At 38.3% G+C, this 72,089-nt stretch overlaps 1 long non-coding RNA gene across 1 annotated transcript; it reads right to left on the bottom strand.

Moving 5' to 3' along the window:
• Positions 1-18,840: 18,840 nt before the first annotated feature.
• Positions 18,841-51,493, bottom strand: LOC125637218 (uncharacterized). The gene is made up of 5 exons (XR_007356865.2): positions 51,093-51,493; positions 25,990-26,073; positions 23,207-23,314; positions 21,352-21,397; positions 18,841-20,508 (listed from the first exon to the last, which is right to left on the bottom strand). It is a non-coding gene; the product is annotated as an uncharacterized LOC125637218 (long non-coding RNA).
• Between the last annotated feature and the right edge of the window lie 20,596 nt (positions 51,494-72,089).

The raw sequence follows: 72,089 nt of genomic DNA, 5'->3' as shown, positions 1-72,089 counted from the left end.
TGTTCAAGTTGCTGCTTTGTAATTTTAAACAGCCTCTTGAGTCTTATTTATTGCCTTTTTTACAATAATGTTGCTGTTATGCACTGATATACTGACATTTATCTTTCTTGCTATTGACACACAGAAAGTTTAGAGATGTCTGGAGAGTTTGTAATAGACTACCACTTCTTGAAAGCTTATTTTGTCTAAAACACAGTAACAAATGAAAAGGATATATTTAAAGGGATTGTATTTTGCTTTTAGTATGCTATGCATTGTAGGATTCATATAAGGTTCATGCGCTTGGCAACATTCAGGGCACACCCGGAGTGTTGTATAGGAGCTGTGCACACACAGCTCCTCTCAAGGGCATGAACCTTGGAATCTCGCCCAGATGACATGAACCGTGGGAAGCCTCCCAGGACTGGGCTCAAGGCCCGAGAGCAAGGAATGCGGTAGATAGAAATTGGTAAATAAGAATGTTAAACAAAGCCAGTGTATTCCTTTTATCTGTTGGAGAATGTAATGTGCGGGGGGAGAGAGAAAGAATAAAGGAGAGGGTGGAAAGCTGACAGGCAGAAGTCCGTTGGCAAACCAGCTTGCTTGCTTGCTTAAAGCTTTGTGCTGTCTTGTCATTGAACCGCAACATATGCATATTTCCCAAAATTCTGTGCAAGGGGATCTCTTTTCATTGTAAAAATTAAGATTACCTGCAAGTGATTCTTGTTTGGAATCAACATCAAATACCTCTCTGACTGTACAAATGGAACAGATGCAAGCTCTTACCTTTCTAATGCGAGAAGTAAAGTTTAGGATAGAAAAAAAACTCATTGCTACCATTCACAGAATCCAACAGCTGCCTAACACTCAGATAATTCAGTTCCTTGGTGCACAAAATAACTTGCTAATATACATGAGAAATAAGTGTTTAATAATAGTCTGGGCATGAGAAACCCCAGTGTTTTGTGTAGGAAAGGGTGCCATTCCATATATATATATATATATATATATATATATAAGTTAATATGAAATTACCAATTCATATTGAGAACTATGTTACAGTAGGTGATTTTTCTGAACACTGTTTCATTATGTACCCTGCTGTCTTGCTGATGAAAATCCACACTTTATTTCCACAAGTTGCCATCCTACATTTCATTTCCATTTGAAAAAAAACATTTAATTCCCGCTGAGGAAAAGTTCCATAGCAAAGGTTTTCATTAATTACAATCATGTCTTAAAATTCCGATACCAACTGTTTGAGAACAACATGTTGGCTCTTTAGAAGTGGATATTATGATATATAGACTAACATCTAGTGAAGACAAGTATGACCTAGAGACTCCCTTCTGAGCAGGGTCACTCAAAATCTGAAGCTATCCCCCACCCTTCAAAAGATTAACACTGAGGGGAGGCAGGCTTGGAGAGTGAGCCCCCCCACTCTCACCTGGCAGAGTTGGTTTCTTTCCTGCAAGGCTGGGCCTGCGTCCCCTCTCCAGGTATTGAGACCTGGCACACAGAGTCGCAGAGCCACTTAGGTTTGGCTTGGGTGTCGCTTCATGAAAGGCAACTGGACCAAAATGAAGTGATACTGTGACCCCATGCACCTGGTCAAATGCTACTCTGTTTGGGGGCCCTCAAGCTACCCTTTTTGTCCCTTTCCCCCCCCCCCCCCCCGGCAGCTCAGATTCTGACTACTTGGTAGTGCAGCTGCTTATGGATCACAAAGCTGGTTTGAGCTTTGGCTCTCACAATGGGCACAATGCACACTTAATGGGTCTAGTAATGAATGCAGTGTTGATATAAATGGTTGTGTTAGTCACAAGTCAGTGTAGATGTATTATGCACACCTCAAGGGGGTGGTAGAAGGGTAGGGTTTTAGCAGGAAAAGCAAAAAGAGTATTTAAGATGTTGTTGTATGTGTTTCTTAACCCCCCCGAAGGTTACCTTCCGCCCTTTCAGTGCCTTTATACCTCCTGTGGCTCCAGCCACAAGGTGGGAGACTCCACTTGTGGGCTCAGTCCACTCTGTTGTCTGTCCGCAAATTGGCAGACACATTCATAGAACCTTCTGACAAATGTCCCAGTTCCATATAGAGTTGTATGCTGAACAAATGCTTTCTGTCCTTGGAGATGGGTAAAATAATCTGAGTTTGAAAGGATTTTGTTTCTCTGATTGGTTTTGTAATTTGCTACGCAGAATAATACATAAACAGTGCCCATTAGGGGAAGGCTTGGTAAAATTTTATCTTTTAATTTTATAATCTTGATGAATAATATTGATGTTTATTTTTAATCTATTTAAATTTTCAGTTGCATGAAATTATGGAGTGGGTCAGAGAATAATTACTTAATGACAGTACACACTGATATTCAAAAACATTAAAGCTTTATAGCTGTTAAAACACAAATTGTCCACATTGCATGTCAAAATATACAAAGTAAATATCCTTAAACCAAACTCTAAGTTCTCAAGCAGCATTTTTCTTACTTTGCCTCATCTGTACATTTTGATTATCTCTAGCAATATTTTTTGTTGGCCTGTGAGTGTATGGTGCAATTGACATTTACCGACCTTTACCCATAAGTAAAATCCTTCCAAGCCTAATTATGGAGAATCATTTTCAAAAGGTGTGGTTGGGCAACACTTCATAAATGCTCACACTGCAGTTTTAAGGAAAAACGAGGAGTGAAAGGTTAAGCAGACCATGCACATCTAACATCTCAGATATTTCTTTTTGCTCTCATCTGCTCCATTACTTGTTATTTTATACTTCCTAAAAAAAAGTCACAAAAATGCTTTTAGGTTTCAACGTACAACATTCATCAGTGCTGGGGAGTGGACTAGATGACCTATCATGGTCCCTCCCAGTCCTACAGTTCTAGGATATGCTTCCTTTATTACTGCAATATAAACTCCTTTGACAACCACTGCGTTGAATCATTTAAACAGACCTTGGTCCGCAACCAACCAGCCGTCCACAAAGATATTGCTTGTGGGGTCTTAACCTGACAAAACAAAAGAAAAAAAGAAAATGTGGTGAGGATGGAGGGTGATTGGGAAAGTAAGTGGCCCCCCAAGTGTAATCACTTGCACTATGGTTCATAGATTTTTAAGGCCAGAAGGGACTGTAATCTAGTCTGACCTGCACAACACCATTTCACCCAGTGATTCCTGCATCTGGTCCAACAACTTGTGGTTGAACTAGGGCATGTCTAGTATGCAGAGATTGAAAACAACTGATCTAGCTGGAAAGTATTATATATTTTATATTATAAAATATAACTCAGTCTGGAGAAGAAGAAAAATTCTAGCTACTCATGAAACTATTTGCTGTGGTAAAAGCTCATGAGCATGTAAGATGACTGTACCAGATAAAGTCTGGCTGGGGAGGCTGATCCATAAAGGAAAATGGGGACTCAAAGCCCTGGAACTGCAACTGTTGTGAGGTACCACAACATCATATCTAGTTGTTGGCTGAAATATTCCAAATTCCAATTTTCAGGTGAAATATTTTGGTTTTCTACCAAAATCTGATAAATTTTCAGTTGTTTAGTTTTTCAAGAAAAAAATAAAAAATTCCCTAGAAAATTTCCTTTTGTGAAAAATTGTTTCATTAAAACCCTATTCCCCCACCCCACTGAATAATAGTTTTGATGGAAAAGTTTTGACTAGCCATATTTAACGATTGTCAGTTTAGGTTTTAAAACAGAGAGTGAGTTACAAGTGGTTCAGAGGGCCACAATGGAAGTCTGGTAATTTGGCAAAAGGCTGTAGTTTAAAACTTGCATTTTCTTCCTTTTTATACAGTGTGCCTCATTATCTTTTCCCTTCCTTCACCTTAATAAATGTCACCTCCCCATACAATGTGTACAGAAATTTCTGTGTGTTTCAGTCGTGTGGTTACAGTTGTGCACTGCTGCTGTAGCATGATCAAAAAATGCTGACTAATTAGACTGGCACTGAACAATCAGTGTCCATAACGGGATCTAAAGTTCATAGGTAGTGTTTATCAAATGCAAACACAATTTGTTGGGATCTTAGGCTCCTATTTACTAATATACTACTTTTGCAAAGTACACAGCTGCCATTGGAGGGAGCTGGGCAGAGACTCTTTCGATGAATATACTTGTTTGCTACAGTAGAGTACATCTTTTAAAATGCCTTTTAACCTGGGAGCTGAACCTGGAATCTTTTCATCAGTAAACTTCCCCCTGAAATGAAGTAATGGGCCTGAGTTTTGGAGATGCTGCATATTCGGAACTCAAATGAAAATGAATGGGAGCTGCAAGTCAGGCCCATGGAATTCCAAGTGAGGCTTAGTGCCAAGTTCAGTGTAATACTATCCTGACTGTGCAAACACAGTACTAATCCTACATGCTCTTGTGCAGGTGTCAGTGCTCCCCCTCCTCCCCGCCCCCAACCAGTGTGATACTTCTGAGCCTGCTTAAATATGAGTTACCTCTGAGCCAGAGCCTGCTTAAGCCTGATGAGTCACCCCGAGCCAGAGTATGAAGAGTCATGAGATGCAATTGCCTGCCGATCTTGTGATAGGCTCCATGGCATTCAACCAGGGTTCAGCCAATCCACAGGTAAGGACTGACCTCGGTGATCCCAAAGTAAATATATCAGCTCCTATGGGATGCAGTCTCTCCATTCAGCTCAATGTCATAATCTGATTGGAAGCATTCCTATTGCCAGTAGTTTCAACAGACTCCCCTTGCTCCTGCTCCAGCCATGTCTCTTTCCCTGCTAGCCAGCCCCTACCTCAGGCTGCATCTGCTCTTGTCTCAGGCAGCCACTCAGCAACTCTGACAGCCACTATAATTTTGCTGTGGAGAGAATCCCCTGTTTATCCTGTAGTCCAGCTCCATGGGGATACCTAGCATGGTGCTGCACAACAGGGATTTTGTGGTGAAGCATAGGTGAGCTGGGGGAGGGGGGTCAATGGAACGTCCATTGGCTATATACACTAGCCATTCTCCCCATAGAGGAGTGCAGAAGCTACTCCAGCTTGTAAACTGAGATAGTAACTGTGGAGAGGCTCCACTGGTACTCCACAGCTCAGGAAAAGGATTCTCTCCAGCACATAGCTCAGTTGTATGGGATGTGCACTGGGCTGGAGGCAGGATTTGGAACTAAGTCCATTCAGCACTCAGGTTTTGCTCTAACCCAGTGGTTCCCAAACTTGTTCCGCCGCTTGTGCAGGGAAAGCCCCTGGCGGGCCAGGCCGGTTTGTTTACCTGCTGCGTCCATAGGTTCGGCCGATCGCGGCTCCCAGTGGCCATGGTTCGCTGCTCCTGCAGCTCCCATTGGCCTGGAGCAGTGAACCACGGCCACTGGGAGCCGCAATCGGCCAAACCTGCGGACACAGCAGGTAAACAAACCGGCCTGGCCCGCCGGGGCTTTCCCTGCAGAAGCGGCAGAAAAAGTTTGGGAACCACTGCTAACCCATTATGAAATGTCAAACTAACAAAAAGCTAAACAAATCCTTTTCTTTATTAATTTTTAAGAGTTTAGGGGAGATCTCTGTGTGTGTGAGACAACACAAAGGTTTTTAATGTCCTTGTGTGCAAGTTTGGCTATGAGTTGCTTACTCACTCATTCTGTTGCCATTTGGATGAATTGTGTAATGTGTGAGAATAACTCACAAAAGGCCTGAAGACAATTGCTGAGAATATGTAGTTCAAGGACTGTGAAAAGCAGAAAAATAATATTCCAGGAAATCAAGCATAACTCCAGTAAATTCCATACACCTCAATAATATCTAAATAGAGCTGAAAATATTTATAAGCATGACTTGCATATTTGCTTGTGAGAAATGACATAAGGACCACTCTGATTTTTAAAAACATCCCTCAAGCTTGTTGCTAATTAGTTATATAGCAACAAAAGATGATTTAGTTGTTCAAAGCTTCCTAACACACACATTGGAAAGTACTGTATATAATACTTGGTTATTTTTGCAAAATATGGCGGAATATATTCCTCAGCATAATCAAACATGCATAGTCTACTAAGGATTATTCCATGAGCCAGAGTGATCATGGCCGATGACATTGCACCATGCATTGGATACCAAAGTTCCAGATTTGACTCAATTTGACTTTTTGGGGCTGCCCTGCAGGCAGAGCCAGTTAAGGTCTGGGAGTACACCCCTTTGAGGGTTGATGGAGAGTTTGAAACCACTGTGTGCTGGAGTATTTATGTCCATGGCTGAAGATCATGCAATGTTGCTTTTGAAAAAAATTAGCAACAAAGTAGGCCAGATGTTTGCAAGACTGTGATATTTTGCACACAATCAGTGCTCGGGATTTGGCACTGACAGTGCATATGGAATACATCTAGCCATGATCCTGTCTGTAAGAGGGTCCAGGTTTCTGATTTGTATAGCAATACTGATAGTACAGGTAGCATTGGATAGATCTTGAACTTTGTCTCAGTACAAGATGTTTTTGCATCCAGAAGTGAGGCATGGACTTCATGCAGGAAGCAGGAAGCCCTAATAATCAAAGAAGGTCTAATTTCTTGCAACCATTTGAAGTCTACTCTCAGCCTAGGTAGATTAAATTATCAGTGCTGCCCAAGGTACTTGACCCCCTACTGTACTAGGGTTCTGGTGGTCCAACTCCAAGGTTCTGGTCTTGGTCTTCTCCCATGAGATGTTAAATTCCATAGTGTGGGTGATATCTTGGAGACCAGCATGGAACTAAAATTCTTTGCTATCTATACAAGCAAGTCGTTAGCATAGTCTTTGTCAGTAAACACTTCTTGACCTACTTTGATTCCAAAAGCTGGAAGCAACTGTCAGGACACCAGGTCACAGACAGTAAGGTCTAGTGGTCACAGCAGGAGTTGGGCCTAGTGCTTGGAGTCTGAGTGCCAGAGCCAAGGATTGAGAGCCAGAACTAGGATCAGAATCGGATTACCTGGATTTAGGGAAGGCAGGAGGAGGGCTGATTCTAAGGCAGGAGCAAGGCTGGGACAAGACTGGAACAAGGTCAGATGCTGTGTAAGGTCTAGGCTGCAGGGGGGCTGGCTGTAGAACAGTGTCTAGACTGGAGCCATGAAGGAGCAAGAAAAGAGAGGGCTTGGAGTGAGGTGAGACAGAGAACCTGTGGGTCATGTGTACTAAGCAGGTGCTGATCTTCTGCAATTCCTGGGTTTAAGAACAAGCAATCTGACTGCTTTAGCCATCAGGTGGGTCTACTGTGGCCCGGCTGCCTGATGACTGGGCAGGCGCAGCTGTAAGCCCTCATTCCTGACAGCAGCAAGCCGTAATGTCTGGCTGATAGCTCAACATAATAGTGTTGGGGAATAAATATCTCCCTGCCACCCCTGAGACTGTGGAGAAATGCAGCTAAAGATGTGAAGAGAAAACCCTTAGTTTGTGTAAGTATATAAAATATATTCTCCTTAGCAGGTAAAGGAGATACATTTGCCCCTCAAAGTACCTGGGAAAAGGTTTGTATATCTGTTATTTTGTACTAAGGGAACATAAACTGTTTCCTTGTATAAATCATTAACAGGGCCGGGAGCGGTCTTGTTTTTATACTTCCAAAAGACAAAAATTACTGTGTTCATGTTCCCAGATTTCCACTGTGCATAATAGAGAAGTACTGAGCTGAAAGGTGACTAAAGGCTGATGCAAATTGATTCTCCCTGCCTTTAAGTGAATGCATTTCAAAGGGAAAAAGAAGTGTTTTCTAAAAGAGAGCTACACAGTTTTCCTCTCATGCTGGCAGTAATTGTAGGGTCCCTTCAAGTGAACTTTCAAACAAACATTGGTAAACAATTCTTACATTTTAATATCAAAAATGTCAAAACCCCAGCAACTGATACACGAGGGAACTGCAGTAATGCTCCTTTGATAATCTGTGTCCTAGATAATTAGATTATACCTACAGAGCAAGAGTTAGGTCCGCCCTTTTGGCTGCATGTAGTATAATAGAGATTGATCCTCAGGGTTAGGGAGGTAGGTAGAGTCTCACCCCAATCTGCACACACACTGCTGACTCCTCTGGCCAGCCCCCACTTTCTGTATATACTACTATTCACATCTTCAGTGTCCTTTTCCCATTGTTATTACTGATTTTTATTTGTCATCATTAATTGAATTTATAAGATTTTCATCAACACAGTAACCAGGGGCACCTTATATGGTATATATAAAAAGAAATAAACACTCTTCCCCAAACATAGGAGACACAAATGCAGTGTGACTCTTCCTGGAGCGTGGTGGCTCTCCGCACTTGATTCAGCCTCTTTTCAGTCAGAATGACTGCAGTGGGTGCTGGATTAGACCTTAAATGAGGGAGATGGAAGAAATCAGCCAGGGATTCCCAGCTCCTCTCCCTAGCTTTCCCACTTGCTGAGGAGCATCAGAACTCCACTCACCTTTTGTCCAAGCTACATTCTCAGCTCCCTCTCTGCTGGTTATATCCCTTTTACTTCTCAGGCCTTTTTAGGTTCTGCATGGCTTGACAAGTCTATCCAGTAGCAATGGGGAGGGGGTAGGAATAAGGGCTGAAACAAAGTGAAAGGGTTCTGCTAGTCACCAAATTGGGAACTAACAAACATAATGGCTTAACTAAGTTATTTCTTTGTTACAAAGAACAGGATTGTTGACAGAGCTCTATGATCAGCTGGTGATAAAATGGTTTATTGGCTGGTGTGGGAATTGCTCATCTTGTTTATATTCAATTATCTTTATGGAGTGTTTTGAATTCACAACCTCAGGTAGTTCCCCAAAACAAAATAAATCTTCTCAAATCTTTTTTTCTAATTACATAAGAGTTAGGAAAGCACTTTTCTCATATATCCTCTGTTGTCCTCCTGATGTATGTGACTCTAAACTCCACTAGTAGAGCAATGTTATAATGGGGTCCTCATGTAGAAGGAAGTTAGATTTCTAAATCTTACTTTTTTTTTTTTTTTTTTTTGCAACACAAATCACTTCATATGGTAAAGTAGCTTCTATATTCTAATCACATATCCTAAATGGAAAGGAGAGAGAGAGAGAGAATGGAATAAAAATAGCCTATGGCAAAGCTTCAACAGATTTATATATTAATATTCAAACCATGACTAGTAAAATATTCCCAGCTGGGGATGAACCTAATAAAGTGTAAGAAATGTTTGTCCTTTTGTTATGAGACAAGACAAATAATCAAATGAACTCCACAGATGTGGGATCAGTTAAGGAAGAATAATAATCTATGGCAAATCTAACATACCGGAGCCAACCACAAAGATATGGAAAATAGATCCAAAATACTTGCACACAGAATAAGAAGGAAACCATTTATTTAAATAAACGCCACACGAACACCAGCTCTGAATATTAAACAGAAGTTAGCACTTGCTTTAAAACATATGGTGGGTATGGAGGTTAACTCTCCTTTGCAAAAAGTCTCAAATTATGCATTTTTCTCCTGAACAGACACCTGGGATTAGCAGACAGGATCTTGTTTTAATGTCTAATCTAGTCTATGGTACATTTATAAATACAGATCCTCCCCTTAACTTTAAACTTCTTCTTCACCAAGTATGTCAGCACTGAATATTCTGGTGTTCTTGAAATCCTAGTGCTGTACACTGAGTTAGGAGAGTATTTGCTATTTCACTGAGTCTTCAGAAACTAAAGCACACCAGTGTCACAAAAGGCTTATTATGCTACATCAGGGCACTAGTGCTTTTTATGCCAATATCCAGGTCCTATATATTTAACTTAACTAAATCCCAGTTCCAATGAAGTAATTGGGAATTTTGTCATAAACTTTTATGCAATCAAGAGTTGGCCCTTAAAGAGAACTTTTAAGATAAAGTAATATATATACCTACAGTATCCATCATACTAAACATCATATTTACACCTAAAGGTTCTGACCATAACTTGAATCAAGAGAATCAACAAGTAAAATAACGATAAAGAACAAGTTGTAATACCACAGGAATTTACTCTTGACGTAGTAAAACTGGGAATGAAGCCGGAATGATGTGTGATGTCACCATAATTGCCAAGAATCATAAAACAACCAATGCATTACATAAAGTTGCTTTTTTTTTTTTTTTGTAATATGGATGTTTTGACCTTTCATATCAATTATAAAAAGAACTGGAGGCTTCTCTGAAAACTTTGCCTTGACATCTCATTTTGATCTGCTGTGCTGAGGCTTTCTTGACATACTTCATATGTTTCCACACGTCCTTTTAACATTCAGTTAATAGTAACAAAAAAGGAAAATGTTGGTTATAAGTGGTGATTGGCTTAAGCCATAAAATTAATATTTAGGTTTTCATCCATAAAGTTCTGTGGTGTTTGAATCCACAAGTTTTTGTTCCAAGCATTTTAGACTATTTAATGGCCATCTGTGAAATCTGGGTCAGATTTTTTTTAATCCTTCAAAGGTTCAGGGATATGCAAATTTTGGATTTTGGTTCAGGCCCAAACTTTGGTTCACTCTTTAGATAAGGTATTCTATAGAAAATATTTTTACAGAAAACAATAACAACCCTGCCCCAAAAGTTGAGTTCTATTGACAGCTATGATTGTTGAATATTGCAGCTTTAAAGCAACTTTTTAGAGAGGTCTACATAGTTAAAATATCTGTTTAAAATCCTTCCTATGCTATGCATGGATCTGACATGATTGTCTAATATAACAAGATTTTAGATCAAGAAGAAATAAATGCAGAACTTAGTTTTGACATCTCATCTTTGCACAAAGTATATGGGTTTATTATGGGAGAATTTGTCATCCATTGTTCACTATTTTAACCTAACCAGCAGATACAAAAATAGCATCAGGTATAACTCTATACTATCTTTGACTGTATCGTTACAATAGTATGTTGAACATATACCAGAATTAAGCAACATGATCTTTCAAAACTCAGAATTGCTTTATAGTATTTAATGGTTTTCAGTGGTGCTAGGCAGAGAAAGCTAAGCTGACCATAATTTTTAATTTCATTTTAAAGGCAAATGAAGGACATAATTCAAAATGGATAGTTAATCAAAACAAGTTATACAAGGAATGAAACTCTGATCCAACAAGGCAACATAAAAATCAAATTCTCACACACATGCAGAAATCTAATTACAGCCATAAAATGTCCTATGCTATTAAAAATTCATTCTGCCTTATCTAATGTAACAATATTTATCAATGAGACATACATGCTGCTGACATTTCAGGATTCTAAATCTATCAGCACAAAAATGCAAATGGACTTCAAATGAACTCCAGGAAAACATTCAATAACAAAAGTGGCCCATGCAGTTATTCAACTTCAATCAAATGCAGCCCTATATATAAAGAAAACAGTCTGTTCCTGACATTGAGTTGAAAGCAGACCACGACTCACCAATAATTGAATGGAAAATGCAAAATCAGATAAAGCAATAGTCATAACATATATAAAGGAAAGAACACAAACATGCTCAGTCAAGTGAATTATTTATGAATATTCAGAGTTTATGCATGTTTATAGTTCTGAATAGTGTGAGTGGAATACAGTGAAATGTTCTCTTTGAAAAATTATGAACATCTGTGATTTAAAAACAGGATAATTAAATGGCTCCATTATCTAACCGTTACGGCATATATGAAATTGATGCTAATGATAACAGATTACGTCTTGTTTTAAAAGGTTCCATTGTTTCACTTTCAATATATATAATATACAACGAAAATGGTGAGACTGAAAATCTATGTTTTGTGTGTTGATAGACATAGACCTCACAATTAACAATTGGCTGCTACATGGGATTGGACCAGTACCGCTAGAGTAAAAGCATAAACTGCTACAGCTCCAATTCAAGAGCTGAGGCTTGGAAGCTGGGGCTGAAGCATATCCTTTGAAGCTCAGTATAGAGGGGAATCTGTCATACCAGGACGTTACAGTGGTTGGGGTGACTTAAAATCACCAGCCCTAGTGCTGTGGTTTTCATCCATCTCTCATTGTCTCCCTTTGGAAATTTCATCCTAAAATAAGTCGTTGCAACATATTAATATATTTAAAAAGATTAACCAATACTGTAGCTTGTTTGGCTTAAAAGTTATTGCTATTTACATACACTTTATCTGCCAAAGAGTTTACTCTGGTGATGAACAACATATTTACAAAAAAAAAAAAAAAAAAGAGGTGAAGATACACAAAATCCAACCATTTGGGGGTTGGGACTGGATTGGATTTGGTTGGGTTGTATTTCAGAACAAACTCAAAAATAGGCCTAATGTTTCCAAAATGTCATGTTTCACAACTATTTTCTTTAAAACAGTCCCATTTCCCTGTGAAAAGAACCAATGTCTGAAGTAAAAATTAGATCATTCTGAGCAAATGGTAGCTTTGAAATTTTAAAAAAATAAATCACTTTTTTTGGTGAATTTTGTTAGATTTTTGTGGAAGGCCAATATTTGAAGGGATGTGAAATCACTCTAAAGTAAACAATGAACATTTTTGTGCAAAATTCCACATTTAATTTTTCACTGCTTTCATTAGTTCTATCAAAGAGAACAACAGAATAAAATATCCGGGCTATAATACCAATTCCAAGGCACACTTATTCAGCTTTTATATGTTTGGACATGCCTAGGTTTTTTTTAGCTTTGGAGATGGCTAGGAAGAGACCATTAAAAAGGCAACGAATGCTAGGTGGCTTTGAGAAGTGGTAGGACAATGCTGGCAAATCTTCCGCATCATGAGCTAAAACAAGGGCTCTCTTTATCTTTTTCCGGTACTAGCTGGGAATTTCAGTCTATGCGAGTGTCTAATACTTAAAGCACAGTCTCAAAAAAATAAATCAATACAAAGAATCAGAATTATTTGATATGCTTTCATACATCCATCTTTCTCAGTCTGTCTTTTATACTGAGGTTATAAAATAGATTGATCCTATAAAACTGTTTTTAAGGCACTGTATGAATTCTATTTTAAAAAAAATTCCAAGCATAGAAAACTGCCCTGGATAGCTCCAGTTTTTTCTTTACTGCTAATGTAAATGTTCCTAACTAATGTTTGAATGTGTGAGTGTTTGTTGTACTGGGTGATAAGGGAGAACAAGTACTGTTAGTAGCTATTTTTGTTGAATGAATTACCATACATGCTGCATACCCAATGTCTGAATTAAGAAGCCCTCTTTGTTAAAGATCTGAGTTGAAGATATGTGGATATTGAAACACTTTACTTGTAAATGTAGCAGCAGATAGTATACAAATAATACCTTACATTAGCACGGTTCATCCCTAAGTACTTCAGAAACTTAAAGTGATATACAAAGAGCTGACTTCATCCACCTCTTGAATAAAGGATGACATCTGTGCACACTGCATAGTAATACTACATGAAATTTAGCACAGGAAGTTAGGATGGTTACTGTTTAGGTACTGGAAGTTAGGAAGAATAAAATTGAAACTGCTGAGGAGATTGATGCAGAAACATAAGGTCCCTCTCAAGCAGCCCCTACCTTAATAAGGACTACTACATAAGTTATAATAGCTGTGGGAGGCATACCTTTGATGTCAGCTGGATCAGTATCACCAGTACCATTCTGCACTTAGAATGACAGAATTCTGCATCTTATTATATTTATTATTATTATATTATTGTATTATGGCAAAAGCATAGATCCAGATCTTCAGAATCTCAGAAAGTGACAAATTCCATCCCTACCTCCACATGTGCTGAGCACTGCTCTGGTGAGATCAACCTTGTAAAATTATATTTAATTTTTATATGTATTTGGCAAAGAAAATAAACAATTTATCTCCTCCACCTGAGGGTGTTTACATATACACGTATTGCAGCTGCCGTGTTATATCCTAATAATGAAGGTGCATTCAACTGGAAATGGGAAAATTCAGGGTTTGATTAATTTATGTCCTGAATGCCCCTCCTCCCTTTCTTATTTGAGGATTCTACAATTACATCTAAAACCATTTTATTTTTAATTTGTGTTTTAACTGTCTCAAGAGTCTGAACATTTAGAAACTAAGATGATAGGGCCTGGTTCTGCAAAATGCTGGACAGCTCTCACAATGTATATAATATCCATAGGTTTCAGAGGAACAGCCGTGTTAGTCTGTATTCGCAAAAAGAAAAGGAGTACTTGTGGCACCTTAGAGACTAACCAATTTATTTAATAAATTGGTTAGTCTCTAAGGTGCCATAATATCCATAGCTACCTTTGGGGCCTTGTGCTCGACCTTCCTCACTTTAAAGGAAGTGAAGTTAGAATTTTGCCAGTTGACCTTAGTAGGAGCAGAAATTAGCCCCATTGGAAGCACAGTACTTCACAAGAGGCAGTCAACCACTTGCAGGACTGGACCCTTAGAAAGTCTGTAGGGTTAGTGTCACAGTATAACTGTATCAATCATATGTTTTGGCTATGACATATTAGCAGTTCTGCATGAAAACATGAATTGGACAGCCAATGAAAATGGAGAGGTGTTAATATGACTGCCTTTTACAGCTGAGAATGAAGACCAGATGGAGAGATAAATAAGGCTGTTTGAGTCTAGAACAAAGAAACCTATTTAACAGTCTAACACTTTCTTTCAAAACGTCTCTCCAGAATAATGAAGCTCTCTCTAGGGACAGGTACAAAGGCAAAAAAATCCCTCTTCCTAGGTAGCAAATTATTCCAAGCTGTGATAGATCTAATATTGTGGCTTAGGGGTATTGTTGCTGATTAGCAACTTTCAAGGTCTGTGGCCCAATTAATTTTAAGGCTGTCAAATAAATAGTTTGAGATGTGAAGAATTATACAGATATTGCAATTCAGGGCAGGGACTCGCATATCAAGGATATATTCAGTTTAATTTTAAAGGGTGCCAAATAGTAAATAGTAGAAAATAGGAAAAATGACAGCAAACTAAACAACCATCTTCAGCTAGACAATTTTATTGTAGCCTGGAATATAGACTTCCTTGATTTTTGGTCATAAAAAATTGTTCAGGTGCATTTTCTGTGCTCTCCATATTCAGGGATGGACTAAACCAATCTGTGGGTCAATGCATATCTGTATGGGAGTATGGGTGAGAATGATATTTAGTTTGGTATTTTACATTAGCTTGCTTGGCCTCCATGTGACGGGCATCATTCTGTTTGGGATACCTGCATTCTTAATAGAACTGCTGCTAAAAGTGAGGCTGAAGGGAATTACATCATTATGGAGAAGCACTGATTGGCTGTTAACTCTGAAGTACATGCTATCCTCCACTTAAGTAATGAAAGGGGTAGCAAAATGTGGCAAATTATGAATAAAGAAAGGGGAGGGGTGGAGCAGCAGCTCCACTGTTTTATTCCCTTTCCTTCCAAACATTGTAGATAGTGAGCCATGTGATTGGGGGGTTGTGATTCTGAGGAGGCAAAGTTCAGTTGAGGAAGAACTAGGGAAAAGATACTATTTATGGCCTCCTCTTCTAAGGTCAAACCTGAAGCAGTTACACCTACATGGGTGCAAATCGGCCCAAGCAGGGGTTTTGGCACACCCTGCAGAAGCCATCCTGACATAGCAGAGGAGAAGACCATGGAGACACATGTAGCCCTGAACCTGAGTTTAAATGCTCCTACCCCAATGTAGGCTTTTCAAGATCCATGTAGATCTTGGGACATCTGCACGTTGAGGAGGCAAAAAACCCTGCCAGTTCTGTGAGGGGCAACTTGGAGTGGAAGTTTCCTATGTTTTACATGGCAAAAGGTGCAGTGAGGAAGCCCACTGTCATTTCATTCCTAACAGTACAGTTTTCTGCATCGCAGTACTTCAGACAGCGGCATCCTAATACAGCAGTGCTCTCTAATCTGACAAGTCTCATGGGATACCTTATGATGAGGTTACCTGATTTTAATGTCCAAACCAATCTCTGTACTTAACAAGTTTAATGGGAAAGACCACTATAGAAAGCTACCATCAAACACTTGTCTGAGTAAGTTAAAATGGCTGTCTATTCCATTATGAAGCATTTGTGGATGGTAAGGATTGTGTGCTCCTTAAAATATTCATGTATCTCAGTGATGTGGATTTTGTAGCCCTCGCTAAAGCTACAGTAAAGTAGAAAATAGCTTACAAATCTAGTACAGTAAATGTTTGTTTTAATGGTAAGAATTTTTAAGTGTCATGTCCTTTTTAACTCATTGATATTCAGTGTAATTGCACTAAGCATAATTAATTCATTTGGAATTAATGTGGATGTCATGCTGACTTCTATAAGAATCCCACTATAATTCAGCAGTAATTTAATGACCATTAAAATCAAATGGTACTGTTTAAGTCATTTAATACTGTAATACAGTAAAGATTAAAATAGTATAGATATTCTCTAGAGAGGCCTGATGATCTCAAAAGTGACAGTAGGTGGGTTGAAACAGTCATGTTACCGCTGTGCTGAACTTTCCCTCAGGATAACTTTAGGGATGGGCAAACTGAATATTAAATTTGCTGAACAGGATATATACTGTAGCAACACCATTCTTAGCAAGGCAAATATTGTTTGAACATCAGGATAAGGGATTTTCCTTAGGCCCAGTGCATTCTGTGGCATTTCACAGAGCTACAGTTAAGGGCCGTTGGAGCAGGACTGTTTCTAATCCTACTGTTGCCCAGAAGACATCTAACAGGAGGATTCGGAGTGGTTTCGGTGACCAGATCTATCTTGTTAATTCCCTCAAAAGACTCAGGATGAAAGGGGCAAGTGTGCCAACCATCCCGTGAAAGTCTTAGTAGTTGTTTCACTTCTCCATCCACCTCCCCAACCTAAGAAGGGAAAAGGATTTAAAGGCACAGTTCCCCCTCTCCAAAAACAAATCTTGGATAGACGGGAGAGGATAGGAGTTCTGTTTCAGAAAGGATTTTGAAATTTGGCTTTGTTCCAAATTGAAACTGAGACTAAAAATTTCAAAATTATCTAAAGGAAATTTCTGGAAAAAAATGTTGCAGTTGATTGAAATGTTATGTTTAGACAAAATTAAAATGTGTTTTCTTTAATTTTGATTTTAACTTTTAATTTTGACTTTAAAATTTTGTACAAATGACTATTTGTAAAATTATATCATATAACTCAAAATTTAAAAAAATATGAAGTGAAGCTGTTTCAAAAAGAAAAACTGAAATGTTTGGTTCCCAAAAGGTTACATTGAGACATTTTGATATTGTTGGAACTTTCTTTCCTCCAGTTTTCTTCTGAAACAAAATTATGATGAAATCAGCTTCATTTTGTGAATCATTTTGATGGAACTGCATATTCCAAAGGAATATGGTTCTGTCAACCAGCTCTTGTCCTGGGACTTATTGGAAGGATAGAGTCCTGGGGATCAGTATATGATGATCTTATTTATAAATCCAAATGTATCTTGAATACTAGGACTTCCCCAAATATTGGGCAGAGGATTTCTGAACATGAATTTCTTCCAGATTCAGACAATGGCTATTTGCTGTCACTAGAGAGCTTTGTGGATAATTTGATGCATAGTAATAATTTGGCAAAGATGCTGCCAAGGGAGCCAAATTTATTAACTTTGTTGGAAATTGGCCAGTTTACACCAGCAGATAATTTGGTCCATTTTCCTCATAGGAAGATCTGTTTTTTTATGCTCTATTGACACTTTATATTGTGTTTATATGTGCTTAGAGCATAAGATAGATGCAATAGGAAAAAACTGAAATTAATGTAACTACATTATCTAATTTGCATACTAACTTCTATTCCAGTAATTTGTAACTACAGCTATCCTTATATATAATCACTGTCTATATATACTGTTGATTTTAATGAAATTACATCAGTTTATTCTAACAGAGTAATTGTCCAATATCTTCAAGCTCCTAGACAGACTCTCTCCTATCAATTCCTTAAATTCCCAATCAACCCTATTTTTAGTATGTAATGACTCTGCTAATGCTTGTGTTAAGTCTTTCAGCATTACCAGAGTAAAGGGGTTGTTTCCAGAAGCTAGAGCAGACAGCAGAGTCAGATTTAGATGGTTTCTTGTGCTGTTAATATCTGTATTGCACCTTCTCTCCAAAATCAGCCATAATCCTGAACGGTGACTAAACATTACACTGTATATGCTCAGAAAATGTCACCTTGCTTATATAGTTAATCTAGAAGCTTCAGGGTTACACAGCTTTAAGTGAAACCTTGCATATTAAAATATGTAGAACTCATTTTTCAACAGCAAAACTTTCCCCAGAAATCAGTTCCTTCTTGTTTGGCATAAATTTAATGACTGGCATGTCCCTCTCATAACAAAACCCTTCTACTTCTATTGAAGTCACCAGGAGTCAAGCACCTCACAGGAAGCAATCGGAACTCACAGTACCAGGCCCTTAAACAGCTGAAGCTGTTTCAGCCCACTGAAATTTAGACCTGTTGTACGTAGATGCAACTCTACTGCTCCTCACTGTGTCCAACTTCAAAATAGGTGCTCTCAGTTGCCCCAGAACTGATTTTAGCCCATCACCTTGAACCTTTCTATTTCCAAAGTTTATATTACCAACCCATTCTTATCATCTTGGAGTTTCAGCCTGAGTCTGTAAGGAACAGGGAGCTTTTGCTATAAAAGCAGAGAGCTGCTTGATGCAAGAGATTGAACTGGAAGATTATAAAAGCGATGTACTGCATGCCTGCTGAAGAACTGTAATGTTAACTTGAGAGCTGTAAATCCCTGCTGAGGATAGCTCTAGAATCCCAACCTGTTTGTTCTGTCTTTATTTCCTTTATTCCTCACTCCTGGTTTTTGTTCTGTATTTCTTGTCTGCTTACCCCATCCTCATTAAATTTAAGCCTGTCCATAACATAGACACTTACATGAACTTTTTCATGTTCACACATATATTTCATCTGTAATAAAAACTGGGTTGCTTTTGTTACAAGGTTTACTATAACCATGTTAGTGACTTTATTCTCTCTTGGCAAAAAGCCAGTGTTTCATTAGTGAAATATATACAGAGAATATATACAGATTGCTGACAATTTGAGAGGAATAACATTTAATCTGTTTCACAATTTAGAGATTACCACATAATCTTTATTATTTTAAAATAAATACATAAATAATGAGGAGAAAACCCCCACAGAGTGCTATGAAAGGAAAACATTAGGGAAAGTATATAACCCTTAACAAACAAAGAGGTGCTGGTTTGTTGTTTTACAACATTTCCTGTTCTTTTTTTTTTCCACCAATTTTTGTGAATTTTCTGATTATTCACATGCTAATTGAGTCTTCTCTTTGGTTGTTACTGTAGCAATCTGCTGCAGCAAACAGGGGATTCAAGGTACTTGTTCTGCGCTTTGAGTGGAAAAGCTTGTTTAATCATTTATTTTTTTTAAACGGGGTAAAAGAGCTATAATCATTGTCTTAGGAAACATTCTGAAAAAATGAACAAATGGAAAAAAAAGTCTTATGTAGTTATTCCTTAAAGGTTTTGAACAAAAAATTCACACGGACAATTTGTCTGGCCAGCCTCTTTATTCTGGCTGTGGTAAGAACACAGTGATAAATACTATAGCCATCTTGTATTTCTCCCTGGGGAGAAAGCAGCCCTGGATCTGACTCCTGGAAGGAATGGTGGAGGAAAGGAGATAGTATAGGAGTTGTAAAGTGGCTCTATATCACCTGAGGAATACTCCACACTGAGATCACAGCACAAGGGCTTGTCAGGGCTATAGAGCCACTTTAGTGACTCCTATGCCACCCCTCTCCTGCCTGACATCTTAGGGGGTGTAGCTAGAACGAAAAGGGGGATGGCACTTCTCCCCACTGATTGTAAGTGTCAAGCAGCCTATTGGGGCTGTTATAGCAAACTGCATCACAAGATTAGCCTGGTTTAAAGAGCCTTTGCACCCTTTTCCTCAGTTAGGCTAAGAGCTCCTGCATTTCAGGAAAGGATCTGGGCATAATATTGCAAAATCATGACTTCAGACAGAGACTGACTAATGCTAAGGGTAAAAAGGGACAGTGCATTTTGACAGATGTCAGGATCACTTCTAATCCCTTAATACAATGCCCTGGGAGGATGCATTGAAGCCCATATTATGATAAACTAGTCTGTTTTCATTCACTGACAAAAGCCCACCTTTTAGCATTTTTTCAACCTTGAGCTCCCACTGGATGGATTACTGGCACTTATGGTGGGGGGGGAGTCCTCCTACCCATAACAGCAGCATGTGTCAGTAACGAGGGAGACTCTGTTCAAGAAGCCCTCAATGAGAGCGTCTGACAAGCCAATTTCTCACCATCTCCACTTTCCAAACAGCTTGCTTTGCCCTTGAACGCATCTGAAATAGAATTTCTACTCAAATTCATCTCTGAAGGGGACACACACTTACTGAGCCATTAATGTGTACTACACTTGTACTGGAAAGCCAAAGGCCAACAACACTGCTCCAGCATTTCTGCTCAACACAAATCATTACTAAGTACAAGACACACTTAGAAGGATCTTGCCATTTATTTAAAACTAATAGTGTCATTTTAAAATGATTCACTTGCACAGTAATTGGGAAATGACCAGTGAAAATTCATTCTGGAAAGACAAAAGCAAGACAAACATGTTAGAATATAATATTTAGTACTTTTACTTTTAAAGGAATAAGCCTACACAATTTTTTCTGCCTTTGAATACGGTAACTAGGTTAACAAAGTCAACATATTCAGGGTTACAGTTTAGCGTATATTAGGTTTGATCCATTGGTTGAAAGACATCTGATGGGCTGGCTTATCGACAGCAGAATTAATTAGGAAGGATGTTTGAAATCAATATGAGACCACTGTGCTCAATTATGGTTTCCACAGAGCCAGTAGATTGTTCATTTTAATACCAATAGCTTGCACCATAGGAGTGCAGTCCTAGTATCCATCCATTTTAACAGGGAGGAATTTTAAAATGCATACTTTATAGTTAGGTTTCAGAGGAACAGCCGTGTTAGTCTGTATTCGCAAAAACTTTATAGTTGACCCTGGAAGTTGCTAACAAAATATCAAACAGTATCGCTTGTCTGTGGCCTAACTCCCAACACAGCTTTCAGAAACCTATCTGTGTAAAAATCTGACAGGTGGCAATTCTAGCTGGAGTTTGGCTGCCCCCTTATTAACTTCTTCAACACACGCCAATCAACACATTTGCCCTTGGTGACCCATAGGGAACATGTGTAATAGCAATGGTTGGAACAGAATGAAATGTTACATCTCCAGTATCATAGCAGCATCACAAATGGGCCAGGGAGAAGCGTGTAAGCCTTACAAATGCTTTCCATAGAACATTAATGCTATGGCCCACAGACTAGCTCTTTAACAGCACTGCAGGAAACATTTATTGTTTTACACACAGTTTGTTATGATATAGTTATCTATTAAATAACAACAGGACCTTTGCGTTGTATCATTAATCCTGCTGCCTGTCATAGTACTCAGCCCTAGCAAAGGAAAAAGAAAAAAGTCATATTAGAGTTGTGAAAGCATGGGGAGGAGAAAAACCACTGCCTGGTGACAAATCACTTTAAAATAAAATCAGAATCACATTTCCATGTTTGCATTATCTTTAATTAGCTTGATTAAAACTACTCTCTGAAAGATAGGTGTTTTAGCTTTTTTTTTTTTTTTTTTTTCCAGTGCACTATTTTTATTTATTTTTTGTCTCCAGAAAATTAGGTTTCACTCCTTTTTGGATCAAAAGGAAAACATGCTAGGATAATAGCGACAAAACTTCTAGTTTCAGAGTAACAGCCATGATAGTCTGTATTCGCAAAAAGAAAAGGAGTACTTGTGGCACCTTAGAGACTAACCAATTTATTTGAGCATAAGCTTTCGTGAGCTACAGCTCATCAGTATGCATCCGATGAAGTGAGCTGTAGTTCACGAAAGCTTATGTTCAAATAAATTGGTTAGTCTCTAAGGTGCCACAAGTACTCCTTTTCTTTTTGCGAAAACTTCTAGTATGTTCAGCACAAAAGATAGCCCTTATAGGGTCTGATCCCATTCCAGTTCAAAGCCGTGGGAGTCTTTCCATTAAGTTGGATGGGAATTGGATTGGGCCCGTAGTCAGCATGGTCTAATGTATAAGTTCTCAACTTGGGGGGTTGTGATTACCCTCCCTTTCTTTTATGGCTGGATTGTGGAAGAAAGAAAGAAAATACAATAAGCAGTCAAGTGGGAAAGTTTGAAAATCAAATGGCCTGACCATGGGAATAGAAGCCTAGAAATACCGAGCTTTGAGCCTCGGTTTGTCACTAGCTAAGCAGAGTAGGTAAGTGACTTAACAAAGGGCAAAGTGTCCTTTCACCTCTGCTGGTGTTGAGGATGAAAACTTGTCATTCTGGTTGAAAAGGGTGCAAAGCCAGGGTTTGAGATATTGGTGGCACTTTCCCTTTACTCAGTAGAAGTGCTATACAGAGATTAGGATTCACAGGGTAAGGGAAAGAGGAAAATGAGGGAGGTTGGGAAGAGTTAGGGGTGACGTCCTTATCTTCCAGAAAATATGCTGAAATCCATAAGATTCTTGGGAATTTATGGGTGCTTTTTTACTATGAATCTCCTGTCCTTTCAAAGAGTAAGCAACTCCTCTGAACCCACCCCTCCTACCCCCACACACAGATGCATATTTAGGAGTTTCCAGTCTCTTATTACACTTTTTTCAGTGCTTACTGCCCTCAACAAATTTCATGGCCAGTAGATGATACATGAAAATGTGACTGGTAGTGCTGTGATCATTGGTCTCTTCACTGAATTCATCCAGAAGTGCATTTGTGCCTACATTATAACCTAGTGGCTTTAGATCTATTTAGTCAGACAAGCCTTTTGTCTTTCTAGTTGGAGAATACTTAACTGAGGTATGCAGGGAGAGCTGACACAAAGGAGGTGAAATCTGCCCACTGCAGTCATACTGGACATTAAGATATTTGTACATTAATTTATTTCAATTTAAAATAACTCTGAAGGTACTCATCCTAAGGTCTGGGTCCCCATTACACATTTAACATATACAATAACACCATCAGAATGCATTATAATATAAATGGCTCCCTAGCTCACTATAAAACACATGGAAATATATGCTATCTAGCAAGTAAAATAATAAACACAATAGACTTAAATAAAATAGACTTCTCCAAACCTCTCTTTTCTCAGCAAACCTCTCATGGAAAGATAGGCTTTTTATAGTGCCTTGAAGGTGAACAAATATGGCAGACCATGTGGACAATGAGTCCCTAGGTAATGTGAAATACCTTTATATATGGCATAGCAGAGCTCCCACTGACTACAATGGGAGCAGGTCTGGGTCTCATGATGAATATCCACCCTTTGTTAGACCTCTTCTTGAGGGGTGACATATCCTGTGACATAGTGGAATAAAGAAACAAATACATTATTGTAATTCTTCTTACATTTATGGTCTTTTAAAATTCTACTGAGGAGGTCCAAAAATGCTATGCCCACATGACATTTTACTACAGGAAGTAAGATATCTTCCCCAGTTCACTGGCTTTGGAGCCATATCCAAGCCAAAATTACTGTCCTGGTTTTCAAAACTCTGCATATACCACCTCCTTCCCCCACCTCACTGACCTATTATTATTCACCTGTTCCACCTTCCTATTTACCCATTCCTCCCTGCCTATTTTGAGGTTTCATAGTGAGAGATTTGTTTCCCTTGCTCTGCCTCATTATAAGAAATTTCTTCATTCCTTTGAAGCCACCTTGCCACTTGATTTCCTCTTATTTCACCTGATAGCCGTAGGTTAAGTCTGACACTAAATACTTTTCACTTTTCATTCCCTTCATTATTGCTTCCTTCAACCTGCACCCCCGGTCATTGTAACTAGGTTAAAATAATATTTGTTTATATTTGTATTACTTTTAAATGTTAGATTTAGTTGTTTTTTTTCCAAATACAGATTGTAACATTTTCAGGATATTGATTGTGTGTACTGTAAATTTTAAAGCATAATGCAAATTTATGGAAATAGGTTAACAACAACACCTCACTTTATTTCTGTATATCATTTTCTCTTCTCTTTCTTTCTTTATCCAACTTGGTAAAATATAATCTATCTTCCATCTCTTTCATTAAATCATTTTGTGATTGAATAAAAAAATCCAGTAAAAAATAAATTGAATTATGTTCCAAACACAAACCACCTTGTGGCCCCCATACCTTAACCTATTCTTATTGAAACATTTGCAAGTAGTTTCAGCAATGCAGGATGACTCATTTCAGACTGTAAGCCAGTCTCTCATCTGCTGTGAGGTCAGTGTTGCTGAGATCCAAACACTAAAGCCTCATCAAAAATTAAAATCATGTCTCAAATGGGAACTGAAATACAGGGCAGAGAGGGTCAGTGAAGCAGAGAGTATGGTTCACTGAACTGCTGTTTGCAAATGTGGCAAGAAAATCATTAATTTCCATTTAAAATATTTAGTAGTCCCTACGGAGATGTGAGATTGACTGGGGAGATGTATTTCAGAGTAACAGCCGTGTTAGTCTGTATTCGCAAAAAGAAAAGGAGTACTTGTGGCACCTTAGAGACTAACCAATTTATCTGAGCATAAGCTTTCGTGAGCTACAGCTCACTTCGTCGGATGCATACTGTGGAAAGCGTAGAAGATCTTTTATACACACAAAGCATGAAAAAATACCTCCCCCCCACCCCACTCTCCTGCTGGCAATAGCTTATCTAAAGTGACCACTCTCCTTACAATGTGTATGATAATCAAGGTGGGCCATTTCCAGCACAAATCCAGGGTTTAACAAGAACGGCCGGGGGTGGGGTGGGGGGGGGAAGGGAGTTAGGAGAAATAGGTTACCTTGCATAATGACTTAGCCACTCCCAAAGTCATTATGCAAGGTAACCTATTTCTCCTTGTTTTTTCCTAACTCTTCCCCTCCCCCCCCAGACATTCTTGTTATACCCTGGATTTGTGCTGGAAATGGCCCACCTTGATTATCATACACATTGTAAGGAGAGTGGTCACTTTAGATAAGCTATTACCAGCAGGAGAGTGGGTTTGTGTGTGTGTGTTGGGGGGAGGGCGGGTGAGAGAACCTGGATTTGGACTGGAAATGGCCCATCTTGATTATCATTCTCATCGTAAGGAGAGTGATCACTTTAGATAAGCTATTGCCAGCAGGAGAGTGGGGTGGGGGGAGGTATTTTTTCATGCTTTGTGTGTATAAAAGATCTTCTACACTTTCCACAGTATGCATCCGATGAAGTGAGCTGTAGCTCACGAAAGCTTATGCTCAAATAAATTGGTTAGTCTCTAAGGTGCCACAAGTACTCCTTTTCTTTTTGGGGAGATGTAGTAGCCCTGAAGTTCCCTCTGTGTAGAGTCAGATTTATTTTAAACCTTGACTGCTAAAAATCCACATTGATGGGAAAATACGGTGAGAGGAAACATGTTGGTGTTCCAGAGAAACATTATACATCACATACCCCTTGGGTATTAAGCACTATATTTTCTTCAGAGGTTAAACCATAAACACTTTCCATCCAAAATAGGATTTTTCTTTCTTTCTTTATTTTTCTGTTCAGTAGCACTATTTCATTACCAATTTTACATAACTCTGTTAATTACGCTTGTGTGCTGAAATTAAATCAATATGTAACTAATTGCTAAAACTTTCCATTCACCTCTAGGTTAATGCTTTTTTTAAAAAAAAAAAAACAACCCTGAAAAATGGTGTTTTTTTTTTTTTTAAACTGAAACAAAAATAGTTACTGTCACACTGTCTGGAGTGGCTCAGACATGTGAATACCCACCTCAAGGCAGACTGTCACAAAACGGGACAGACACCCCAAATTGGTGGTGTGTTCCATAATTAGATTTCACCAAACCAGAAACAAATGTGAACTCCTGGAAATCTCTACCAGTCTTATCATGGAGTCAGACAGTCCCCTTAAACTCTCCAGTCTATCTTTCCACCCAGACAAACTGAATTTTGTGATAAAAGATCACTTCAGCCAAAAATAACACCAAATCAGGTTGTTATCTGACACCAGTCACTTACCCCAGATCAATTGGTACTCCAGATTTTACACCAAAGACAATACTGGTAGCCAATTCTATAGTAAACTCACTAAAGGTTTATTAGCTAAAAAGAGAAAATGAGAGTTATTGAGAGGTTAAAGCAGGTAAACTATATGTACTGGTGTGTCAGAGTTTGAAGTTCCAAATGGTGGCAGTGACGTAATAAACTGCCAGTTTCCCCATGTCTTTTCAGGGGAAAAGATTCTCTGTTTGTATCTGATACACTTCCCTGTAAGAGTCCAAACTCTCTGGAGATGAAGGATCTTTCTTTGAAACCATATTTATAGCTGCTTCTGACAAAAAACAAGCTGACTGTGTCTCTACCCACATGGGCTTTTCCTTTGATGACAGTGAGTGAGGAATGCACTTTAAGTCTTTAACCTCTGGTCATCCCAAACAATAGCCACTTGCTTTGAAATTAGCAGGGTTTTTTTGGTTAAAGTCCTTCATTAACATTCCACAAGGCTTCTTTGATGGGTTATTTAGTCAGAGGGGTATAAACAATATAAATGTTTGCTGTTGCATTATAACAGGATACAGATAAGTGAAAACAATGCAAGTTAACGTCCCATTCCTTTTATGAAGTCTAAACACCAAATGCACTCTTCTACCTTCAACAATCACTTTGATCTATAATACACAAGTGAATTGGCCTGATTACACTCTGGCATGACCTGGTCTGCCAGCATCACAGTTAGTTAACTAATAAATGTACAAAGCACATGGGTAAAATAACCTTGTTTCTTGAACATTATATAATGGGCGGAGGGGAGACTGGAATAATTTGTCACTCCAGTATGATTTTTATATTATATTTGTTTTCCTTTTTCTGTACAGCAAATAATCTGTATACTTTATTTTGTGCACCTAGATTTTCTGCCCCATGTTACTCAATAAAAGAACTGAATAAACACTGAAAATAACGTAGAATTCTCTATTACTTATCAAGGCATAGTATTAGATACACTACAGTCAGTGGTTATATTAAATTTTCTGTTTCAGAGTAGCAGCCGTGTTAGTCTGTATTCGCAAAAAGAAAAGGAGTACTAGTGGCACCTTAGAGACTAACCAATTTATTTGAGCATAAGCTTTCGTGAGCTACAGCTATGCATCCGATGAAGTGAGCTGTAGCTCCTGAAAGCTTATACTCAAATAAATTGGTTAGTCTCTAAGGTGCCACTAGTACTCCATTAAATGTTCTGTATTTTTCTTGCTCACTAAATGGAGAGCTGATGGAAAAAAGGGGGCAAATTTTCATGAAAATTTGTACCCACACAATTTCCATTTTTCAGTCAGCTCTCCCAATTATCATGCAAGAAAAAGCTTCCTTTTCTCATTCATGTTTAAAAAATGTCAAGCAATTCTATAGCTGGTCAAAAGCCTGAGGTTACATTTTTCAAAAACAACAACAACCATCTGCAAAAATGTCAGACTACTTTTTGGTCAAAGTTTGAAAATTTGCCACAAAATTCATCAAAAAAAGTCAAAATTGTTAAACAAAAAATCAACTCTAACAAACATAGAACTGTGCCTAGAGATTTTTAAAAGGTTATGAAGGATGGAATTCACTCCTAGACACACAGTTGCTGAGGAAGGGAAATTCCTCAAATTACATCAGCTTTTCCTTTATATTGTTTGCTTTCTTATTTATCATGTGGCATCATAGTACTCATATTACCTCAATTTCAACTTCTTTATAAATACAACTGAAAAGGACCCTGAACATGGTGACAGAGAAAGTATCATTATACTCTAGGGCAGTTTCTTAATACTGTTTACCATATATATTAAACACACTGGAAATTTTCAGGATTCTGGTTTCTTTGTGTTTTCTGTGTTAACAGTAAAAAGAGATGTAAGAGCAGATGTCTGTGTGCTACCCACTACCTTCAAAGCAGATTGAATCTTTCATTATCACCATTTACAGGCTATTGTGTTCAGGCAGTTCCTATGTAATTTCCTCAATCACACTGCAAACTATGCTTTATCACAGATTTGTGTGGGTGGAAATGTAATTAAATAAATCTTGATATTTGCACCCTTCTGTTTTATCAGTATAAAATTTTATTAAAAGTATGGTAAAATGGGAGTTGGTAATTCTTCTGATGATCACAAAACTAACCCAACAACTTGTCAGTTTTCAGAGTAACAGCCGTGTTAGTCTGTATTCGCAAAAAGAAAAGGAGTACTTGTGGCACCTTAGAGACTAACCAATTTATTTGAGCATAAGCTTTCGTGAGTTACAGCTCACTTCATCGGATGCATAAAGTGGAAAATACAGTGAGGATGTTTTTATACACACAGACCATGAAAAAATGGGTGTTTACCACTACAAAAGGCTTTCTCTCCCCCCACCCCACTCTCCTGCTAGTAATAGCTTATCTAAAGTGATCACTCTCCTTACAATGTGTATGATAATCAAGTTGGGCCTTTGCAGCACAAATCCAGGGTTTAACAAGAACGTCTGAGGAACAGTGTGTGTGTGTGGGGGGGAGGAATAAACAAGGGGAAATAGGTTACTTTTTATAAAGACTCAACCTGTCCCAGTCTCTATTCAAGCCTAAGTTAATTGTATCCAATTTGCAAATTCATTCCAATTCAGCAGTCTCTCATTGGAATCTGTTTCTGAAGTTTTTCTGTTGTAATATTGAAACTTTCATGTCTGTAATCGTGTGACCAGAGAGATTGAAGTGTTCTCCGACTGGTTTATGAATGTTATAATTCTTGACATCTGATTTGTGTCCATTTATTCTTTTACGTAGAGACTGTCCAGTTTGACCAATGTACATGGCAGAGGGGCATTGCTGGCACATGATGGCAGAGATCACACTGGTAGATGTGCAGGTGAAAGAGCCTCTGATAGTGCAGCTGATGTGATTAGGCCCTATGATGGAGTCCCCTGAATAGATATGTGGACACAGTTGGCAACGGGCTTTGTTGCAAGGATAGGTTCCTGGGTTAGTGGTTCTGTTGTGTGGTGTGTGGCTGCTGGTGAGTATTTGCTTCAAGTTGGGGGGCTGTCTGTAAGCAAGGACTGACCTGTCTCCCAAGATCTGTGAGAGTGATGGGTCGTCCTTCAGGATAGGTTGTAGATCCTTGATAATGCCTTGGAGAGGTTTTAGTTGGGGGCTGAAGGTGATGGCTCGTGGCGTTCTGTTATTTTCTTCGTTGGGCCTGTCCTGTAGTAGGTGAGAATAGTTGCAGTGGCAGAGTTCAGCTCAGCAGCCCAGGCACTCTGAGCCCAACTGTCATAGTGTTCAGGAAGAAAAGATTTTAGCAAATAAAAGTCAGTGTCTTCAGCCCAAAGCTGTGATAGATGATTCCTGACTTTTTTTTAGAAGGTTGACTGTGCCGTATGTATAGCTGCATTATCAAGGATAAACAGATACATAAAGTATTCAGTGGCTTGTGCCTTAGTAGGGGTTTTCTAATAATATGTGGCTCATCAAACCTCTCATATAGACAGTGTACAATATATTTACGTCTAGAATAGATATTATGCCACTGAGAGACCTGCAACACTTTCAATGGCATAATACCTAGTTTAGTGATGAATATATTTTATACTGTGTATTGTACATTGAGAGTGACTTGAAATTTACATAGCACAGTGTCAAGGTTCCTTCCCCACTCTGAACTCTAGGGTACAGATGTGGGGACCTGCATGAAAGACCCCCTAAGCTTATTCTTACCAGCTTAGGTTAAAAACTTCCTCAAGGTACAAACTTTGCCTTGTCCTTGAACCCTATGCTGGCACCACCAAGCGTGTTAAACAAAGAACAGGGAAAGAGCCCACTTGGAGACGTCTTCCCCCCAAGCCCTACACCCCCTTTCCTTGGGAAGGCTTGATAAAAATCCTCACCAATTTGCATAGGTGAACACAGACCCAAACTCTTGGATCTTAAGAACAATGAAAATGCAGTCAGGATCTTAAAAGAAGAATTTTAATTAAAGAAAAAGTAAAAGAATCACCTCTGTAAAATCAGGATGGTAAATACCTTACAGGGTAATCAGATTCAAAACACATAGAATCCCCCTTGGCAAAACCTTAAGTTACAAAAAGACACAAAACCAGGAATATACATTCCATTCAGCACAGCTTATTTACCAGCCATTTAAACAAAAGGAAATCTAACGCATTTCTAGCTAGATTACTTACTAACAAGTCCTAATACTCCATTCCTGATCTGTTACCAGCAAAAGCATCACACAGACAGACAGACCCTTTGTTTCCCCCCCTCCAGCTTTGAAAGTATCTTGTCTCCTCATTGGTCAGTTTGGTCAGGTGCCAACGAGGTTATCTTAGCTTCTTAACCCTTCACAGGTGAAGGGGTTTTGCCTCTGGCCAGGAGGGATTTTATAGTTCTGTATACAGAAAGGTGGTTACCCTTCCCTTTATATTTATGACACACAGCATCTGTACTATATGTTGTTCTACACAGCTCTCTATTATTATGTTAGTTCCTCTTCTTTATAAGCACCAAAGTCCCTCCAGTTGTATTTAACACTGTAATTGCACTTAGCTGTACCTTTTTGACCCATCTTTAGTAAATAAAAACACTTAGCTCTTCTATAGCATTTTTCATCAGCAGATCTCAATGTGAAGGCAAGTATCATTATCCAGATAGGGAAAATGAGGGACAGAAGGAAAAAGTACCAGGGAAAAACATCCTCTTATTACTAAATGGATTGATACTAAACATGATAACATTAAATAAAATGTCCCTACCTGCTTCCGAGCTGTGCAAACTCCAAATCTCTTTTTTTTTAAAAAAGTGTACCAGGTCTCTGCTCTTCAAGATTTTTTTTTTTTTTAATTTTCCTACTCAGGCCACCAGATATGCTTCCCCACTGCATATCATCTACTTTCCCTGAACATGATCAGTAGAGCTCATTGACATAAGGAGAATGTGGGTCAAATTTGTAAGCTCTATAAATAGAGGTTACATGTTTATCTAAGGGCAGGTTTTGGACCCTAGTTACTTTCATCATATAGGCACAGCTCCCCAAAGCTAGGTAGGTGCCATAGTCATTTTCAGGATGCAGGGGTTAAGTCTTGGTATGAGAGAGGAAGGAAGTGGAAGGCCACAGCTCCTCAAATCCAGTACTAAATGCTGAAAAACCCATTAAACCATGATTATGCTGCAAAAATGGTGTGTTCCCCATGTAGGACAGTGGAGCCTTGGCAGCCTGTGCACTGAATAGCAGAAGATTACAATGCAACACAGCTGAACAATCTTCCTGTGCCAGGAACCTCTAACCAACAACAAGACTGGTCATCTAGTCATATTAGTATAACAGCTCAGAAGTATGCTCTACTGCCACTAGCCAAGGTAGCTCATGTTCCCCTAGTCCACATCGCTGGTATGCTTACAGAGCCCTGATATAACATTATTCCTAAATACTCCCTGGCTAGAACTAGAAATCGCTTTATTTTCTCCAATAAAAGCGGTGTCCAGCTTTCATACTACAGAAGCCCAAGCAAACCTCACACGTTTTTTGCTCCCTTGAGGGAAGAGGGATGTCACATCTGAAACAAAGGGAGTTTTTATTGAATCTGTCCCTCAGGGTATTTTTGGGGGATGTAATAAAGCCATAAATTGAAGCTAAAACTACAGCAGCTGATGTTTTTCAAACCATGTTCATGCTGACATTTGAAAATGTTTTTTTTCCAGCAAAACAGCTTCACATACTGCAAAGTCATCAGCACTATATTACACTAACCAGCTGTGACTATTGTATAAAGGCAATTAACATAGTGAACATTGGGCAGGTACTTTTCCCTGTTATTTTTTAAGTACAATTAAAACATTCAATGGAGCCATTCCAATGTACAGCTGCTGAGGCTCTGGCCCTATGGCTCAAATTGAAGTCAATAGGGTTGTATAAGTATAAATCAGGGTAGAATGTGGCCCTAAATATTTGACCAACTATTGTACTATGTGAGGGGTTTTAATGGTCTCACACTGGTAAAGAGGGGTTCACAAGGGCCTGCAGATGCAATCAGCCCCACACTCCTATACCTGTAGCAGAAATCAGGTGTGGAGAAGGGAATTAAAGTGAAAAGACATAGGATAGTTAGGAGCTAGCTGGGAAGTAAAGTAGAGCTCTGCTTTTCCATCTCTGAGAGGAATCTGGCTGAGAAGGCTTGCCAGTTGGAGGAGTTTCCTAGTGGATGAGATGCCTGGGCCCTTAGAGACTTATCAAAGGGCGGGTTGTTTGAAGACAGGCCCTGAGTAGATGTGTGGGGTCCTACTGAAGACTTGTTGGATGACCCTATTTTGAGTTCTTTGTTTTCTCATAGTTTTATACTTTTAATACTCTTGAAGTGGTGAGACTGAAGAGTGTTTTAGGTGAAGGACTAAAGCACTTTGTGAGTGGTGGTAGCTGACCACTGGAGACTCTGAGGCAGTGTGAGTAGTGCCCTGATGGGCCATGGATGAGTCCAGTGGAGGCCAATCCAGTCGCACAGTACTAATGAGACCAATGATCTGGAGTTCTGTGTGTTTAAGTATCCTGGAAATAGTTCTTGTGGATAAATACCAATTGAAGTAAATTTGGTTGTATGCAGGAGAGAGCCCAACCTGTCATAGACTAAGAGGTCATAGATTAACTAGTGAAAAATTATAATCATCTTGAGACCAATAAGGAAAAGAAGCCCAGCTATAAAGTAAGAAGAACAGAGATGAGAGGAGGTAGAAAGGCCTGGGATAGTGAAGGTGCAACAACTCCATGCCAGGCAGACTCTAAGAAACTGGCAGAGAGACAAAGGTTTTAGGTTAAGTTGATGGACTAAGCTAATTTTAGATTAATAGAGGAAGGCCAGTGATGAAAAAGATGGGACTCCTAGAAAGACTGAAGGTGACCACTTTGCTTTGCATCCTGGAATAGACGGACCTAGTGTCAGGGTTTCCCCCCCCCCACTCTGAACTCTGGGGTACAGATATGGGGACCCGCATGAAAGACCCCCTAAGCTTATTTCTAGCAGCTTAGATTAAAACTTCCCCAAGGCACAAATCCTTTCCTTGTCCTTGGATGTTATTGCTGTCACCACCAAGTGATTTTGACAAAAAATCCAGGAAAAAGGGCCACTTTGAGTCCCTGTTTCCCCCAAAATATTTCCCCAAGCCCCTTCACCCCCTTTCCTGGGGAGGACCGAGAATAAGATACTAACCAATTGGTTACAAAGTGAGCACAGACCAAACCCCTGGGTTTTTAGGACACTGAAAATCAGTCAGGTTCTTAAAAGAAGAATTTTATTTTTTTAAAAAAAGTAAAAGAATCACACCTGCGAAATCAGGATGAAAGGTAACTTTACAGGGTAAATAAAAAGATTTAAAACACAGAGGATTCCCCTCTAGGCTTAGCTTCAAAGTTACAAAAAACAGGAATAAAACTCCCTCTTAGCATAGGGAAAATTCACAAGTTAAAACAAAAGATAATCTAATACATTTCCTTGCCTCTACTTACAATTTCTTTAATTTTAGATGTATCATTTCAGGTATCTTTTCAAGAGATGGTTTACCTGCTTGGTCTCTCTCTCTCTCTATCCAGAGAGAGAACAAACAGAGAGCCAAAACAAAAACCTCACTCCTCCTCCCCATATTTGAAAGTATCTTCTTTCCTTATTGGTCCTTTTGGTCAGGTGCCAGCCAGGTTATTTGAGCTTTTTAACCCCTTACAGGTAAAGTGATTCTGTACCTCTGTCCAGGAGGGATTTTATGTTACTGCATACATAAAGGTTGTTATCCTTCCCTTTATATTTATGGCACCTAGAGTGAATAAATATTTAATAAACGTTTTATATTTTCCCCACGTCCATAACTATCTGACTTAGTGATCATAATTTCACTTAGCACACCCCAAACTGAAGTTTGATGCTGATGTCAGTCATTGGTTCATACAGTAATGGTGGGAAATAGGAGTAAGTACTCTGTTGGTAATAGGATGACTATTTCTAATAATCCACATCTCAATATGGGTCCATTTTTTTTAGTATTCTTGGAGCACATAGGACCCCATTGTGCGAGGTGCTGTTCAGTAAAGATGGTCTTTGCCCTAGAGAGTTTACAGTCTAGGTAGCTTCACCTGTCTGTATGTGGGAGAGCGCAATTGTCCCCATAATCAGTTTTGCCTTCTAAGCTAAATCCACTGGTGGATTAGGCACTGGGCCAACAGGATGCATGCCCGGGGGCCCCAGCCAGTTGGGGAGGCCCTGGAAAAATGGGTGCCCCCATGCCTCAACCCACTCCACCTGCCCAGCGCTTCTACTGGGGAGCAGGGACAAGGCAGGGGGCTTACCCCGCTCATCGGCAGGAGCACCAGGTGGAGCGGGGCAAGCCCCCGTGCCTTGACCCCGCTCCCCAGCAGGAGTTTTGGGGTAGGGGTTGGAGGGGGGACTGCAAGGGGGACTTGCTCTGGCCCAGGGCCTCACAAAACCATAATCCATCCTACCATGAACTTAAAAGTTCAAATTCCTATGATTATATTGGGAATAACACCATAGCTTCAAGTCACCTACAGTAATTAACTCCAATTATGAAAAAGCAAGAGGAGAAAAAATATAGCAGCTTGGGTGTGACAGAATAGAGGGGGAAATGATAGAGGGATGATAATATAACCTGTTCTCTTTTACATCACAGTATACATTTCATTACTCACTTTAGGGGCCCTTTTACTCTGCCAGAATGGGGTAAAGAAACCATGGTACAAACATAGAATTGTAGGACTGGAAGGGACCTTGAGAGATCAACATGAATCAACAATTCTTTCCCCCCCTAAATATATTGGGCTTATCTTTGCATTGAAACAAATGTAAATTGGACTGCTAAATGTGCCTTTTCTAAATAAACATTAATGATAAGACAGATCTTTTTTTTTTCTCATTTGTTTTCAGAAGCAATATTTATCCCCTTTAGCTTTTTATATTAAGAAAACAAGATGGCATTTGAATAGACCTTAATATAATCTGAAACATGCCAGATATTTTACTTTTCTCACTATAAATTCATCAGTACCACATGATGATTTACCCAAATGCTAGTAACACAAATATTTCTAATATACTTGGCTATGTTCATGTATAATTCAATCACAGAGGATCCATAGCCACAGGATATGACTATTGAAATGAGTACATTTAGTCTCTGTTCTGGGTAGTACCTCTGTACTGAAATCTAACTAAATGAAAAAGCTGAAAGTAAGTTTCAAAGGTTTCTTTGTAAATAAACACAAATTGCCATGTTGTCCCCTGATCCAAGACCATAATTCCTCTTGATGCTAATGGGAGTTTTGTGTTTAAGCAGTCATTCCTTTAGTCAGTTATGGAACAGAAATGGACTCTGGAGAGAACCATCCACACCTCTGTTGGCCAAGAGAACTATTTCTACGATGCTATGGGGAGTGTTAAGCAGGGGCTTGCAGACAAGTGTATGACAAACTATTCATAATTGCTTCTACTAGTAGTAGGTACCTATTGGGACTTAAAGGTGATCTGAATGCTTGCTTTTAATAAAGCCATATTATACATTGTGAAATATGTGCTGCTCGGTGATCTTAGTCAGTATATATGTCTTAAATACATTGTTTTAAGGAGTAATAATAACAATATATCTACATTTAATTTTCTCCAGAAGTAAAAATATGTTGAGGGTATTATATGGCTAACATAGCCTGAAGAAAAAAAGTCATCTTCAATGTTTACTAAAATATGCATAGCAGGAATTTATGATAAACAGTCTGAGATTTTTCTTTGACCTACCATTTGTAATTATTAATAGATCTGACAATGCTGAGACCTATTCTCTGTTTTTATTTAATTTTTTTCCCGTGGTACGTTGTGGCATAGCTTCTACTATTGTTCCCACTAAATATCTTATCAAGGTTTTTTTGGAGGGGTGGGGAGAGGTGGGGGAGAATAATCATCATGTGCATTGATTATTTTTATGTTAATACAAAATAACTAGTATGATTATTCATTTATAGGAAATAATTTACCTGATACTGTATCCTTAGAACACTGCAGATGAACAGAAATGGCATATTCATAAAGGATAAATGACCTGTAGGCATTCAGTGCACATATGGCTATGTTTATTAGCCAAAACACTGGGTGAAATCCTGGCCCTGTGGAACGCAACAGGAATTTATCATTGATTTCTGGGGCACTAAATTTCACCCATTCTTTGCCAGACAAAGTTTATAATTTGTTCCTTTCTTCTAGGACACAATTATAGATGAAAAACAGTATGTTTAGAATGCGTAACTGTAAAGGAGAAAAGAAATAGACTGAAAATATAAGCTGCACTTAAGCTCATGGTTTGCTTTTTAAGATAACTCTTTGGTTAATTTTTAAACAATGCCACTTATAAAATGGGAGATAGAGTAGATATTAAGTTAGACTAAAATAAAGGGCTACATTTTCAAGAGGTTTGCACATCCAAGGTTGGATTTTATACACACCACAATGTGCACAGTGCAAATGCATTGTACACAAATATGATTGCACATATATTATGTTTTTAACAATTGCACTCTACATCTTACTATATGTATTTAGATTTGAAGAATAGTGAAAAAGAAGTCACCTCTACAGAGAGTTCAAGGTGCAAAGATACTTCTTTAACCTTACAATATAAAATATACTCAACAGCATTCAAAAAACAAGAATTGAGTATGGACCAATTAATTCAACCAGTCAGTAAACCAGCTACCGCTCCGCCCCCTGAAAAAAGCTCCTGCTCATCTTCAGCAACTTACCCTCAGCCTTCTTCAAAAACCCTATTAAATAAATGTGATCCCACTCCTTGCAGCCTGTGCACACATGACTATGAAATTGTGACCACGACTGTGCTGAAGGGCAATAAGTGATCAAAAATGGAGACTAGTAAACTTAAACAATGTATTTGGTCTTTGTTGTGCCTTCAGAAACCTACAGTGTGAGACAAAACAGGTATTGCACATGCACATTGTGTAACTCCAAAGTAGTGTCTGGGTGTTTACAATCACATATTTAAGATGCGTAAGTATTTGTACACACAAGTGTGAGTGGAGTGGAGTTTATTTCCCTTTTTGCAGGTGTACCTGATGTATCTTCTTTTGAAAACATAGCTATAAAGGTAGGTGTAAACATTGCACTGGTCACTTGAGTTTTTCAACAAAGCCTTACATTTTGTTACATTCAGTTATGACTTAAATTTTAATTAACTGCTTGTTATTTTTCACAAGACTTTATGGACCAAAAAAAGCAACAGATTCTGTTAACCAATAATTTATATAAAGAATACTGTATCAATAGTACTTCTTTTTAGATTAGTTAATGTTATTCCCATCTGCCAAAGGGGTCTTTTCACGCTGGGGTCTCACATAGTGATTCTCCGAGTAACTAATTCAGATCCACGGCAGCAGTTTGTTATATGCCAATCCTAAACTGACTTCAAGGCAATGAAAGCTGAACTTTTTGTTGAAAGAGTGGGGGGTAGGAACTGGGAAGACAAGAAGATTTCAGAGTCGAGATGGTAATAACTGAACGTGACTATGAAAAAGGTAGGCTGCTCTTGGAGCTAAAATAATCCCATCGTTGTGTGAAATTCCACAGCAATCCGTAGTATGAAACTGAAAAAAGTTTAGCTCAAGAAGGGGAAGGAATTGAAAGTAGAAGTATGTACCTTTTTCTTTAAGGATGTGTTGGTTTGTGTTAGGGCTAATCACTAACCTCCTGATTTACCCTCAGTTATACCCATAAAATCCCATTGGCATCATAGATGTTGATATCATCCAAACTGGAACTAGTAAATACTCTTTCTGGTTTAGGATCCAATCCTGGACCTCAGCCATAGGGATGGGCTGGACTGGAGATCTGAATCTAAATACTCTCTGCCCTAAATTCAATAGTGTACATGTATGAGGTTCTAACTTTGTACCATTTCTATCGCTAAATGTTTTCTTACTTTTATATAAAACAATCAAAAGAATCATTTGTAAGTATCTCTACTTTTACATGTTACAATGAATTTAGCAAAACTAACATTTCTTATCGCTTCACCTATCCCTAACTTATGCAAAAGGAAATAGTATATGATTATTTGCAGGGATGAGTGCCAGAGTGAAATGAGAGACATAAGGGGAAATGGCTCTTGTATTCTTTTTAAGGAAACAAAAAGGTAATTCTGTATTCGGAAAAGTACTGTCGTGATTATTTTAAGTGTATATGCTGCAGCACGGATAGGAAAGTATAATCAAGTTAAAGCATGGACTGTAATAGGCTGAGTGAAAACATATACAGTTGAAAAAAATGTGGTACCAGAACTTCTAGGAGTTAATTGTGCTGTCCTGGATAATGGTCTACTAATGTTTTGTTGGGAAACAACTGAATTAAGCATTGTCCAGTTAAGCTACAACTTATGGCGAAATCCTGACTTCACTGAACTCAATGGCAAAACTCCTATTGACTTCAACGGGGCCAAGACTTCATCCTTATTGTTTTAAATATGTCCACAGGGCTACCCATATAGCCACAGGTATTCAGCTAGTCCATTCCACTAATGTCCCATCAAACGATTCATTATCTAAAAAGAGAGAGAAAACTGGATAGTCCTAAAATACCATCTGATTCAAGGCTCCTATGTGGTAACATGCCAAAGGTAGGAAGATGCACTACTCTCTAGGAAACATGGTAAATATGTTTCTAGGTATAGAATTTAAGAAATCTATTGGTAAGGGTGGCAATTTTGCAACAGAAAAGCTTCAAAAACAGATTCCAATGAGAAACTGCTGAGCTTGAATTAATATGCAAACTAGATACCATTAACTTGGGTTTGAATAGAGACTGGGAGTGGCTGGGTCATTACACATATTGAATCTTCCCCCCCCCCCCCCCTGTTAAGTATCCTCACACCTTCTTGTCAACTGTCTAAATGGGCCATCTTGATTATCACTACAAAAGTTTTTTTTCCTCCTGCTGATAATAGCTCATCTTAATTAATTAGTCTCTTACAGTTTGCATGGCAACTTCCACCTTCTCTGTATGTGTATATATGTCTTCTCACTACATGTTCCATTCTATGCATCCGATGAAATGGGTTGTAGCCCACGAAAGCTTATGCTCTAATAAATTTGTTAGTCTAAGGTGCCACAAGTACTCCTGTTCTTTTTTCATTAAATTTGTTTGCTAAACACCTAATTTATAGTAGATAATGTAGGCTGAGATTTCTAAACCTGTCCAATTTCCACTAATTTTAATATCTGGGGGTGATATCCTGGTGCCATTGATAAACTATTGACATTATATGGGTGTTTGTGAAATATATATAAAAGGACTATACATATAGACACCACAGAAGATTTCTACCAATTTGAAAGTGCCCTTGCAGTATCTGCTGTGGTAGAAATGGTCACGAGAATATTTGGTATTGGAACACATCATAAATAATACATTGTGAAGCTTACTTAAAAGTAAGTTCCAGGACAAGGACTAATACAAACATGTAAAAGAAAGAAGATTAGAAAATATTGATGTACAGATATATAATTCTCACATGCTTAGGAATAGGAGCTTTAGGAATTGAAGTTTACTTGAGATAAGAAGATATAAAACTGGTTTAAGATCAAAGTTCAGTTGAGATAATACAAAATACATTTCTGTAGTCTTATGAATTAAACATTACATGCAACCCTTTATTTTGAGAGACTGTTGTAATTTGGGAAAATATGAAATTTAATTAACTTACTGTCCTCCTGCAGCTTGTTTTGGAGATTTAATTTACATGACTTAACAATGCACATATGCAAAAGTACTGTTCTTCTGTTGGAATCCTGAATGAGAGCTAAAGGATAAGTACCAAATTGTACAAACCTTACTCATTCAAGTTACTTCTACTGGCTTCATACAAGTAAGTGCTCACCAGTGTAAGGGTTCCACATCTGGCCTCTTAAGCCTCAATCCTGAGCTGCCCTTTACAGTGCTGGACCCCTGAATATTGAGCCCCACTGACTTCAATGCAGTAGTCCACCCAGGTGGAAGACCATGCATAATCAGGGCTAATGTCTGCTCTTTATTTGTCTGTGTATCCCTCAGAACCCTAATCATGTGTGAAGAAAATAGGAGTAAGGAAGAAGAAAGGGACAGATTGCTGCCAACGGAGCCCATCAAATGGGCAGAAGTAGGGAGCAAAAAGGAGTTGCAGCTTTGAAAGAGAGGAGCTGATTCTCCAAAGATGTGTGCATAAGCCACATCTCTAATGGTATCTTGAAATTCTTGCAGCAGCATCTTGCAGCATAAGCACACATGGTAATACTTAACAGCATCTCTCTTAGGAACGCTTACACTGGTAGTATTTTGGTACTTCCCACCCAGGCCAAAATCAAGTATGAAGAGGCAAGGTCTTTAAAAAGAGGTGAAACGATCTAATTTTTTCCTAACTTCTACAATTCAGTTCAGATTAGATTCCAACCTGTGGAGAACATTGTCTTTACTGCTTTTCATCCAAACTGGTTTGTCCTTCTCTGGTTGTCACAAACATCCTATTTTATTATTGATCTATAATGCCAGTTCTTAATATGCGATAAGAGATCTAATCTAATGTGACTGCATTTAATAAACCTTCATGGAGAACACCTACAGATGATTCAATTCAAAATCTTTAATGTTTTTATGTGCTCCTCTGCATCAAATGATTTTTCCATGCCTTAGTCACAATTTAGAGCAAGATGTTGACTTTTCCCTGTGGATGAAACTTTTAACTAAATCTGATATTTTTAGGTGCTGCCTATTGTTGTTAAAAATAACTTATTGGATTTGATTTACCACAAGAAATAAAACTAAAAGCATTTAAATCAGCTCAATTAAAAAGCTACATATCAAAGCAACATTATAGCTCTGCAAAACATACAAACAAACAAACAAAAACAACCCAAAACCCACATTGACAATAATTTAAAACAAAACACCAACATCACCATCATCATTTCTGGACCGCAGGAAACAAACAAACTAGTTTTCTTTCAAGATGGATTTCTAGATCTACTCTGGAGTGAAATGAAACTACATCACTCCACTCTTTCCCTTCAATATCCAATTCAGGCTTTGGGTTTTTCCTATAGTGTAATCCCTTCCCCAAAAACATAATTTATTTTGCCTTTAGGGAAATATCCTGCCATTGAAATGTATGCAAAACTTCCATTGCCTTCCTTGGAAATTTTGCACATGAGTTGATAGAGTATGATCCTTGGAATTCATTAAGGAGGACATTTTCAAAAGTGGCCAGAGGTTTTTGAATGTCTCATTGTTTGGCTGTCTTGACATGCCAAGGGATCTCACTTTCATAGGGTGGAGCTGAAATTGTCAAGGGATTCTAAAGGAATTATGTGACCAACTTCCACTGATTTCCATTGAAGGTTGGGTACCTACCCCTTTTAAACCTCATTGAAAATCCCATTTCAGGTGAAAGCCTGGCCCTTTATTGGAATAACTGTTGAATTGGATTTGTTAGGCATTTGCTCCTTCTCTTCTCTCCAGAAAATTTGCACTGGGGCCATAAAAGTGTCTACTAAAACAGGTAAAAGAACCACATAATTCTGTATTTAAAAAAATAATAAAAATACAAACCAGGTAACATCAATAACAATAGCTAGACTAAAGAGTCTGACTTAGCTAGGCAAATTAATAGATTTAGCTAGGGAGTATGGAGTCTGGTTTAATGCTTTATTAAATTAAATTGTCATTTAACTTGTCAGCTTGTCTTGTCAGCAAGTTAAGGAAGTATGGGCTGGATGAATGCACTATAAGGTGGGTAGAAAGCTGGCTAGATTGTCGGGCTCAACGGGTAGTGATCAATGGCTCCATGTCTAGTTGGCAGCCGGTATCAAGTGGAGTGCCCCAAGGGTCGGTCCTGGGGCCGGTTTTGTTCAATATCTTCATAAATGATCTGGAGGATGGTGTGGATTGCACTCTCAGCAAATTTGCGGATGATACTAAACTGGGAGGAGTGGTAGATACGCTGGAGGGGAGGGATAGGATACAGAAGGACCTAGACAAATTGGAGGATTGGGCCAAAAGAAATCTGATGAGGTTCAATAAGGATAAGTGCAGGGTCCTGCACTTAGGACGGAAGAACCCAATGCACAGCTACAGACTAGGGACCGAATGGCTAGGCAGCAGTTCTGCGGAAAAGGACCTAGGGGTGACAGTGGATGAGAAGCTGGATATGAGTCAGCAGTGTGCCCTTGTTGCCAAGAAGGCCAATGGCATTTTGGGATGTATAAGTAGGGGCATAGCGAGCAGATCGAGGGACGTGATCGTTCCCCTCTATTCGACATTGGTGAGGCCTCATCTGGAGTACTGTGTCCAGTTTTGGGCCCCACACTGCAAGAAGGATGTGGAGAAATTGGAGAGAGTCCAGCGAAGGGCAACAAAAATGATTAGGGGTCTGGAACACATGAGTTATGAGGAGAGGCTGAGGGAGCTGGGATTGTTTAGTCTGCAGAAGAGAAGAATGAGGGGGGATTTGATAGCTGCTTTCAACTACCTGAAAGGGGGTTCCAAAGAGGATGGCTCTAGACTGTTCTCAATGGTAGCAGATGACAGAACGAGGAGTAATGGTCTCAAGTTGCAGTGGGGGAGGTTTAGATTGGATATTAGGAAAAACTTTTTCACTAAGAGGGTGGTGTAACACTGGAATGCGTTACCTAGGGAGGTGGTAGAATCTCCTTCCTTAGAAGTTTTTAAGGTCAGGCTTGACAAAGCCCTGGCTGGGATGATTTAACTGGGAATTGGTCCTGCTTTGAGCAGGGGGTTGGACTAGATGACCTTCTGGGGTCCCTTCCAACCCTGATATTCTATGATTCTATGAACTATGTCACAAAAATGAGGGGAACTAGAAAGCCATCAAGGCAAATCTATGAAAAATTAATAGGCATTCACATTGAAAGGCATTCACATTGATAAAAATATTCTAGAATCAAACTAGTACATTTCTAATTGGCTGAATTAATTATAACTCCTATCATTAACCTCAAGAGAGCCCATAGGACCACTTTTAGCTCAGAAATTAACACAATAATGCCAATTTACTATATTTTGTCTTACAAAGTATCTTTATTCCACTAACAATTAGCATTCAGTAAATTTCTTTTCTCAGCAATGGAAATCTTATCATTAGCAGTACATTTCTGTTTGTGTCCTTAGTGTGAATATGTTAGTCAAGTCCTATATATTTCTTTACCAGTTTAAGATAATAGAGGGGGGAAATGTCCTTGCCGAGAAGAAAAAATATAAGTAGCTTATAAATAGAAAGAAGAAACCTTAAAATAAGCATGGATGCTATTCATCAGTAATAAATAAGGAGTGTCATAGAAGCCTTTCAGTGAACCCAGAACTTTCTTATAAAAAGTATGACAATAATGATAATTGGCTATTTATTCACCACTGCCAGCTATGCTAAAGCCATCACAGTTACATTCCATACAGAAAGCAAGTTTTAATTATGTGGGTATATTTCTAAGTGAAATAATTATTATAACAACAGAACATGTTTATCTAGTAATTGTCATTACTACATTATACAGATGTAACCTATTTCAGCCAGGAAATTGTAAGGCTTGTAGTCTCTACAGTTCATGCTTCCCATGAAATAAATAGTGTGATATAAATAATAACTGCTACCTAAAACTGAACCTTCTTTTAAGCCTGATTATCAGATGGATGAATCAGGGCCCTACATCAAAGCTAATGCTAGGCAATATCTCTGCCGTTCATAGCAACAAAAAGCATCACATAAATTGTAATTAGCATATAATCCAGGTCAGAAGTACTTCTGCCTTTTGCTGGCAGGTATATCACACGGTAACATGCAGAGTAAGAAATACAGAATTAGGGACTATGAAATCAAAACACATGCCAGGTAGGGGTTGATTTTCAGAGATGCTGAGCAGTACCTCAACTCCAGATGAAGTCACTGGGAGTTGCATGTATCCATCTTCTTTAAAAACCAAGTCCATAATATTTTCTCATGGAAGAAATAGAATAAAAATAAAATACTCTATTGATTGCGAGTACCAAAACATTTTCTTTAGTTTTGTCTCTCACCTAGGATGCTCATTAGTTTAACACTGGCACGTCTAAAATTTATTATCCAAACCTCAGTGCTTGGATGATACTATGTCTTATCACCATTTACAGCTTGTCTACACTTGAAACGCTACAGCAGCACAGTTGCTTCAATTTTTGTAGACACTTCCTACCCTGCTGGGAGTGCTTCTTCCTTCATGGTAGGTCATCCACTTCCCTGAGAGGCAGTAGCTAGGTTGATGCAAGAATACTTCTGTCAAGCTAGCACTGTCTACACTGGGGACTTAAGTCACTTTAAGTATGCCACTACGAGGATTTTTCACACCCCTGAGTGGTGTAGTTAAACTGACCTAATTTTCTAGTGTAGACCTTGCCACAGGATGAAGGGATAGTGGGAGAGAGTGAAATTAAAAAAAAAAGTGAGCAATGAGAAGATAAATTGAAAAGTATCAAGTCACATAAAAGCAGTGCCACATAAAAGACCAAACACAGAATGTACTTTCTCCCTTTAAATAACCACATTTCCAACCTACCCAAAATATACTGATGTATGACACACTGAAAATGTGTTAGAAGAGCAGTAGAAAATGTATGGAACTATGTTGTTTGACTTTGCATTTGCCAGTGACCATTGTGGCCTAATTCCTCATCTTGCAATAAACTCCACATGAGCTCCTTGTAGAATTGGGATGACAGGGAGTATTGTAATAAAATTAGATCTTTACCATTGTATGACTCAGTGGGAGACTGTTTTACTTGGAATTAAATAAGTGTATGTAACAATATCTGCTAGACCCAGAGGATTTTTTCCCAATGTATTTCTATCACCTATTTTTATTCTTCAAGAACGTCAATAAAAATAAAACTATAACTAAAACTTCGTACAGAGTCTTCAATTCTTGCTTTCTCTCTGACAAACCATGTTCATTATAAATTTACTTTTTTATAGGATTTGTTTATTTTCCATGTTCAATAACTGCTAAGAAAAGAAAAAAGATGACTTTCCTTGACAACTTTGTTCTTTTCCTCTTCTGAACATTGAGTTCTATTCTCCACATTGTTTTTGTTTTTTTTCCTTGTTTTCATCAGTGTCACTGACTATTTTTAATGATCTCAACACAATTCTGGGAAGGGGGTCTGTTAAGATTAAACTCAATAAGTTTATGGAGGAGATGGTATGATGGGATAACATGGTTTTGGTAATTAAATATTCATGGTAAATAGGCCCAATGGCCTGTGATGGGCTATTAGATGGGGTGAGATCCGAGTTACCCAGGAAAGAATTTTTTGTAGTATCTGGCTGATGAATCTTGCCCATATGCTCAGGGTTTAGCTGATCGCCATATTTGGGGTCGGGAAGGAATTTTCCTCCAGGGCAGATTGGAAGAGGGCCTGGAGGTTTTTCGCCTTCCTCTGTTGCATGGGGCATGGGTCACTTGCTGGAGGATTCTTTGCTCCTTGAAGTCTTTAAACTACGATTTGAGGACTTCAATAGCACAGATATAGGTGTGAGGTTTTTTTTGTAGGAGTGGTGGATGAAATTCTGTGGCCTGCGTTGTGCAGGAGGTCAGACTAGACTATCATAATGGTCCCTTCTGACCTAAATATCTATGAATCTATGAATTCACAAGCACTCTAAATGGTGGGACAAGTGCAAAGCACAAATTGTTGTCGGTCTTTGAACCGCTATTATTTTCTTATCTCTCTCTCTCTAAACAGCAGAGTAGTATTTTTGTCTTGTTAAACAAATATCTTGAACCTGGATGCCTCATGTCACTAAACTGTTCAAGGTTCCTGTAGAAGAACTTTCGGACCTTCGCAGTGTCCCTTCAGCAGCGTATCTAATGTCTTCTGCATCTCCTTTAGGAAGCTCTTCTCCTCCATCATTTTATAGCCCAGAACAATTTTTTCTACTGTTTTCCCCCTTCCCCCTTGTTCTGCATCACCACAACATGGACCTGTGCCTTCATGGAGCCTGTGATGTTGCACTCCATAACATCTTATGAAAATATGCTTTCAGTGTGAATATAATGTGCTTTATGCAAAAGGTCTCTTGTAAGGTACCATTACAAAGGTTATAATCTAATGAGTGTGTTCATCCTATTTGTTTCCATGTATTATTTCTATGTCTGGAGTTCGGAAAATAAGATATAAACTTGTATTACTGATGTAAATACATTAAGTGGAAGGGTGCTTTGGAAGGGTGCTTCAGAATCAATGAACTGGTGAATGGGTTTGTTTACTTGCAAGCCTTCCTGTGTTTGTGTAAGCCAGCCCAGGAATAATGGTGGAATCCATCTTAAACCTGGTGCTTTTCCATTTAAAAGGAGGGGTGAAGATCCAGAGAGACAAAAGATTCCCGCCTTGTGCCAAAGCTATAAAAGGGGGTTGGAGAGAACAAAGGAGGTTGACATTCATGAGAAATCCCCTAGTTACCACCTGAGCTGGAACTAACAAGGACTTTTACAAGGGTAAAGGATTGGGCCCAGATCTAGAAAGGAGTCTAGTCTGTGAAAGAAGCTTATTGGAACATCTCTGACGGTGAGACTTGCCTGCAAACAGTTTCTTAATGTATTAGGTTTAGACTTGCGTGTTTTGTTTTATTTTGCTTGGTGACTTACTTTGTTCTGTATGTTATTACTTGAAACCACTTAAATCCTACTTTTTATACTTTTGTTTATTAGTAAACCCAGAGTAAGTGATTAATACCTGGGGGACTAAACAGCTGTGCATATTTCTCGATCAGTGTTATAGAGGGCAGACAATTTATGAGTTTACACTGTGTAAGCTTGATATAGAGTAAAACAGACCCATTTGGGGTTTGGATCCCATTGGGAGCTGGATGTCTGGGTGTTGGAAATAGGTGACCTGCTGAGCAGTTTTTGGTTAAAGTCTGCAGCTTTGGGGGCATGGACCAGACCTGCATCTGTGTTTCAGCAGCCTAGCGTGTCTGGCTCCACAAGGCAGGGTTCTGGAATCCCAAACTGTCAGGGAAAACAGGCTCAGAGGCAATCTTAGCACATCAGGTGACAGTCCTAAGGGGGTCTCTGTGGCCAAACCCGTCACAGCACCATCTGGTCCAAAGCTACTATTAGACCCTTTTACTAATATTGCAGTTCTACAGTTACATTATAGGTTCAGTGCTGTTGTACCGCTTTCAATCATATGGTTCTGTTTGGAAATCTATTGTATTTCTCTAATTACTACAGTGTGTGAGACAATTGTTATTGCAAGATGGAACACTAAATTATTTCAGAACCTTAGATTTACAAAAAGTAATAAAAAATGAAAGGCATTTTAAGTAATTACTAACATGCTGATGTAATAATTTCATATTATAACAGATTATATTCTATTGTAGTTAATTGGCTTTCACAGGTCAAGCTGAGACTAAGATTTTTCCTGTACTGTTAACCTGGTTTTACAAGGTTTATATTTTTTTAAGCACACTTAGATAGATAGATAGATAGATATAGAATTAACTATCTATCTATTGTGACAAAGCTCTATCCTTGTCTCTGTGGGTCCCACGTTTCCTGGCAGATTTCACTAGCCTCAGATGCTCACTGTGACCCTCTAGAGACAAGGGTCACAGTCTACTGAGCCATTTTCATCATAAGCCAGCAAGGGAGGTGAGGAGAAGCTATCCTCCCTTGCACAGTCTCTGTTGTCTCCCAGTCTCAGTGATTAATCGGAGGGGGCAAAAGGGGAGAGCCAGGGCCCACCCTCTACTCCAGGCTCCAGCCCAGGGACCTAATAGTATCAGCTATGGTAGCTGACCTTTTAGAAACATGACACATACAATTCCCTGGGCCACTTCCCCACAGCAGCCCCCACTTCCTCAAGTTCCACTTTACCCTTACCTCAGGGCCTCCGTCCTTGTGCCTGATATGGTGTGTCCTGCTCAGTCTCTCCAACAGCACAACTTCCTCCCATAGCTCCTGACATCTACACCCACCTGACTAACTGGGAGGCTTTCAACTAGTTTCAGCCAGTCCCTGATTGGCTTCAGGTGTCCCAATCAACCTAGCGTTATCCCTGCCTTCTGGAAAGTTCTTAATTGGCCTCAGGTGTCTTAACTGACCTGGAGCAGCTGCCATTTAACTTATCCTGGTACCAGGGATTTCTTTAGCCTGGAGCTAATATATCTATCTCCCACTACTTTTCTATAGCCATCTGGCCTTGCCCAATCACACTATCATCGATCTTATCGATCTTATCTATCTATCTATCTATCCACACGCTTAAATGCATGGCATAAGATTCACTAGCATTTATTCCAGATGCTAAATACACCTCTCTGCTCTAGCAAGATTTGGATGGTGTTTCTCTGATCATCCTTTCTGGACACTTCTTTTGATGGCTGCTTTAGCTGGAGACCACCATAAGATTTGTTCTGACAGTGCCTGCAAAGATGATGCACAGAATTGAGTATACACTTGGGCGGTCATGGCCAGGCCTATTTCTAGCCATCACCGGTCAGAACTGGTTGGCTGTGACTGACTCAAAAGAGTCTAGGTTGAGGGCCTCTTGCATTGTCACAGCCCCTTTCAGGTGGGTTTTCTTCTGCCTGGGGTCTTCAGCCCAGATTAATTCTGGCTTTAGTTCATGGACCCAGTAGAGAAACTGGCCCACTATATGCAGCTATCAGATTTGCTGTAGTCTGAATAGAAATGGGCCAAAACAGAACATCTGAGCCAGCTACCACTAAAGCACAGGAAATTTATAGCTGCATGTTTTTTCTGATACTGTGCATTTTCCGTCATTGTGAAAATCACTCAGGACAAGGGACGGGTGCTTGTTATAATTTCTTTCCTAATGAAAGATTATTTATTTTAAATTGTAACTAAAGCATTTTTAAAGCTGTAAAGTCCCAAAAGGACACAGTTGCTTGTAAAAGCCTTTAGAACTAATGCTGTCATTAACCATTTGTTTTTATAACATCTCCTCAGCATGTCTTCTGCAGAGATGAACTCAAGTTGTTCAGTACCAAAGCATAAACCTGTATCCAAACTCTGCTCAGTGGCAGAAGTAATAGGCTCTTATCCTCTAGATGGACTTGCCACTAGAGGGGAACCATAGACTTTGTATGATGTAGTTCTAGGTTTTAGAGGTCCACAGAAGTTCAAATCTCTCTGCAACACCCTGAACTTGAGCTAAAGAATTAAATCCATTAGTTGGTCAAATCAGTAAGCATTTATCCTCTGTGTGAGCGAGATACTAGATTGGGTTGCAATTTAGCTACCATGTTACATTTTCATATAGGAAACAGGAACTGTTTCACTGATGCCTAATGTACCAAATGCAGTGATCAAACTTAGACCTGTAGTGTAGTTTCATGTACTTTATTCAGCTATACTGAAGTGTCAGTGTTCCACATCACTTAAATACCAACCACTGTGGTCTGCTGTATCACAGTGCATTATTCACATGGATTGATCTAGCATTACTCATCAAAATATTTCTGCTTTTATTGATTATTTTACAATTATTTATAAGAGAAAGTTTAAAACATAATTAATCAAAGAAAGTTCTGCCATGATGATTTTGAGACAATACCTGTAAAAAACCCTATGAATTCTCTGGAAGATCAAACAATCCTCAGCACTCTTTAAGTCATTAGAATAGGGAAATTTATATATGAGGAACAACATGCTGACAACTTAATTTTGCTAAGAATCTGTGAAGTTTAATAGTTGTGGGTTAAAGCTCATGCTCAAATAAATTGGTTAGTCTCTAAGGTGCCACAAGTACTCCTTTTCTTTTTGCGAATACAGACTAACACGGCTGTTCCTCTGAAACCTGTCAGTATGAATAATCATTCAATCTTTAGGTTATCCAACTGGAGATGAGAAAACTTCAAGTTGCTTCATTTGCAACCCACTTGAGCAATACTTGTTCAAAACTTTATCTTGAACTTAGATGCTCCTGGATTTGTTTTGTACATAGCAGAAAAAGGACCACTTTCTAGCCCAAGCAACCATTCCTATCCCTAACTACATATTTGTCAGTTCTTTTTCTGGTATCCTCCTAGCATAAAGACCTGTGATAAAACTCATTGCTGAATAATATGTTGACATAATGCTTGTAAATTATCAATCATTTATCATTCTACTGCTGCATCTCACCTTTAGCATTTAAAGATGAAATGTGGGCCAACATAATAATATGATACTGTCTATATACTTCCTCTGAAGTCTGACATGTTTACAGTGGCTCTGTCCATGCATCAGTACTAGTTGTCTGGCAATATTGTTAATAATAACTTACCCTTTGAGACTTGAATGTACAAAACAACTTGAAAAAGGTTAATGAAACTTCCTTTGGGTGAAGTCTAGGTTAACATAAAGTCCAGCATTACTCACTGTTGGTTTTTTTTTTTTGTCATTTAATATTGTCCATAATAGATCAACACAAAATATTATTAATTGTAAAACATTAATTAGCTGCTGAGAAATTGTGTTTCTGGTATGGTGAAAACAAGCTGAACTGCACTAGTGGAGAAGCAGCATTTTCATTCTTTTAAACCCAGGAAAAGCCTCATTTTGCTGGGATGGGTTTACACAGATGCACTCATATGGAACAATGATTATAGTCAAAGCCTAGACCACGTACAATACAAACAGAGAGACCATTATATAGACAATATGTAAACTATTTCAAGGTCATGTATATTTTTAGACATGAAGACTTTATCTCCCAGTGCACTCAGTTGGTCTGAGAATAAAGACAATAAACCATTATTCATTAATCTTACTTGTCCTTGAAAAGTGACCTCTTACAGGAAGATAGCCTGTCACCATTCAGAACATTAATCCCACTTAAATGAATCAGGTAAATCTCAAATGCAGAAAGAGCCCTTGCCTCCACTCTCAACTTTCTGATATTTTTTTTCTAGAGTTAGTGATCACTGGATCCTTTACTGGATTTACTGGATTCAGCTCTCATTTCTCTCGGGACAATTAGGTTTAATAAGAATTGAAGTTCTTAAGGGAAAAAATAGCATGCTCCATAATTACCTGCTGCCACCTGGCCTCAATGACCATCACAACTGGTCTGGCACATCTTCTTTGTTTTGCAACTCAGTGCAGTCCAGTGGTTTCCAAGAGCCCTCTTTGTCAGTGAATCTGAAATTCTGATTCACAGAAGCATGTAGCTCTGTCTCTTCCTCCTCCTCCTTCTTCTGCTTTTTTGCAGTGTGGGGATAATTGCTTGCCTCTGTTGATAATGTTAGTGTTGTGTAACAAACATAATCTATTTTCTCCAGATACACAGGGAGTTATAGCAAATGGTTTTACTATGGCTTTTTGGCACCAGTTAAGTTTACCCTCTGCCTTCTACTTCTCTCTGAAGTACGGCTACATTGTTTGCTATATTTTAGATGCTACTTTGATGTTGCTGGATGTCATCCCCAGATAACTTATGTTAGAAATGTCAGAGAGTTAATGATTGGAACTGATCATAAGCAGTTTCTGCTTCAAGGCTGAATCAGTTGTCAAACCTGTTCTGCTGCCCAGTTTTTACCTAATATGCTGTTTGATGCACAATGGCGATCAGTTTCTAAAATACTGTTAAACAAACAGCAGATGTAGGTTGGTTGCTTAAAGTAGAAAAATAAAGACTCAACCCCACACACCTGTACTGATTTGTGCATAACATCTGTGCCAAAGTGGTAAACAAATACCATTAAAATATTTGCCTAAATTGGGTTACATATTCTTGTGGGAAATCATGTCAATTAATTTCATAAATGTGCAAAATATCACAGCACATTTCATAGGGCATATCATGCCTGTCCATGTTTCTCTCCATCACAGACACCTGCTGCATAATTTGGAATTAGAAGAATAAAATATACTGATTTTAATCATGATTCCAAAGTAATGTCTTGTGACAAAACATTGTTAAGAAATTCAAAATAAAAATAAAATGGACAGCTTTTTCACAGTATCTATTCAGTAGTTTTTCTCATCAAGTTTCAGGGAATAGAACAATAGAAATAATGGGACTGGGCTAGAAAAAGATTACTTATTTTTAAAAACTGACCTTGGGGGTCTGTCTTTTATCATTAGTTTCATAAATTTACTGAGATCTAAATTCAAAACAGTACAGTTTGCCTTATGCATTCAGAAATGGGGGAAAGGGACAGAAAACATGAAATGGAAAAAGGAAGTTTATCTAAACTAATAACTGAAACCTAAAAGTGGGACAGAATACAAAAGGATAGAATAATTTTCACACACAATTTTTTGTTTAAATTTTTTTGTAAAAAATGCAAATCAACATTTTGAATCTTTGAAAATTTTGACCACACTCTGTGAAAGGTAGAACAATGAGGAGCAGTATTTCTGTCTAATAAAATCTTGTAGTAATTTGTAGGTGACACAGAGGTCACAAGTTCCCTTGAGTTGTGAAGGCCAAGACCATAACAGGGTTCAAGAAAGAACTAGATAAATTCATGGAGGATGGGTCCATTAAAGGCTATTAGCCAGGATGGGCAGGGATGGTGTCCCTAGCCTCTGTTTGCCAGAAGCTGGGAATGAATGACAGGGAATGGATCACTTGATGATTACCTGTTCTATTCATTCCCTCTGGGGCACCTGGCATTGGCCACTGTTTGAAGACAGGTTACTGGGCTAGATGGACCTTTGGTCTGACCAAGTAGGGCCGTTCTTATGTTCTTATGAGTTAGGCTTTCTGCAACTTTATGGAGCTACCAAAAGTTAGAGATCTGCATAATTATGGAGTAAACTGGATTATTTTTACTCCAGCTTGTTAGATGTGTGCTCAGCGTACTTGGAAGCTACTTAACTTGAGCCACATTCTAGCTACTTCTGCAGATCGAGCCCTCAGTCCTTAGGCAGAAAAAAATATTTACTTCAATGGGGATTTTGTCTGAGAAAGGATTTCAGAACTGAGCTCATACAAAGTAGCAGACATGAGATGTCATTAATATTATGTACACTTATATTGCTCCACAAGGTGACTGAGCTGTAGCTTGTAGTCTATATATAAACCTAGAAGATGCATCATAGCAGAACAATCGCTTAAGTGAGTCTTTCCAATTAAAAGCTTCTAGCCACTATCACATTTGACAACAGATGACATTTGCAAATAAAATGTACTCCACATATGTAGTTGATTTTCCCTGCTTCTAGTATTATCTTAACAACCTTTATGTAGAGCCAATTAATTAGTAGTCCCACTCCAACAGAAACCTCCAGACTCTCAGCACTGTTTCTTATTAGCTGCTCTTGAAATAAGGAGAGATTGATGCTGGTACAATAAAATATTTCTGCTTTCAAGAACATACTATCATAAATGATGAGCTGAATATGCGTCCTGCAGATAATGCAGTTACATGGTGGAAGGTTCCAGAATTACTACACAGCCTGATACGCACTGAAGACAATTTTGAATAGTAAGTGTGTGTGTGTGTGTGTGTGTGTGTGTGTGTATATATATATATATATATATAATATACTATGCCATATATATATATATGATTGATGGATTCATGGCTTTCTTTTTTACTGTAAAGCAGTTAAAACATTTTGATCAGGATATTCAATCATTTCAATGATCCTCTAGAAACTGTCATGGTCAGCAGAATCAAAGAAAGGTTTACAATTAATGAAGCAGAACTATGCTATGATGTGGAACCTGACGAGTTCTTTCAGTAACTATTATAGGGAAAAGATTTGATGTACAACTGATTAGTCTGGCATGCAATCTGCTTGCTCCTGGTGATGTTTTGAGCAATGTGACAGAATATTTGCAAAGTTCCTGCCAGTGGAGCACAGTAGAGCAAAGCCCCTATGATTGTTATATTCTTTTTTAGTTCTTTACAAATTTCCAAGGAACTAACCTTCACAGCTTTACCAGTCATATGCTATACTTTCATAGCTCTCTACACTATTTATATCATGTACAGCACTTAAAAGATTAATGGTTTCTGCTATGCAAATGTCTATAAAAATGGTATCATAATGTTCCACATTTATTATTTCACTGATTAGGTATCAAAGTTGCACAGTGTCAAGTTAAAAATGTTGTTTTTTCTAATCGTTATCCCTGCAAACTTAATGTGGGCTTTGAACCACAGGCTGGGTTCCTTCTTTCTCATACATCACCAATAATAATGATTCTGCAACCCTTTTGAACTGTCAGGAGATTGCCCAAGTGTAACTGAGGGCATAATTTGAAGATGATGGAAGTTGTACAGGTTGAAATAAAGGCCTAATTTGGCCTACCACATCTATGTTATTAGTGAGCTGATGTCATACCCTGTGGGTCTCAAACCCATCGTCATGGAGATTCTTATACTCCACTCCTGCACCCCGAAGTTCATAGGCAGCAGCTGGGACTGTGGTCCATGAAGCCCAACTGAGGTACAAGCCCTACCCCTAAGCTCTGATTGGGAAAGCTCCAAGGATCTTGATTGGGCCACAGATCCTATTTAAACTAGAGGAGGAAACAGGAAACTATCTTTATAATGAGGTTTCACTCTGCCATGGACTGCTGCTCTGGTGTTTACCTGTTCCTGACTTCTGATCCTGATATTTTGACTTGGCCTGGTTCTTAGTAACTGACTCTTTGTCCCTGTGGTCTGGTTTGTCTCTCAGTTGTGATCGCCTGGAGTTCCAACTTGGCTTGATTCTGGTTGGCTCCTGACAGTAATCTCTAGACCAGGCTCACAGCCGATAAGAAAATGTGAACAGTATTGAGATTTGATGGAACATGTTCGCGTTTTTTGCAGACTTTTTCCTTGTTTTTAACTAGCTCTAATTATTGGTCAGAGGTGAAATGGAAAGATCCCAACAGGATTTTCAGAATTTAAGTTGAATTTTCAGGACAGGTAGGTAGGAAACCTGGGCATATTTTCTGATGGTGTAACTCCAGGGGAGATGATGGGATTATGCTACCAGAAAATGTAGGCCTTCATCTTGTTACATCTAAATGGAGGAAATCTGATATAAAGTCAGTAAGAAAAAATAAACACAGAATCCCACAATGTCATTTTTACAATAGAACTGAACTTTACATTTGTGTTGGTGGGAACATAGCATGGTTATTGTTAGGAAACTTTTGCAAAGCAAATTAAGGGGTCCCTTTAAAACTGATATCTTTCTATTGTCTGTACAGGTTTGGTTCACTCACTAACTGGTGCACTGTTAATGGACACATGGTCCACTATGACATCATTAACTTAGCACTTGCATTAAGATGTAGAAACAAAGATGCTGACTCCATGGGTGCTCCAGGGCTAGAGCACCCATAGGGAAAAATGGTGGGTGCTTAGCATCCACCGGCAGCCCCCTATTAATGACTGCTGGCAGCCCTGCCAATCAGCACCTCCCCCTCCTCATCCCCTCCACCCCACAGCACCTCGCAGCTGCCGCAATCAGCTATTCTTCAGCGTACAGGAGGCGCTTGGGGAGAGGAGCAAGGGTGGGCTGTGCTTGGGGACAGGAAAGGGTCCCCATGGGGGAAGGAGTGGAGTGGGGGCAGGACCTGGGGTAGAGCCAGAGGGAGCATCCTCCAGCTCATTCAAGAGTCAGTGCCTATGTGTAGAACCATTCCATACTACACTTCTTCTACCTCAAAAAATTAGTTTTTTTATTTAACTTGTTAAATAACTGCTGCTTTGAATTATCTACAAAACAGTCATCTTGTTTGCATTTCACCATTCATCTTGACAATTATTCAACAATGCTGTCAATTATCCAACATAAAGTTGCTATCAGTGGTGCACCAGGAGTTTTTTTTTTTACATTGGCCAAACTCAAAACATAATGTCATTTCAAAATAAGTGTTTCACAGTTTAAAAAATAAAATCTTTTGAAATGAAAAGTCAAAATAAGACATTTCAAACTAGTTGAAATGAAATGTTTTGATGGGGGGGGGGGCTAAAACTATTTTAATTTGACCTAAATTCAAGAATAATTTGAGTTCTGAAAGATATTGTTTTCAACAAAAATACTCAAAAAGAAAAGGAGTACTCGTGGCACCTTAGAGACTAACAAATTTATTTGAGCATAAGCTTTCGTAAGCTACAGCTCACTTCATCGGATCACGAAAGCTTATGCTCAAATAAATTTGTTAGTCTCTAAGGTGCCACAAGTACTCCTTTTCTTTTTGCGAATACAGACTAACATGGCTGCTACTCTGAAACAAAAATACTATTCACCAAAACATTTTCATTCATTTCCAGCTTACACTAGAGTTCACTGTCATCAACAGTAACAATATTTTGGACCGTAGTTCTTTTGTTAAAAATAGCCATAAATTATACTATTAATGTGTTGAATTAGAGGGGGAAATGGGTTCTAACTGCCATAGCCGCTGTTGTGGTATAACTGGTTCTGATATGATTTAATTTGTGTCTTTGTTCTTGCATCTAGTTGTAGGCTACATGTGAACAAGCTCTGTTTTGTTCCATTAGCTTCACATCTATCACATATTTCTGCTCTGTCCATTTTTCCCCATCCTGTGTGACACACTCACCAATGGAAGAAGAGGAACTAGTGCAACTTCTTTCCTCCTCCACTACAAGTAGAAGAGAATTAAACTAAACTGTTTAAGCACCCTTAAGGGATGCATTAGTGAGATGAGCCAAAGGATGGGACATTAGAGATTGGGACCACTTAGTTTTTGGGGCTATGAGCAGCTGCTGATCTGAGGATAATCCTGATGCTCACTGAACACAGGCACAATATACTTTATTCTAGAAAAGGTTTAGTATTAATTTTAAATAGTCCAAAGGTATTCATTGGTGCTTTACCAATAATTCAGAAAGACAGATTCCTACTACAAGGATTTTACAATAGTAATTAGATTTATTTATTTAGATTTGCTTCATATTTGGAAACACAAATGAGCTACATTTTTAATTTCATTCAGAGACTTAGAAAGCACACAAACACAAAGGCAATAGCAAAGTCTTTATTAAAATGGGTAAAACACAATATTCTGAGACTTATTGTGGAGAAATCCTTAAAAAAATCAGTTTTTCTACTAAAAACTTTACAGCTGTGTAATTCAAGACAATTAATTCTAGAAATATTTTCCTTATTGAGCATCAGACTTAAATGAACTGTGATATCACATATTTTTCTTGTTAATTTTTTGAAATAATTTGGTCTGTTACAAGAATCTGCTGTCCCGTGCAATACTTCCATCCCACTCTGTCTGGTCTATGTGAGACATCCCTTCCATGTACAGAGTCCCACTGAATTCAATGTGGCTCTGGATGAGTAAGTGCAAGGGTCAGCCCATATTGGTCAGATTGCAAGATCGGACTATAATGTGAATGTACATTACTGTAAATACATTTTACTTCAACTGATTTTTGCCTCTTTTATGCTCACTTTTGCAATTAACCTAATAAAACAGTTATTATGAGGAATGCTCACTAAAAGAGAAAATGTTAAGCAACTATTGCAGAAAGTTTCTACAAGTGAATTTTGAATTTATAAACACAAGTATTTGCACCACAAATTCAATTTTAAGATTTATTGTCACCAATCTTGAAAGAGTATATAACCCACGTTTTTAAACAAAAACAGCTACAGGCTAAATTATTCATGGAAATGACTTGGTCAATAATATTGAATAAAGGATGTGCTTAAAGGCCAGCAGGATTGCCAGCCCCATTCATTCAGCTCTACCCCACAAAGTCTGTTGGACTTAAGAGGAAGAAAGCCCAGCAATTTGGAATTGTCTGAGAAGGAGAGCTGATAATCTGCTCATATGTGGGGGAAGAAGCTTGGCTCTGGCTAGGAACTGTCTGAAGTCTATAGACTACTAGAGGCCCTTGGTTGGAGGGCATACCTGGCCTGGATTGTCCAATTTATTTGAGCCCAGGAGCCAGCAATTAGTCAGTAAGACAGGCTGCTGCTGTTGGACCTGCCTGCAAGGAAGGTGGCTAAAGGCTAAGTTCAGCTGGATTGAAGATTCTTTGGGTTTGGTTCTGGTTTTGAACTTGGATTAAGGAGCTGTGTTACCGCAGACCAGAGGAGTGCTGTGGAAGAGAGTGAGATGGCAAGATTGTAATGCCAGGTTTAGCCAAGATGGGGAGTCCATAACAGAATACTGTAATGTTGCCTACAGTAACTCAGGAGTGTGAGTACCAACCTCAGTGCCGACTTTTGGGAACCAGGGCACAAAACCCAAATTTGTTGTGAGTTCCATAGTTACACTTCATGGTTGGTTGGTGAATTTAACTTCCTCAGGAACTATAATAACATTAACATGGAGTCACAGATTGGAGTAGCCCAAAGTAACCATCTATCTCACCACCCAGGTGAGCATACCTTTGTGATCAATGTTTCCTTACATCAAGAATCAAAGCAATATTTAAGTTACTTCCAGTCCCAAGGACCAGCCACTTACCCCAGGTCAGTTGCACATTACATCTCACACCAAAGACAATGCTTGTAGCCAATCCTATAATACACTATATAAAGATTTATTAAATAGAAATAGAAAACCAGAGTTATTGGCAAGATTAAAGCGTGTAAACATAGATATGTGTGTGTAACTTATTTGTATATTTCAATTATAATTAAACCTTCTATGACCAGCAAGCTTGATATGTCCTTTAGGGCTAACCCAGCCTAAGCAGCTATGAATCTCTCACTTATGCCTAGAAACCCTTTCCTCCCACCCAAGTTGATGCAGCATAGAGACAGCAAATTCCTTTTGTTTCATATTTTTATCCCCCTCCTGCCATGTGATCTGAGTTGCAAAATCAGCTGATGGGAGTGACTCATATTCACAGAGGGGAGAGCAGGACAAAGAAAGTCTTTTATCCTCTTGATGATATATAGGGAAATTCCAGTTGCCATTTCCCACAATAATCCATCTGGCATTGATGGACCTTTCCTATTGGGAAGGGTGTAACATCTTCTGTGGAAGATCAGACCTTCACGTGAATTAATTTCTCTCTCCTGTCTGTGGATTTACAGTCAGGCTCCCAGTACAGCTGCTGAAATATTACCTTGCAATGTGGGAAACAAATGTATTAAGCAAGATTAATGCATGCAGCAACTCTCAAACACTTGAAGTCTAAACATTGAGCACATTCTTCTTATTTTAATTCCTGTTTTAATAATACTAACACACAGGTAAGCAGACTGATTCTGGATGTATGTTTGTCCGTGATCAATTGAGTGAACCTTGGCATGAGCTTCACCTGGTCTGTCAGTGTCTCAAATATACTTGAGAAGTTCCATCTTGAATTATAGAGAAAGGGACTATAATCAGAACAACAAACAATCTAAGAGGTTGATGTTGGTGTTAATGTGTATATGGTTTTATGGTTTTGTTTCTAGGTGGTCTCTAAACTAGAAGTCATCTATTTTCCACTTCTATTTTGACTATGACTGAAAATGTATGTGAACTATTCTCATAATATTCCAGCCCAAGCAATGTGTTTGTAATCTCGTGAGAACAACTTTGAGGAACTGTGCTATTTTGGAGGTTAAAATTTCATGAAACCAGTTAATCTCAATATTATGGAATCTTGAAACCAAAGCCCTGATTCCAAACTCTAAATGTATGTTTTCTGTCTCATTACTACTATTTATATCTACTTAGACAATAAAATTACATCTTAATTCTGATCTTGTTTATAATTGTGACAATATGGCAATAGCCTGCAATGTCTTATGGAAAATTTACTTAATTAAACTTAAGTATTTTAGGAGTTCATTGTATTGCAAATGCAAATGTTTATGTAGTGTTGTATGCAGGTCTGGGGAGGAGACCTTATTAATGTAAAGCCTAAGAACATAAGAATGGCCAAACCGAGTTAGAACAATGGTCCATTTAGCAGGGTGGTTATCAATTTGTAATCACAAGGAAACCCGTTGGTGGGTCTGAAGGATTGTTCAGTTGCCAGAGTCCTTGTTGGAGTGGGGGTGCTATCTGCTAAGTTTATTTATTTATTGTTTTTATTTATTTTATTTATTTATTTATTTGCTAGGTTCATTTGTTGTTTTTAATATGTTCTCTTTAAATGCTTCTACCTTCAGAACAAATGTGCTTGCTTAGAAAGAGCTGTGTGGTAATTTAACTGCGAGCAATTATGCTGTTTAGAGCCTCTGCAGAAGGAAGGCAAAGTAGGCCTGCTGAGGCAGTCTGTCTTGTTGGGACTTCACAACATAGGCAGGGAATTGTGCAGCCTGGAAATATCCCAATCAAGAAGGGAAGAGACATGGGTCTCTACCCAAGAAAGGTAATGGCCAGCAGAGCCAGAAGCCTAAAAGTGGTTGCCATGCTGCACCACAGAGGGAATACAGGTGCAATTGCCCTGAGCTGTGACAATAATGGTGTAAATGAGGAACAGAGCTGGTTTAATAACATTCACCAAATGCAGAATTTGTTGACAGATGGCTTACTTTTTGTTTTGTGAAGTGCTTACAAATTTACAAATCAGTCCTGTTATTTGTTACAGCTGGTCAAAACAGTTTTCCACCAGGAAATGCTGTTTTCACAAAACCAAAATTATTTTATATTTTTAAATATTGTAGAAAATTCAGAATGTTTCATTTTGATACATAAACACATTTTGACTTACAAAAATATTTTTTTTATTTCATGTCTCAAAAATATCCCAAAAATCTATCTGTCTCAATTTGGGACAATTTTTTTGCTTTTAATCTCAGAATTTTTCATGGGACAGGATTTATTTTCTGACCAGCTCTATTTGTGAAGGTATCAGTATTTAAAAATATTCAGATTATGTCACAAGTGAGAAAATGCCAGTAGACTGCTATTTGCCAATAAAAACAGGTCACCCAAATATTATACATGTCCTATATATTTATAGGACTGAATCATGATGCTCTTTTTAAGCTTTTCAGATCTGCAAATTGCTAATGTGTTCAAATATGGCTGAAGCAAAACCCTTGTATTTTCAAGTGACATGATCTAAAGCCCAGTGAAGTCAATGGAAAGTGTCCCATTCACTTCATCAGGTTTTAGATCAGTGCCCACCAATAAAAAAATATTTGGGCAGATGTAATCAAGAATAATTCCATTTAAGTCAGTGGAACTATGAGTGTAAAAACCGCTGTAAGTTAGATCTAAATCAGGCCCCGTTTACTGCTACTTGTAGATTATTTGATTCTGTCTCTCTCAGGAGGGTTATATTATATAAAAATCTGATATGATCTTTCTGGATGGTAACTAATTTGAATATGCTCAATTCATTTGAAGACTTCTCTCAAAGGAAATGCTACAATGTGTGCAAATTCTGAAGAAACGTTTTTGTTTCACAAGCAATTAAAAATACAACAGACTACAACAGTTCAGATAATTGATTATCCTCCTTTTGAATAGAGAGGTATAAAGAGGAATTTGGATAGTTCCTGAGATGGTTAGGCTGCAACCAAATTCAAAGAGAACTGTGCACATTCCCCATTATGTTTACTGAGAAATGTGAAAAATGGCATTTGGGGGTAATAGTTAAATTAATACTGTAATTATTCAATATACTTTAAATGATGCAAACAGAAATCTATACAATTATCTGTGTTATTTTTTCACTTATTTTAATCAATGCAGAATAACAGATATTTGTAGGCTCCTATCATGCTACAGTAATGAATTTAAAAAAAAAGAGTAATCCCATAAAACCCATGAAATTTCAACACACTGCTTTTCCTGGAGCAAAGCATGTCCTCCTCCTAATAATCATAGGCTATTTAGGGTTTATTTTTTCTTTTCTTTCTTTCACTAGATGTAGCTAGACATAAAGGGCCATACATTCAACTGCAGCCCCTGACTTTCCAACTGCCCCCACCCCCCCCCTCAAAAAAAAATCCAGTGTTCTCTTGCAAAAATGTCTGAAAATCCCAAAGAAGCATTTGTGCATATTTTACCTGATTTGCATACACAAATGCAAGTGCACAGTCTTGTCACAGAAATACTTATGTACCCTGAGATTAGTGTGGGAGAGGACAGAGGGGGTGTTGTGTGCCTATTTAGTGACCAGGATGTGAAATACATTTTTTTTCCAAAGAGAAATAAAGAATGATACTAAAGCTAAATTAAAACATTACTGCTGTCCTGTCCCTTCACAGCCAAGTTAATGGGGACTTTCACACAATACTATAGGTCTGGATTTAACTCAATATTCACTCTGGCTGTAGAGTTCACCTTTATAATAGTCTTCCTGAAGTCTTTGCAATCCCAGAATTGATTCACTAAGACTATTATTTTTTTTTTGAGTGTGATACCATAAGTGAGCAAAGCTAATGCTGTCCAGCATTATCATCCCTTGACTAAATTACATTTCACTATTAGTTAGTTCCTAAATGTCAGCCATATAAACTCACCCTGGGATCTGAAAGCCAAGCTGTGTTCTTTATGGCTAAGATACTACAAATACTTGTGCATGAGCTTATCTTTACGCTTAGATTGCTAAGGAGGAGTACAAAAGAATAGCACAAACATGTAAGGCAAAAATGAGTTACACCTAACAAGGGACATAAAAGGCAATAAGAAGATGGTCCATCAATACATTAGGAGCAAGAGAAATACAAAGGAATGTTTAAGCCCTCTACTAAGTGGGAAGGAGAGCTAATAACAGATGACACTGCTTTGGGTTCAATTTAATTTAATAGAAGATGTCAAATAGCTAGGCTCAATCATCTTTCATTAATAAAAATATTAATCAGAGATTAATAAAGCATAATACAGATGGCAGGTTCAATAAGATACCAACCCATCTGGAACAGAGAAGTACAACTGGTCAGATTGTACCAAGACTGTGTGCTTATCCCTCCTGTACTTATACCTGACTCAAAGTTTCACAGTTTTTATCTGTATTACCTCAAATGTCCCACTCATTTTTAATCTATTCTTTTAACATCTCTTTGAAGCCACCAAGACACCAATAATTGCCTTTACCCGGTAGATGGGGAATATTTTTAACATAACTTGTCTGAATTTAAGATGTCTGAATTTACTCAGAACCTGCACATGAAAGGGGAATGCAAAAGTTTCCTATCTTATTTTGAACATAGCATTCCAGAAGTCATCATAAGAAATAAGAACCACCTTACTGGGTCAGAACAAAGGTCCATAGCCCAGTATCTTGTCTTCCAACAGTGGCCAATGCCAGGTTCCCCAGAGGGAATGAACAGAACAGGTAATCATCAAGTGATCCATCCCATCACTCATTCCCAGCTTTTGGCACACAGAGACTAGGGACACCATCCCTGAGCATCCTGGCAAATAGCCATTGATGGACCTATCCTCCATGAATTTATCTAGTTCTTTTTTGAACCCTGTTATAGTCTTGGCCTTCACAACATCCTCTGCCAAAGAGTTCCACAGGTTGACTGTGCGTTGTATGAAGAAATACTTCCTTTTGTTTGTTTTAAACCTGCTGCCTATTAATTTCATTTGGTGACCCTTAGTTCTTGTGTTATGAGGAGGAGTAAATAGCACTTCCTTATTTACTTTCTCCTACCAAATGTGATTTTATAGACCTAAATCATATTCCCACTTAGTCATCTCTTTTCCAAGCTGAAAACTCCAAGTCTTATTAATCTCTCCTCCTTCAGAAGCTGTTCCATACCCCTAATCATTTTTGTTGCCCTTTTCTGAACCTTTTCCAATTCCAATATATCTTTTTTGAGACAGAGCAACAACATCTACATGCAGTATTCAATGTGTGGACGTACCATGGATTTATATAGAGGCAATATGATATTTTTTGTCTTATTATCTATCCCTTTCTTAATGATTCCCAGCATCCTGTTCATTTTTTTGACTGCTGTTGAACATTGAGTGGATGTTTTCAGAGAATTATCCACGATTCCTTGATCTTTCTTGAGTGGTAACATCTAATTTAGTCCCCATCATTTTATATGTATAGTTGGGATTATGTTTTCCAATTTGCATTATTTTGCATTTATCAACATTGAATTTCATCTGCCATTTTGTTGCCCAGTCACCCGATTCTGAGAGATCCTTTTCTAGCTTTTCACAGTCTACTTGGGACTTAACTATCTTGAGTCGTTTTGTATCATCTGGGAATTTTGCTACCTCACTGTTTACCCCTTTTTCCAGATCATTTATGAATGTATTGAACAAGACTGGTCCCCGTACAACTCCTTTGGGGACACCATTATTTACCTCTCTCCATTTCATAAGCTGACAATTTATTTCTAACCTTGGTTTCCTATATTTTAACCAGTTACAAATCCATGAGAGGACCTTCCCTCTTACCCATGACAGCTTACTTTGCTTAAGAGCCTTTGGTATGGTACTTTGTCAAAGACTTTCTGTAAATACAAGTATACTATATCCACTGGATTCCCCTCAAAGAATTCTAGTAGATTGGTGAGGCATGATTTCCCTTTACAAAAATCATGTTGATTCTTCTCCAGCAAATTATGTTCATCTATGCGTCTGACAATTTTGTTCTTGACTATAGTTTCAAAGAGTTTGCCCGGTACTGAAGTCAGGTTTACCAACCTCTAATTGCTGGGATCATCTCTGGATCCCTTTTTAAAAATTGGTGTCACATTAGCTATACTCCAGTCATTTGGTACAGAAGCTGATTTAAACGATAGGTTACAGACTACCGTTAGTAGTTCTGTAATGTCACATCTGAGTTCCTTCAGAACTCTTGGGTGAATGTCATCTGATCCTGGTGACTTATTACTGTTTAGTTTATCTATTTGTTCCAAAACCTCTTTTAATGACACCTCAATCTGGGACAGTTCCTCAGATTTTTCACCTAAAAAGAATTTTGGGAATCTCCCTCACATCCTCAGCCATGAAGACCAATGCAAAGAATTCATTTAGTGTCTCCGCAATGGCCTTATCATACTTGAGTGCTCCTTTAGCATCTCGATGATTGAGTGGCCCCACTGATTGTTTAGCAGGCTTTCTGCTTCTGGTGTACTTAAAAAAATTGCTCTTACTTTTTGAGTCTTTGGCTAGCTGTTCTTCAAATTCTTCTTTGGCCTTCCTAATTATATTTTTACACTTCACTTGCCAGAGTTCATGCTCATTTCTATTTTCCTCACTAGGATTTAACTTCCACTTTTTAAAGGATTCCTTTTTGCTTTTCACTGCTTCTTTTACTTTGTTGTTTAGCCACAGTGGAACTTTTTTTGTTCTCTTACTATGATTTTAATTTGGGGTGTATATTTAAGTTGAGTCTCTATTATGGTGTTTTTTAAAAGTTTCTATGAAGCTTGCAGGGATTTCATTTTTGGCGCTATGCCTTTTAATTTATGTTTAACTAACATCCTCATTTTTGTGTAGTTTCCCTTTCTGATATTTAATGCTACAGTGTTGGGTGGCTGTGGTGTTTTCCCTCACCACGGGGATGCTAAATTTAATTCTATTATGGTTTTCCCAGTCATTGCAAACCCAGCTATCTATATTACTAATGATCAAATCCCGCATAACTATTATCTGTCTCTTCCTAATAACTGGAGTTCCCTCCTCTGGAGAGGTATCCTCAGTGCAAGGGGATTTGTACACATAGTGTAGACATCAGCTTTGACAGGCTTGCATTCTCTTGTGTATACTGAGAAGGATTCTTGCAAAAAGGTTGTAACATCTAACCACAGTACAGTTTAAAAGTTATACAATTTAACATGACTATAAAAAATTCTAAATATCTTTACTTTTTTATTACTAGCTACATTCTTGTCTTGGTTACAGAATACCTCCTTTTCAGTCACACTTTCAGTTACAGCAACAAATATCTTCCCTGCTTTAATCAATACATTTAGCTCTTGATAGATGATTTTTACAATGTATCTGTTTTCTGGTAGGTATTAAAACAACGTTATCTTCCTGGATAATAGCTCTTTTTACAAGTTAGCTTCACAAATCCCTGGAAAAATTCCATTTTGCTAAATTGCCAAAGCAACATTTAGCAATAGATGTAATTAAAGCATCACCGGCAGTGTTTTCCACTTTGACCTGACTGCCAAGCTCTTTGATTTTGGTCAATAGTGTCATGGAGCATCATGGGACTTCAGCTTAGTTTGGCCAAACGCATCAAGAAAGCTAAGGTGTTTAATGTCTAACTTGCTTCATTCTTCACTAAAACATTAACTGTGACCAGATTTTTATTCTAATTAATATTAATAACAGGGGGAAGGGACATAAGCAAAAATAGGGAGAGAACTATATTTAGATAATTAGATGTTCAAATCAAAATGGCCTGATGAAATTTACCCTCGGATACTTGAGGAACTAGCTGAAGAAATCTTGGAACTGCTAGCAATTATCTTTGAGAACTCAGGGAGGATGGGTGAGGTCTCAGAAGACTGGATAAGGGGAAACATACTACCTGTCTTTAAAGGGGGGAACAAAGAGGACACGAGGATTTGTAGAACAGTCAATCTAACTTCAATACCTGGAAAGATACTGAACAAATTACTAAACAATGAATTTCTAAGCATTTAGAGGATAATGGGGTTATAAGGACTAGCCAGTATGCAAATAATGCCAAATGCCAAATCTGATTTTCTTATTTGACAGGGTTACTGACCTGGAGGATGGGGAGGGGAGCAACAGATGTGATATGTCTTGATTTTTAGTAAGGCTTCTAACACAGTCCCACTTCACATTCTCATAAGCAAACTAGAGAAATGTGGTCTAAATGAAATTACCTTAAGCTGGATGCAAAACTAGTTGAAAGACCATACTTAAAGTATTTATAAATGGCTTGCTGTCAAAATGGGTACACATCTAATGCAGTGCCACAGAGGTCAGCACTAGTCAATATTGTCATTAATGACTTGGATAAAGGAGTGGAGAGTATAATTATAAAATTTACAGATGACACCAAGCTAGTAGGGGTTGCAAGCACTTTGGAGGACAGGATTAGAACTCAAAATGACCTTGGTAAATTGGAGAACTGGTCTGAAGTAAACAACATGAAATTCAATAAAGATAAGTGCAAAGTAGTACACTTAGGAAGGAAAATATCAAATGCACAGTTTGAAAAATGGTGAATAACTGGCTAGGCAGTAGTAATGCCGAAAAAGTATCTGAGTGCTATAGTGGATCACAAGGTGAATGAGTCAACAATGTGATGCAGTTGTGAAACAATCTAATATCAATCAGTGAGGTATTAACAGGATTGTTTATATGTAAGACACAGGAGGTAATTGTCTCATTCTACTTGACACTAGTGAGTTCTTAGCTGGAGTATTGTGTCCAGTTTTGGGATCTACACTTTAGGAAAGATATGGACAAATTAGAGTCCAGAGGAGAACCACACAGATGAGAAAAGGTTTAGAAAACCTGAGGTATGAGGAAAAGTTAAAAAAAAAAAAGTATGTTTCTTCTTGAGGGAAGAAGACAAGGGGTGGGGGAAACCTGGTAACAAGTCTTTAAATGTGTTAAGTGGTGTCTTAGACAAGATAGTGACTAATTGTTCTCTGAGTCCACTGGAGGTAGGACAAGTAACAGGTCGTAATCTTCAGCAAGGGAGATTTAGGTTTGATATTAGGAACAATTTTCTTATGATAAGGGTAGTGAAGCACTGGAATAGGCTTCCAAGGAATGTTGTGGAATTTCCATCACTGGAGGTTTTTAAAGAACAGATTAGAAAAACACCTGTCTAGGATGGTCTAGGTATACTTTGTCCTGCCTCAGGAAAGTCCTACATTTCTATGAGTAGTACCACTGAACTCACCTCAGTGTCTGTAGGATATGGCCTTATGTCTTGACACTGTCATTTGTATTAAGGATTCTGCAACTGGAACAAAACTAATAGGTTTATTGTTTCATAGATTCCAATGCCAGAAGGGACCATTGTAATAATCTAATCTGACCGCCTCTATGACGCAGGCAATAAAACTTCCCCAAGGTACCATTTAAAAAATTTACACCTTATTTCCCGACCGAATTTGCCTAGCTTCAGCTTCTAGGAGTTGGATCATGTTATATCTTTTTCTGCTAGATTGAAGAACTGATTATTTATTTACTAGGTAGATGATTAGTAATTAAGTGATATCTTAACCTTTTTCTTAAAATAGATTGAGCTCTTTGAGTCTGTCACTATAAAGCATGTTTTTTAAACCTTCAATCATTCTCATGGCTCTCCTCTCTGATTTATCAACATCCTTCTTGAATGGTGGACACCAGAACTGGATACAATATTCCAGCAGAGGTTTAACCAGAGGTTTATTTACCAAATAAAGAGGTAAAATAACCTGTCTACTCAAATTTGAGATTACCCTGTTCATGACTCCATGATCAGATTAGCTCTTTTGGCCACAGCATTAAGATGGGAACTCATGTTCAGCAGATTATCCACCTCAACCCCCGAATCTTTTAACTATGGCCTACATTCTTTGTTCCTAGATGTATTCATTTACATTTAGTTGGAAACATACCTGCTTGATAATGATTCCCCATTTGCTTTTACATTTTGAGACCTACCAGTTAGCCAGTTCATAATCCATTTAATGTGTGCTATGTTAATTTTATATCATTCTAGTTTTTTAAGATAAATGCTGTTTGGTACCAAGTCCACCCTAAAATGCCCTTTAAGCCCATTGCTTCTTGTCCTATCCTCAGAGGTTAATGACAACTATTTTTCTCCTTCCTTATAACAACAGTTTACGTAGCTGGAGACTTATCATGTTCCCTCTCTCCCTCAGTCTTCTCTTCTCTAGACTAAACAAACCCACTTTTTTCAATCTTCCCTCATAGGACATGTTTTCTAGACCTATAATAATTTTGTTGTTCTTCTCTGGACTTTGTCTCCAGTTTGTCTACATCTTTCCCAAAATGTGGTGTCCAGAACTGGACACAATACTCCAGTTGAGGCCTAATCAATGTGGAGTAGAGTGGAAGAATTACTTCTCGTATCTTGCTTACAACACTTCTGCTAATACATGCCATCACATGATTATCACCATCATATGCTGTGACTTTATAATCTGTCTTTCCCCAAATACAGAACAGAAACATTTATTGAATACTTCTGCCTTTTCTGCATTATTATTGATAATTCTACCACTTCCAGCTTGTAATGGACCAATACTATTGTCAGGATTCTTTTTGTCTTCATATATTTTAAAAAACTCCTTATTGTCTTTAATTCTGCTGGACTGATATTTCTCTTTGTGCCATTTAGTTTCCCCTATCAATTTTTCTACAATTCCCAACTTCTGAATTATATTAATTGCTATTAACTTCCTCTTTCTTCCATTTGTTATATATATATTTTACAGTTGCCTTCACTTCCCCTCTAAATCAGGTCCCTTTTTTCAGCACTGCTGCCTCCTTCCATTGTGGGATTGTAGGTTTTGGGTTATCTAGTAATGGATTCTCAAATTATTCCCAATTATCATTCATATTTTTCTGATTAAATTATTTCTCCCAGCTGATTTAGCTCATAATAGTTTTCAACTTTTTACAATTGGCCCTATTAGAGCACCACATTAATATATTTCTGGTCTTGATGGTGTTGTGCTTGCATTTTATAAATTTGTTCACACCTTAGAGACAGCCATCTTGGCCCTCATCATCTCAGAAGCTGAATACTGTGCACCAGTATGGACAGCTAGCACACATAGTGTTCAATTGGACATTGACCTCAAAGCAGGATACCGAACTGTCCCAGGAGTGCTGAAGTCAACACTGACAGTTTAGCTTCCTTTTTTTCATACACCTCACTACCATCTCTCTGAAGAGAAGCAGCATTAATACAAGAATATGACTGCATGGTAACAAACCCAGATTCACCCATCCATGAAGATCTCCAACACTCCCCCTCCACCCCACAAGATGCCATCTGAAATCAGCAACCCTTCTCGTTAGTGGCCAATGATCTTAACCTTGAAACTGTCACCATAAGACAAGTGGCACAGACTATGAGACAATAGCAGGGTCACAAATCAAGACCTAATTATTAATGCTACAGACCAACCACGTGGCTTCACCATGCCACATGAGATAATCACGGTGAACTGTATCAACTTCACATAGGCGTTGCAGTTACCTTCACAAAATGGACAGCCCAATATGTAAATGTGGAGAAGAAATCTAGTGAACCACTGTCCTCTAAGATCCTTCTTTGGAGGGAGAGCCCTGTTTCATTCCAAGTCACTAGAAACCACTAACAGAACTTAGTCCAATAAAAGATATAACCTCACCCAGCTTATGTTTCTAAACTTGAATATTGACCTTGAATGTTGCTTTTTAATATGCTATACAAGAAGTGCCTTCCTATGTCAGGGACACAGAGTAGTGCTCAACCCTTTGTAGTATGGAATCCTAAGTACTGAACAGATATAGTAGATGGCATGGCCGCTGTCCACACATGACAGGATTCTGTCATACAGGAGGATTTCATACAGGAGGATACTGCACCCTTCCTAAGCTCTGGTTTCCTGTGTTTTCCCTGTGTTTGTATAAATTATGGTGAGAAACTAACAAACAAGTGAACCTTGCAGTATGCTCAAAAAGCACTCAGACTTTAGCTCAGTTTAGTCTACTCCAGTAGCATATTTCACAATCAAGCCCTGTTGACTTATCTTTCCCATCCTACAGTTACTCATTTTTTTATTTGTTTACTAATGAGAATAGCCATTACCTATACTTTTTATAACTTTTCCTTATGTATTTGTACACAGTTTTCATGTCTCTTCTCAGTCTATTTCTATACTGAATACACCTAATTTTTGATGCCCTCCCTCTTATTTTACACACTCCATATTAGTCTTGATGCTATCACTGGAACTTTCTTTAACTTCTGTCTCCTAAAATAAGGATGCCCAAAATTGAACACAGTATTTTATGACCAACATAAACAGGCTTTTGTTTCTGTCATCTGTCTATGGAGAATCTTGATCAAACTTTGCCATCCTACAAATCTCTTTCCAATGTTTATTCAAACTAGTTTGGCACATTCTAATGTTTTTCAGTACAACTTCTTTGATATCTCATTCATGAAATTGAGCTCTTTCTCATAAATTCATTTCACTCTGCTAAAAAGCCTTCGGAAATCTTGCTGAGACACTTAATCTGGACAACAAACTAGAAAGTCAGCTACATCAACAGTATAACATTTACTTCTGTCCTATCAGCATTAAAAAAAAACCCTTTTGAATGTTGCCTTATGTATGAAGTTAGAAAAATTTCATTCAAAGGTGAATATCACAACAATTTATATGGCAATTCGGCTGCCAAAGTAATTGCATTGTATTTAATATTTCACTGAGTGTCCAGAATATCTCAGGTTAGTAACGGAAACAATGATACTAGGGCCTGGTCTACACTAAAATATTAGGTTGATGCAGCTATATCACTCAGGGGTATGATAAAGCCATCCCCTAACCACCATAGATAAGTCAATCTAACCCTCAGTGTACATAGGACTAGGTTGTTGGAAGAATTGTTCCAACAACCTAGCTACCACCTCTCATGGAGGTGGGTTATCTACTCGCATGGGAGAAGCCCTCCCGTCAGAGTAGTTAGTGTCCTCACTGAAGCGCTCAAGTGCTACAGCTACAGATGTGCCTTTGCAGTGTTTCAGGTATAGACAAGCCCTAAGTAGACAGAATAGAGTCTCTTTTGGGCATATCCAATGATACCTTTAATTGTCATTTGGCATTAGGGCTTGTCTGCATGAGGACTTCAGAGTGAAGCTAGGGTGTGAATTTAAAGCACAATTGCTATTCTGCACTACCTTCCTTAGTGGAGACTCCTATTCCACACTAAATATGCCTCCAAAAGTGCATTAGCCTAACCTGCACAAAAGCACAATGTGGAATAAGTGTCCATACGGGGAGCTAATGCAGAATAGCGACGTCTGAGTAGGTGTTCCACATTAGCTATTCTAGGGTTTTTCCCTGTATAGACAAGCCCTTGGATATTACAGTTATAGGAGCCTTAGAAATACTGATAGTGGTTTTTTGCCCCAGTTTAGTGTCTGAGACATTTCAGAATCTTATATGATTTATAGACACACTGTAGTGGCTGCAGAAGTAAAGACTTGGTCTTCAATGTTGATT

Source organism: Caretta caretta, chromosome 5 (assembly GCF_965140235.1).
Source record: "Caretta caretta isolate rCarCar2 chromosome 5, rCarCar1.hap1, whole genome shotgun sequence".
Classification (NCBI taxonomy): Eukaryota; Metazoa; Chordata; order Testudines; family Cheloniidae; genus Caretta; species Caretta caretta.
This window is presented reverse-complemented; position numbering and strand designations above follow the sequence as displayed.